At 34.1% G+C, this 69,088-nt stretch overlaps 8 protein-coding genes and 1 long non-coding RNA gene across 23 annotated transcripts in view; 3 read left to right on the forward strand and 6 right to left on the reverse strand.

Annotated features, from left to right (window-relative positions):
- Positions 1 to 7,137: 7,137 nt before the first annotated feature.
- Positions 7,138 to 9,976, reverse strand: LOC112291175 (uncharacterized). Its single transcript, XR_002972364.3, has 2 exons — positions 7,590 to 9,976; positions 7,138 to 7,280 (listed from the first exon to the last, which is right to left on the reverse strand). It is a non-coding gene; the product is annotated as an uncharacterized LOC112291175 (long non-coding RNA).
- Positions 9,977 to 22,320: 12,344 nt separating this feature from the next.
- On the forward strand, positions 22,321 to 27,508 carry LOC112291587 (vacuolar cation/proton exchanger 3). 7 transcript variants are annotated; one of them, XR_016506272.1, is made up of 13 exons: positions 22,321 to 22,563; positions 23,184 to 23,632; positions 24,031 to 24,288; positions 24,576 to 24,643; positions 24,923 to 24,951; positions 25,091 to 25,287; positions 25,403 to 25,612; positions 25,739 to 26,035; positions 26,142 to 26,185; positions 26,408 to 26,461; positions 26,575 to 26,691; positions 26,818 to 26,917; positions 27,026 to 27,508. XR_016506272.1 is itself a non-coding variant. In XM_024539196.3 (13 exons), the coding sequence occupies exons 2-13, from the start codon at positions 23,585 to 23,587 to the stop codon at positions 27,034 to 27,036; spliced, it is 1,341 nt and encodes a 446-aa protein (XP_024394964.1). In that variant the 5' UTR covers positions 22,321 to 22,563; positions 23,184 to 23,584; the 3' UTR covers positions 27,037 to 27,508. The 7 variants fall into 7 exon arrangements, 5 of the variants coding, with proteins under 5 accessions (XP_024394964.1, XP_073394717.1, XP_073394718.1 ...); XR_016506273.1 differs by having other exon boundaries at positions 26,145 to 26,185; XM_024539196.3 differs by having other exon boundaries at positions 25,739 to 25,870; positions 26,069 to 26,185.
- Positions 27,509 to 27,986: 478 nt separating this feature from the next.
- LOC112291589 (bifunctional riboflavin kinase/FMN phosphatase) lies at positions 27,987 to 31,477 on the forward strand. 4 transcript variants are annotated; one of them, XM_024539206.3, is made up of 11 exons: positions 27,987 to 28,038; positions 28,212 to 28,299; positions 28,706 to 28,892; positions 29,051 to 29,181; positions 29,270 to 29,339; positions 29,565 to 29,630; positions 29,840 to 30,000; positions 30,127 to 30,222; positions 30,450 to 30,601; positions 30,723 to 30,806; positions 31,022 to 31,477. In XM_024539206.3, exons 3-11 carry the CDS (start codon positions 28,786 to 28,788, stop codon positions 31,169 to 31,171), a joined length of 1,017 nt encoding a protein of 338 aa, XP_024394974.1. In that variant the 5' UTR covers positions 27,987 to 28,038; positions 28,212 to 28,299; positions 28,706 to 28,785; the 3' UTR covers positions 31,172 to 31,477. The 4 variants fall into 4 exon arrangements, with proteins under 4 accessions (XP_024394974.1, XP_090111846.1, XP_090111847.1 ...); XM_090255720.1 differs by lacking the exon at positions 27,987 to 28,038 and adding an exon at positions 28,049 to 28,075; XM_090255721.1 differs by lacking the exon at positions 27,987 to 28,038 and having other exon boundaries at positions 28,076 to 28,299.
- Positions 31,478 to 33,302: 1,825 nt separating this feature from the next.
- LOC112291867 (uncharacterized) lies at positions 33,303 to 35,138 on the reverse strand. The gene is made up of 3 exons (XM_024539795.3): positions 34,337 to 35,138; positions 34,055 to 34,192; positions 33,303 to 33,866 (listed from the first exon to the last, which is right to left on the reverse strand). The coding sequence occupies exons 1-3, from the start codon at positions 35,091 to 35,093 to the stop codon at positions 33,604 to 33,606; spliced, it is 1,158 nt and encodes a 385-aa protein (XP_024395563.1). The 5' UTR covers positions 35,094 to 35,138; the 3' UTR covers positions 33,303 to 33,603.
- A 2,874-nt stretch (positions 35,139 to 38,012) lies between these two features.
- On the reverse strand, positions 38,013 to 39,773 carry LOC112291319 (light-harvesting complex-like protein 3 isotype 1, chloroplastic). The gene is made up of 3 exons (XM_024538523.3): positions 39,180 to 39,773; positions 38,501 to 38,638; positions 38,013 to 38,391 (listed from the first exon to the last, which is right to left on the reverse strand). Exons 1-3 carry the CDS (start codon positions 39,688 to 39,690, stop codon positions 38,138 to 38,140), a joined length of 903 nt encoding a protein of 300 aa, XP_024394291.1. The 5' UTR covers positions 39,691 to 39,773; the 3' UTR covers positions 38,013 to 38,137.
- Positions 39,774 to 40,325: 552 nt separating this feature from the next.
- On the reverse strand, positions 40,326 to 43,262 carry LOC112291318 (protease Do-like 1, chloroplastic). The gene is made up of 6 exons (XM_024538521.3): positions 42,676 to 43,262; positions 42,353 to 42,539; positions 41,387 to 42,166; positions 41,204 to 41,268; positions 41,011 to 41,076; positions 40,326 to 40,836 (listed from the first exon to the last, which is right to left on the reverse strand). Exons 1-6 carry the CDS (start codon positions 43,015 to 43,017, stop codon positions 40,771 to 40,773), a joined length of 1,506 nt encoding a protein of 501 aa, XP_024394289.1. The 5' UTR covers positions 43,018 to 43,262; the 3' UTR covers positions 40,326 to 40,770.
- Positions 43,263 to 48,581: 5,319 nt separating this feature from the next.
- Positions 48,582 to 53,074, forward strand: LOC112291317 (calnexin homolog 1). The gene is made up of 7 exons (XM_024538520.3): positions 48,582 to 48,999; positions 49,871 to 49,940; positions 50,356 to 50,555; positions 50,729 to 51,166; positions 51,496 to 51,987; positions 52,288 to 52,410; positions 52,601 to 53,074. Exons 1-7 carry the CDS (start codon positions 48,904 to 48,906, stop codon positions 52,790 to 52,792), a joined length of 1,611 nt encoding a protein of 536 aa, XP_024394288.1. The 5' UTR covers positions 48,582 to 48,903; the 3' UTR covers positions 52,793 to 53,074.
- Positions 53,075 to 53,830: 756 nt separating this feature from the next.
- Positions 53,831 to 59,386, reverse strand: LOC112291315 (uncharacterized). 5 transcript variants are annotated; one of them, XM_073538641.2, is made up of 6 exons: positions 59,076 to 59,386; positions 57,793 to 58,061; positions 56,004 to 57,642; positions 55,084 to 55,855; positions 54,153 to 54,982; positions 53,831 to 53,985 (listed from the first exon to the last, which is right to left on the reverse strand). In XM_073538641.2, exons 2-6 carry the CDS (start codon positions 57,935 to 57,937, stop codon positions 53,958 to 53,960), a joined length of 3,414 nt encoding a protein of 1,137 aa, XP_073394742.1. In that variant the 5' UTR covers positions 57,938 to 58,061; positions 59,076 to 59,386; the 3' UTR covers positions 53,831 to 53,957. The 5 variants fall into 5 exon arrangements, with proteins under 5 accessions (XP_073394742.1, XP_073394741.1, XP_073394739.1 ...); XM_073538640.2 differs by having other exon boundaries at positions 57,793 to 58,174; XM_073538638.2 differs by having other exon boundaries at positions 57,793 to 58,179.
- Positions 59,387 to 66,665: 7,279 nt separating this feature from the next.
- Positions 66,666 to 69,088, reverse strand: part of LOC112291057 (uncharacterized) — a 3,054-nt gene continuing 631 nt past the window's right edge. Inside the window, exons 3-8 of one of the 2 annotated variants that reach the window (XM_024538006.3) lie at positions 68,498 to 68,644; positions 68,180 to 68,262; positions 67,788 to 67,863; positions 67,428 to 67,673; positions 67,176 to 67,304; positions 66,666 to 66,969 (exon numbers count right to left, since the gene is read on the reverse strand). In XM_024538006.3, coding sequence (XP_024393774.1) covers positions 66,802 to 66,969; positions 67,176 to 67,304; positions 67,428 to 67,673; positions 67,788 to 67,863; positions 68,180 to 68,262; positions 68,498 to 68,644 — 849 coding nt within the window. In that variant the 3' untranslated portion in view covers positions 66,666 to 66,801. Of the gene's footprint in view, positions 66,973 to 67,175; positions 67,305 to 67,427; positions 67,674 to 67,787; positions 67,864 to 68,179; positions 68,263 to 68,497; positions 68,645 to 69,088 lie in introns of both variants that reach the window. The other variant, XM_024538005.3, reaches the window with a different exon arrangement.

Here is a 69,088-nt window from a genome sequence, read left to right on the forward strand (position 1 = left end):
CACCTCTACACTGCCTCTAGCCTGGACGACGTCACCTCCCAGAGCTGCAGTAATTAACCTTCGCCTACTGCCAAAAGGTTCGGGATGGTGCGCGACCACCACCCGCGACCACCACCTCCAGGTCGAAAGCCCCCACACACAATCAATAAATCCCACATCACGTCGTGTCTAGGTCCGAAACACACGCCATATATTTCGTATTGTTTCTTTTTCCGACAGCCGATGGCTCTGCTTGCGCCGATGGTAGTGCCTTGTTCCGAAGCCACGCGCACCGCCTCACCACCATGGCCTTCTTCTTCTCCTTCTTCTTCTCCTCCTCCTCCACTTCGGAGACGAAGCAGTCCAACTCTCATCCTCACACAACACCCTCACTCACTCACACACTCACACTCTTTTTCTCTCTCTCTCTCTCTCTCTCTCTCTCTCACACACACACACACTCATACACATATTCCTGCATACAAATACAATGTTGTTTCTCAGTTCTAGATGCAGCAGATGCAGCTTCAAAACGTTGTCACTGCAGTCCCCTCTTCTTCCCACACCATCTGCCAGACAATACTAACTTCTTTAGATTATATGAGACTCATTGGTTGTATTTTATTTATTTATTTAGTATTATGTTTGACATTTAATGGATATACTTGTTGCAATGGTTATTGACTTTATTGTACAAATAATGTCCAAGATTTTAAATTCTCATTTCTTGGGCAAATGATGGAGCATCTTATTGGGGTTTAAGTATTATGTCTGTCTTTGTAAGGATCTCTTTCTCTATTTGTGTTATAAAAAATTAATCTATTATGCTAGAATTTGGTGTTCCACTTGATTGTTGTATGTTGACTAGTTCTTATAATTGTTTTTAATCATTTGTAAATTGTCTCAACACTGATGTTGTTGTGTTTTGTTGGATAATAGATATAGTGCTGATTAGTATATTTATCCATTGTAATAACTAATTGCAATCCATTGTTAAAAGAAAGAAGGTGGTAAAAACAAAACTTCATGTTACAATCTAGAATAATCATTGTTTAATTGCTTTGGTTTTATCTTTTTTTTTAAGTATTTTTAACAATGTTGTGAACCAATATTGATTCACAATCACGGCAAGATCATTACATTTTATTATTAAACTATTCACATGTGTAATATTCTGAATTTCTTAGATTTAGTTATTTGTAGAGTTGGTTATTTCATTTTTTCTATAAAGACGCCTTTTAGTGTTTTTATAGATAATTAAAGATAATCTTTCATGTAGTTTAGTTTTATCATTACATTGATAATTTTAAAAATAAAATAAAATTTTAAAGAATGATATAATTGTAGTGAATGTAATTAGTATTTCGCTCAAGAAAAAATAAAATTATAAATCCCAATTTTTTTTATAATGGTTAATAATAATATTTAGAGTGATTAATATATTTAATGATTATTAACTTTTATTGATATATACATGTAAAAAAATCTAAAACTTTACAAAAAAAATTATAATGTAAAAATGAAGTGATAAATCATTACACAAAGCATTAGAGAGGAAAAAAAATTTGGATCTTAAAATACGGATTTTTTTAATATTATAAGATTTTGTTTTCTAGTTTCATTTTTAAAGTATCAAGTTTCTAACTAAAGTCATAAAGTTAATTTTGAATATTGTATATCACTAAAAATAATAATGTCAACAACAAAAACATATTTAACTTTTGAACATTATATTTGAATTTGAAGAAATCTATATTCACAGTCAAAATGACCAGTTTTTTTAAAATAAATATACAGTAGTTTGATTATTTAAATATTAATTTTAGTTTGGGTCTTGTTTTTATATTCAAGCAGATATTGAGAAGCCATTAAGATGCATAATCAACTATTCTTCTAAGTAAAACAGTTGAATTCTTAACCTTTAAAAATATTTCAAATTTTGTGAGTAAGAATTTATATATATTCACACATACACATACTATGTGTTTATAATTTTTAATTAAAAATTAATCAGAATTAACTTTCAAAATCATTCACACAACATAAATTTCAAAGAATGTTAAAATCATTGTTATTTATGATAAACATTTGGACTATATTATAACAGTTTCTATGAATTGTATATTTCAACAAATTGTATATAATGTTTCTGGCTTATTTTGTTAACTTAAAAGTGCAATCAAATAACCATCTATTTATTTTTTTAATTAATACTCTTCCAAATAAAAGACGCCTTGAAAAGTAAACTTTACTAAACATACAGATTGTTTAATTTATATATTCAAGTAATATCGGACATCAACTCTTTGTATATTTATTTTTATTTTCCATTATCAGTACCATCTTGAAAAGAACTCACGTAGAATTTTTCGAAAGAGAAAAATCTGTAGGGTAGAAACAAAGTTTCAATGCCTTTTTAAAAAATTGAATGAAAACATGTATTGTGTTTTAATCCCATAAGAAAAAAAATCAATTATTAATTTTGTATGTCAATATTAAAATATAATACTACTGTAATATTAAAATTTCTTTAACTTTCTTACAATCTATTATTATTATTATTATTATCATCATTATTAATACTATATCAGATGGCCTTAAAATTTAAGAGAGAAGGTGAGATGTTATAAAAAAATATAATTAACTAAAATTGAGAAGCCCCACTAAATTGATTTTATACTTAGAAATTGCAACTTAAAATCCCAAGAGGAAAAAATAAAGTAAAATGCATTTTCTTTCCTACATGATATAAATAGCCTTTTTCCTTACAATTTATGGTGCACCCACTTCGAGAGGTGATTTTTACAAAAAAAGAAAAAAATAGTAGTATCAAAACATACTAAAAATAATCTTTTAAAACCAATTTTTTTACATTTTCCATACTTGTTAGAATCAAGATCTAGCCTCTGTAACCACATTGCCTTTTAAGAGATTCTTATATCCCTACACAGTTGGTGCACACAATTCCACATCCAATTGAAGCATTTAATTGTTTATTCATTTGCTTTACTCGTATGTCCACTTATGAAACACAAAAATCAGAGCGATATTTTTCTTCACCAAGGAAGTAAAAATAGAATAAAATAAGTATTATTTAGTGGCGCTCTGATGGACAACCAGTTTTACACAATGTTACAACAATAAAAGATTATATGGCTTATTAAAACCCATGTTTTCAATATTTCAAAAAAAGAAATACGAAGTTTTTTTATTTTATTTTATTTTATTTATTTTTGAGACCTCATATATGTCAACAGGTAAAATAGATCTTACTTTTTTTATATCAAGTGAGTATATGCATTTAGAAATTTCCTTCTCATTTATATTATTTTAAAAAACGTACATATATAAATATATATAAATATAAATATGTATGTATGTATGTATGTATGCATGTATGTATGTATACTCATACATAAAAATATTCAATTTTAAAATTTAATCCTTCTTATTTTATAAAAATTTAAAATTTCTGAATTAAACCGGAATTGAAAATAAATAAATAAATAGGTGTTTTGGAGTAAAATTAGTTGGAATGCAGAATGAGAAGAAATAAAGGAGAAGAAAATTCCAAGCATGGGCGTTGAGTGGGAGGGGATGGATGGATGAATGGGTGGGTGGATGGATGGATGAAGATCTTATGACGTCGGCCTACATTTCATTCGTTGTGGCTTCCATTATTGCAACCCACGATCAAGACACCTGTCAACATTATTCCTTTGAGATCAACTGACACACAAACATAAAATTTTTAATAAATAATAAAAATAAAATAAAAGAGACCCAAAAAAAAGGAATAAATGCTCACCATCTAATTTTCATGTTCGAACTCAAAAGCCACAATATTTTTATCTTAATCATGTTATCTCAGACAACATATCCTTCTGATCACGAATTCTATTTTAAGCTCCCATTAAATGATCGATATTGATTGTTTATATATATATATATATATAAACATTTTCTAAAGTAAAAGCAAGTAATACTATTGTTCCATGTTTTGTCTTTTTCTTTTTAAAGGAAAAAGAGACAAAGAAGACCTTTAACTACACTGTACTGAAAACCAACAACATTCACGAATGTAATATCTTCTGTTCTGATATTTTCTATTGAGAGTACATTATAATTTTAAAAGTAGATACTGAGTGTTTCTTTCTAGTGTGTGAATTCAATGCATGCTCACGTTAAAATATAAATATATTTTTGTTTATTTACAGACACCTGCAGATATAATAGTAAAATGTAGGAAAACATGAAAACAATGTGTAGAATACTGAAATCATTTCCTGCCTGTGACTGCAAACTTAAAAGTGCCTCATAATTTGTTTTGGGTTGTGATCATATTCACTTTTTGTTGTCGTTTTCTTTACTTGAAAATAAATCATATATTATTTGTGGAAATACCTGGATACTGTGCAAATTATTTGGAAAGCACCAAATGTCAAAGAAGCTCACATATATTTCATTATTATTATTATTATTATCTGCTTTTCTTTTCAAAATGGTGTACAAAATCATGACTAAAATCACCCACTCAATTATTTGAATGTAAACATGTGAACAAAAAAAGACAATGTCCCAGTAACAATCGTATCAGTGAGGTGATGTTGTTGTGATTAACCCATTTAACAACACACATGTTTAAATCTAATGCAACTAAGATCAGTCCGTTTAGTCATTAGCATACCAATACAAGTCAATTCAATTGCAAAAAATATTAATTGCAAGTTTACAGATCTTAGTTTTGAGACATTAAATATAAAATTTAAACTTGAATAGAATGAAAAAAAATGAATATCATTCTCTTGTGTACAAATATATATATATATATATATATATATTCACACACACATTTACATACATCTACATGTTACCCATTATTCAAAATATCCACATGTAATTTTATTAGTTATTAGAACAGTTTTTTAAATTTAGAGGAAAATTGTGCCATGTAGCCAAACTGGATTGATTGTGGTTTTATTGTGGTACACTCAAACTTCCAACCACATTTTTCTTTTATCTACCAAATATCTATAAAATGGGGCATTATTTATTTATTTAAGTAAAAAATGTTATTTTTTCTGCTATCCTCTTCTACTTTTATTGGTCTAAGCACAACCCATTTATTTAATTTTTTCATTCTCTCCATGTGAACATTGTGGAGCTTACAATTCTTTTTCAAATGTAATATAAATATTACCGTTTTGGTGTTCTATAAAGTGAAATATCTTTACAAAGAAAAGAAAAGAATAGGTCTCATGGAAAATGTCAAAAAGTCGAGTTTTTTTTGCTTTGTTTGTTTGTTTTGTTTTGTTTTGTTTTGTTTTTTGTTTTGTTTTGTTTTGTTTTTTGTTTTGTTTTGTTTTGTTTTTTGTTTTGTTTTGTTTTGTTTTGTTTTTTGTTGTTTTTTTTTTTTTTTTTTTTTTTTTTTGTTTTTGTTTTATGTTCTGTTTTGTTATTGTTTTTGTTTTTGTTTGTTTGTTTGTTTGTTTTTTTTTTTTTTTTTTTTTTTGCTTTTTTGTTTTTGTTTTTTTTTTTGTTTATTTTTTTATTTTTTTTGTGTTCTTGGTTTTGTTCTTGGTTTTTGTTTTCTTGTTTTATTTTGTTTTTGTTTTTGTTTTTCTTGTATTTAAGATCTAGAAGTTTATAAAAAGAATAAAATTATTTTGGTTCTAAATTATTTTTTTAATATTTTTATTTTGGTAATTAAAATTTTAGAAATTAAAATATTTATTGAATTAATTATTTTTTGGCATTCTTTATGTATTGCTCAATTGCTAGTTTCTTAATCAGTTTTAAAGGTCTTACTTATTTGTCATGGCTACATTTTATTAAGGTTCATGAAGAAACTTCATTCTAAACAAACCTACAAAATTAATAAGAATAAATATAATCCATTTATTTTCACAAAAATATTTATTTAAAAAAAAAAAAAAAAAAAAAAATCCACTGACAAAGCTAAAATTTTATCTGATTTGATCCAAATATAAACCATAAACTTATAATTGTGCCATATTTGATTAACATACAATTGACAATACAAGTGTTCAAGTTAGGTGTGAAGAAATCAATGTCAAAAACTCATAGCAATCTGCAAAGCAAAACATGAAATGATAATAGTTGCCATTCAAAAAACTACTAATGAAAATGTATTTATAATTAGCTAATAACACTACATACCAAGTTAAGAACGAGAGTATTTATACACTAGGTTTAGGAGTTTAGAATTTAGGGTTTAGACTCTAAACCTAAATCTTAAATCTAAACTTGGTTGACTTCAAATCATTTATTCATGTCATTGTAATATTGTTAATAATCAAATTATATTCAACATTCTTCATTCTTAAAGTTTTTTATATTTACAGAACATAAACAAAAGAACAATCATTTTTCAGACACATACAATTGAATTGTGCAAAGATATTTGAAAAAATCAACATTCTCCATTTTTAAAAGTTTTTTACATTTTTACAAAATATAACCAAAAGAGCAGTCATTTTTCAGACACATACAATACAACTGTATAAAGATATTTGATAAAATCAACACTCTCTATTTTTAAAAGTTCTTTATATTTTTACAAAATATGAACAAAAGAGCAGTAGTTTTTCAAACACATGTAATACAAAGAAGAACACAATTTCAAGTAACCTGAAGAAGGTTCTAGTACCCAAACTTTACAAATAACAAAAAGAAGGTCAACATTCAGTCAAACAGAACGAAGGTCAACATTCAGTCAAAGTATCTGCTATATTTATCCCAGGTAAGAGGCAGCAAAAGACAAAACCATCAATGTCTAGCATTCCTGTCCAAAATCTAGTTGCAATCATTTTGGAGATCAGAAATACTCAACAAGTAATGAAGATGAAAGTATTCTTGCATCTGAAAAAACAAAGTTGTTTGATCATAGCTGTGTATCCTGTCAGACAACTTTGTTTCATGGAAGTAGTGCTATGATGGTCGACATGGGCGATGTTATTGGCTTTTTACAGGTCTAAACAATCCAGTTAGACTAACAGAGGTTTCGATTTCAACAACAAATGCAAATGAAGATGAGAGTATTCATGTGAATAACAATTGCTCTTATGACTGCAAAACAACGTCTGTAACTATTTCGAACAGGATTCACTCTACACTGTGATACAAACCAACTCGATGTCTCTGTAGAAAAGCATTGTTATTCCAATTATTTAGATCTTGATAACTTACAAGAAGAGTTTTGAAATGGAGATGGACTTCTGAAAGTCTTGCTTAGTAGAGAATCCTCAAGTACCTGTAGTTTGCAACTGCAGTGTCTTGAACTATCCACAATCATGAAGAGGATCAGTAAACACACAACTGTACTTGGTTTGTAGAGAAAGTGATTTTGGCTATTGTGAGAAGTTTCTTCAACATAGAAGTTAGAGAATACACAAACCAAGATTGCTGCTACAACAAACGCCTTTGTAATAGAACTATGCTGAATTGAGTGTCTAAGGGTTATACAAATCGTCACCAGCCTTGGAACAAGGAACTGATCAGCTTAACAACGCGAGAGCACGAGAGAGGTGCAAAAGGATGTTCCTCATGTACTATTACTTTCGTATTCAAGTCTAGTTGAGAAACAAGACCTCCAACGCACTGTACTTGCTATCGTCGATGTGGAGAAAACTCGTCCGAATACAAAATCACTCCAAAGGAGCACCCTATAAACTTTCAGAGAAGAAAGTGTCCACGCATTCAACCTACGAAGCAGAATCAAGGTCGGTGCCAAAAGAAAGAAGACAAGTTCAGTGACAACGAACTTGTTACAATCCATCTTCACCACTCGCACAAAGCACTAAACTATCGAAGAAGATGTGGGTCCTGGGCGCGCGGCCTGCTCCGTACCGAGCAGGAGCACACGTCTTTAATCTGAAATCTGTACAAAGCAGATTTGCGAGTTGTGGTCTAGAAGAATCGCCAGCTATCGTCAAGGGATCCGACTTTCGCTCAGGGACAGTACGTGGCAAGCAGCCGGACCTATGCATGCGAGGCTCTGTTACAAAAACCATGCTCCTGGCAAAGATTAACAGCAAGTGTTAATGAAAGTTCAGTTGCATACATAAGCACTCTTGAAGTAAAACTGTGCAAGTTACTGGGGCGCACTTTACGGATAAGCTCGAACTGAATCGTTGAAGTCTATCGTTTCAATTTGGTACATTACCGTTCATAAATGCCTACGTTGAGTGGTTTTGCAGCCGATGATCATTACACATCATTGAGATTGCTCAAAATATTTACTGGAATTAATTCCTGGACATTCAAGTTGAAGCTTCACCATTGTCATGCCAGCAATGAGAGCATGACCACCACATCTAAGATTTGGACGTGCCTCATGCTGCATTGACACGTCGACCTGAACAGGTCTCCTGCACAAGAGGCAGGTGTAATGAATGTACCCTGCTTGTCCACGTACTCGCAGCTCCAGACACCAACAATCTTGATCCTCAACAACAGCAACCACCGGCAATACTGGTAATTTTGAAGTGTTACTGCGCTCTTGACACCGAGAAGCGCGTAGTAATATCTGCTCCTTTGTGCAATGGTGCACACCTTGCACCGCACAAGCACTAATTGCAACCACAATTCCGTGCCGGGTAACCGCCGCCGTATCTTGACCAGATCCCTTTGAATATGTGCGCATAGTAAAAAAAAAAAATCCTTTGCAGAGGGTGGTACATGTTGTATGGTATTCGTACCACGTCACCATCCGAAGGGGCATTGCAGGCCTTTGGTTGTGCTGGTCACATCCTGTGGAATGCAGTCGTGAAAAGATCGTTTTGTTTTTAATGTGAAAAAGCAGGTGTGGTTCAAACTTTGGAATTACGTGTCAAAATTATAGTTCATTATTATGTTTACGTCGGTGAAAAGGTTGTCCACTTCGAGGCCGTCCAGTAATTTTACTGAGCTTAACACATTTCGACGCAATGCCAGAAAAATCGAGAAACAGATTTGCGTGATCTGTGGATCGGATCACTGAAGACATGAATTTTGAATGTGTCGATCAACGAGCAAACACCCAGTGAAATTTTCCAGTCTGGCCTTTCTGCACATTCTTCGAAATCCGGAATTCCCGATGCCAATCCAGTTCCTAGAGAGCAGCAATGTGGCTAATTCGACGTCCGACGTGAACCCGAAGTTTTTCCTACATGAGGAGTCTATTAGCAGTTCAATACTACCATTTCCAACAGAGCTCAAAGTTATTGCTTTCATTGATATAAAATAGATTCACCTTCCATTTTTTCTGCAAACTTACATCATTCTACGCAAACGACCGCTCATGATAGTAGAAGTTAACCTGTTGACTTCTAATTCCCAGTAGAATAAATTCCAACTTTATTATTTTTCCCCGATAGAACTCAAGTTGAAGTACTGTTCACATCTATATTTTTGAAGGGAATTCCTCATTCAACTTATAACATCACAATATACATTAGACACTAGTTCGAAGTAACTGCAAAAGTGAAACCAACCGACCGACATGCGGTTTCATTTCCCTGACAATACAATTGTCAACACAGAACGCATATATAGAATGCAGACGTTTAGACCATCAGGGCCACCGTAGAGGCTGTGTTTTGACTCGCGTATGTAGATTGCAGTAATAGAGGAGCTGCCGCCTCTCTCACACATGGAGCTCTGGATATTTCCGGCGCAAACCCATCTAATCCACCTCTGGTTGGTTGTTAACCGCAACATGAAAACTCCTGAGAAGCGCAGTCCATCAATTACTCATTGCCTTTAAGAAAGCGATTCAGATCAGGACTGCTGTAAGTAGTGAAGTATCGCTTCCGGGGATCTGCAGCAGGCGTGCCAGTGCAGAGCACCATGTCAGAAGCTGGGTGTCGAGGAATCGTTCCACGGACTGGGTACACATGCACAGAGCACGCACTCATGCTGGAGCTATTGCTTCGGCACGCATCGAGCCAGTTTTGCTTTATTCATTTCGTATTCGCATTTCATAGTATCAGTTTTTCCTTTTACACCTCTAGACTGTTTCAAGCTCCGAGATGACTTTTCTCCAATTCGACGCGACAATTGAGTCTGAGTGTTGCAGATATCGATGGTCGGCGCCATGGAGGTTTCCTGTTCAGGTACCAGGATGCTGCTACGCTTTCACTTGGGAGTGAGGGCCGCTTTACACTACTGGACACCCTAGAGTCTACACTCCACAGGAGGAAGGGACAGAAAGGAGCGACAATAGTACAGAAGGAAATCAGAACTATTACGAAAGTGCGGATCAGTGGACAACATGGCTAGCGGCTTTCTGAACCATACAAATCTTTGTAAAACGGGTCCAGAGAAAAGATAGTCTGATGCCCACCTTTTGTAGTTGCCATTTGACTCCTCCAATGCTCTTCCTTCTCTAAGGAATCTGCACTTGCAGTGGCTTGTCTTTTTGTTTTCTTTACAGTAATTAGTTGATTAATTGCTTTTGAAACAGAAGGGATAATTCCTATGCTTGGTTGTAAATTTTACAGAGAGGTGGAGCTTGATTTCATAAGGCTCTTATGGAGAAGGTGACAGGCTTCCATTGCAGAGTGAGTAGTTTTGTTTGATTGGGTTTGAATCTAGAATTCTTAGTTTTTGGTGTATAATTCACAACTGAGAGAAACCCTTTGAGGTACTTGATTTGATGTAGTGATTAATTGTATAACTCATGAATTTTATGTAATTTGATATTTATAAATAAATAAATAAATATGTATATATATATATATATATATATATAGATATATAGATATACATATTACAATTATAAATTTTTAAATATAAAAATAAATACACACATTTTTCATAAATAATATCTTCTAAAAATACTACCAATTTTTTTTCTTAAGTGGTAGTTATATATACATATATATATAAATATACATACATATATACATATATATATATACATACATATATACATACATATATACATATATATATACATACATATATACATATATATATACATATATATATATATATATATATATATATTAGGAGAAGTTTGAACAGACACATGTTTTATATTAAAAAATATATGAAAACATCTATTAACTTGGTTCATCAGCCTCATGATTTTTTAAAAATCTCTATATGGTTATTTTCTAATTAATATATATATAAATATATATTATTCATTAAAATTATTTTTAATACTTTTAATATTTTTCTTATACTCTAATCTTGATTGAATAATTTTTGGTTTTTTATACTTAGCAACAATTATTCCAATGTTTTTATTCTTTTATTCTTTTCTTACCTTATGAAAATATGTGTATATATATATATATATATATATCTTTTCTTATTTTCTTATCAATAGCAAATATACATAAATTTCTTTAATACATTTGTCTAGCTTCTTGAATAACTTATATACATTTCTAGTAGAATTTTAATCAATTTATGGTAAATATAATGTTGTTTATGTAGCAACTAACAAAATCTAATATTTTCAATAAAAAAATTATATTTGTGTACAAATAAAAAAATTCAAAGCTTATATCAATGTTTAAAAAGATATTAGTTTAAAATGCTTTATAAATTACATTATTATTTAAGAATTTATTTGCTTATTTTACCTGATTTTCAAATATTGGATTTCACAATTAGTCATGTTGTCAAATGCAATATTTGATTGTTTAGAATTCAACTCAAAAAACAAATGATGAAATTTTAATGATTTTATACTTATATAATATTGTGATTTTATTAATAAAATATACAATTAGACATAAATGATACGAAAAATTAATATGTGTAATTCAAACATTTCAAAATAATATCTATATCTGAAAAAATAAATTATGTTGTATAGAATCAAATTATATTACCTAGTATTATTAAGAAAAAAAAAAACCCATATATATATATATATATATATATATACATATAATTTTAAAATAAAATATTGAATTAAAAAATAATTTTGACTAACCATGGTAATAAATACCTATATTACTTAAATATGTAGAAGTAAGTAGGTAAAAGTATAAATTTATTATTAAATAGATTTTTTTTAATTTAAAGAAGTTTCTTAGACATAGATTAGATATTTAAACTCCAATGAATATGCCATATAGTTATTTAGTTTTCTTTTGTAAGTTTCTTACTTTTAAAAAGTTCTATCAGAGGCAATCTACAACTTGATGTTTGGTCCGTAAGCCTTGTGGTTTGTAAAAAACTTCCACAAGGTGACTTAGTAGCAAGTATGAATGAAGGCAAAACTAAAGTTATCATCAATTTTATCAACACCTTTCTTGCATTCTATTGTTGGACATGATTTTTTAGCTTCTTTCTAATTATTAATAGCTATTCTAGCTTCTTTTTCTATCTTTTAGCTATCTCTTTATGTTTGTTTGTTTGTTTGTTTGTTTTTGTTTTTTGTTTTTGTTATTTTTTTGTTATTTTTTTGTTTTTTGTTTTTTGTTTTTTTTTTATAGTAACAAAAGAATGAATTATTTTCTTTAAATTTTTGTTCTTAATAATTACAACAAAAATTATGTATTTGGATATTTTTACATTATATTGTAAAATTCTCAAGTTATATTTAAAATTTATACTTTATAACATTAATATGTTTAGAATCTAAAATTTATATATTATCTTTTTCTTTATTTTTGATAAATTTAAGACCTTATGATAGTTATTTTTAATAAAAATTCCACTAAATGTAATAGAAAAATTTTATTAAAAAATATTTAAGTAAATACATCTAAAAGTCATATAAAGATGATCATATTTTTAGAAAAGTTATCTAAAAAACTCTTTTAATATGAATACTTAAACATAATAAGAATAATTCAATGGTATTTTTGTAATTAAGATCTCAAAAAATTATATTATTTTTGAATTATTGTAAATAGAAGAAAATAATTTTTAAATACATTAGATAATGCATAATCTTTAATATTTTCTTCATGAGAGTATATCATGATAAAAATCAAGTTGTAAGATATAGAATTAAATCTTCTATTTGTTAGAATAATATTTTTACACAAGATGGAGTATATATATATATATATATATATATATATAACACATAATCTCCATTTAAATGGAGCTTGTATGAAAATTTTAAAACTATATAAAGAACATAAAAATACATTTGAAAAAACAATGTGAGTATTACACTTGATTATTATTTTTTAATTGTATAAATCATCTTCAAGAATAAGTTCAAAACCATTTGGACTAATTTACAATTAATTTATAGAAAAAATTGGTTGTTCTCACAGAAAAAGATGACAAATAATTTTAAAAAAAATTAACTTAAAATTCAAATATGCCAACTAATTTCTATAAGAAAAAGATGAATCTGGTATAGATTGTAACTGATCAAAGAAATTAACCATTAAATATTGTTAACTTTTATTTTTTGTTTTTATAATATATAATTGATTAATTAAAGTTCGAATTTATACTAAAATATATTTTTGTAAAAAAAAGAATATAGTATGTAAAAAAGAAAAAGAAAAAGAAAACTAAGCTCTAAACCATATATGGACATTTGAAATAAAACTTCATGCTTTTTAATTATATAAATGCTTCAATCTTTTTAAATTTTTTGATGAATAACGTATTGTTAAAATCTTAAAAAATAGATATGATGTAATAGCTTGAATATATATTTTTAGTGGCTTTGAATATAAAAGGCTATCACATCATATGTCTAATCGTGTAATATCTGCCTATGGACAAAAATTTCACATCACCTAATGTATGGATTTTTTTTTTAATTATTACATGTTTTACACTAATTTAAGATATTTATTTCAAATTCACCACCCCTAAATTTTTACAATTATATTACTTAATAGTAGATAATTTAACTAAAATAATGCATTTTTTATATTTTACAAAACATTTGATATATTTGTAAAAAAATTAATATATTAATTATACAAAATAAAATCAAAATTAGATGTAATAAAAATCTTATATTTGTATGTAAGTTTAGAAGAAAGCTTTTAGGACAGTAAAAATAAAAATACTTTTGTTTTTTTTATTTTTTATCAATATATCTATGGACAAATAAGCTGTACAAATCAAGAATTGAACAAATATTGATATTATACCATCAATTATTATCATCAAGAAAATTATGTAATTTTATTATTATTATCAGAAATTTATCCAATAGAAAATATCTATTATTATATATTTAATTATTAACTAAATTATGTATTTTTTAATTTTTTAATTTTAAAAACTAAAATATTAGAAATTATATATTAATTTAATTACATATATGAATAAATTTAATAATAATAATATCTTGGTGAATAAAAATAATTATAATTCACTTAAAACGTATTAAATAAATTACTTATATTGTAAAAGAATTAAATAATTTTTAAAAATATGATTTGAATTTATAAGAATGTAATATAGAAAAAATAACATTTTAAAGAAGTTTTTTGCCTTTAGAAAGTTATTTGTAGAGGCATTCTACAATCTAGACACCTAATTTGCAAACCTTGCAATTCTTAGTAAGCTTTTATATAAACTTTGCAACAGTGATTTTGATATCTATATATATTTATATATATATATGTACATTTATATATTTCTAAAGTTTATTTGGATTCATGTCTTTGACAATGTCCTTGCCTTGTAAGATGGTTCAAAAAATTAGATGTTTTTATGATTTTGAAGAATAAAATATGTAAAATAAACATTCAAAAAACATCTAACAATATCATGTCACAAATCATACAATAGGAAATTTCATGAAGCTGTATCAATAGTTTAAAATTTATAAATTTTATTAGAATAAGATAAAAATGAAAAAAACAAAAAAACAAACAAACAAAAAATCAAAAAAATAACAACAGTAGCAACAACAAAATTAGATGAAAAGAATTAATTAATTAAAAATTTATAATGAATGGTTTTCGTTTCACAAGCACATCCTGTAATAATCTCACAAATATTCTTCGAAGAAAGCATGAATGTGCAATATTGAACGTTCTGATATCATCTTCATTTGTTAAATACACTGTCACAACCACCTTTAATGTTTTGCAGTAGCCAATTCTAATTTACAAACATCAATTCTTATCCAAATGCTATTCTCAACACTTGTCTAACTCAAACAACACTAAATCCACTACACGTTGAAATAAAATTCTGCATGACTGTTTGAACAAAATCATTTGTAGTTACTGTTACCATTTCATACTTTCTTCATTTCCACCTCTTAATAGTCTTGTTGATTTACTGGTGATTTGGGTCTTTCCGCATCCAGCCCAATAAAAAGACGTCCAACTTCATACCTCCACAGGAAGCATCATCTACTCATGCATGAAAACACTTGTGATATAGAGTGCTGTAAAGAGACCCAAATAGTCATAAAACGAAGAACGGTTTTCTAAAAATAAAAAATGAAAAGATGTCATTAGATGATGCCCAATTTAGCTCAGTCAAGTCCAGGTCCTGGACCACGTTAATTACAACCGTGACTCTCGTCGAAATCACACTCACAACACGTCTAGATCGTGCCAGAGAAGTCCTGTTTATGTGTCTGTCATTGATTTAAGCGTTAGGTAATTGTGCCCACAGCTCGTTCTCACAACCTCTGTCGCTCTCTCTCTCTCTCTCTTTCTGAGTATCCCATTTCTCATTATTCCAGTGATTGAGACTTTACTCTGAACCGACGAAGTCTCATTCATTTACAGCGAGCTCGCGAGCTCCGAGGTTAGATCCGTCTCCTTATCAAGGAAAGAATGGAACATAAGTAGTTGGACTGCATCCAGGAATGGGAACCTCAGTGGTTCGAGGAATTACCGGCTAATTGTTCCATGCTTAGGAAGAATGTCGAATTTCTTAACGATTCGAGCAATTGGCTAGCGTTCAAAGACCCTCACGCAGAATGGGATGCATCGCACATGAGGTAACCAGTGTGTTTACACGGAACTCATTGGCCCAACGGAATTGAAGTGATCAAGAAGGAAATGATCCTAAGCTTTTAGTCGACGGAAGGAAGACGAGTTGAACTGTTCACAGTTTCCAAAATCATCATTTCGATTACAAACAGACTCTATTTCTCACAAGACTACAGAAGTTTTGTAGTGTGACCCACGCAATCATATAAATAACGTTCACCCAAATAGCAACGAATGATTCATCAACCCACATGGTTTGCTTGTCTTTCCACAGGTGAACGGATGCCCAACAACAAGTGCCCTCTACAGTCCTTTTAACTGTAACTCCTGTAGCGTTGGATAATCAATACAATATCACTTTAACTTGTTGCTATATATATATTTCTTCTTGAGCAAAATGTGATATTAACACAATAAATATTACTTAGCTAACATGCTTAAGAGACATGGGGTGGAGCCATGGCAACCTGAGAACATGGCATTCACTGAGTTGAATCACACACCAGGGTCTTGAACAACTTTCTAAATGGGTTACGAAGCGTTACTCTGCACTAAGAAACACGTTGCAGGTTTTTCTGGATACCCCACAACAATCTAAAAACATCAATGTGTGTTAACTTTGGCCACGCTCCTCGACACAGTAACAACAATTTCAGATTGAATGCAGATCATTCAAATACAGTAACAACTCCACTAGTAATTAGTCAGACAAAAGGTGATCTCACTCAACAATAGACCTATACATAATGCAGAGTTTACTCCATTCCATGATGGATCAACAAAGTCAGATGACTTTTACTTCGCAGCCATCTCATACTGCCAATTGTAGGTACATTTTTGTACCGAACACGATGGATTTTGGTGATAGACATGCAGAACATGGGGAGATATTTGGAGTATTTACAACGAAATCTTTGTGAGGTTTTTAAAAGGCCAGTTGCCATCTAAGTACCTTGTTAGAATTTACTCCTATTTTAAAGCTGATTTGTTAATTATAAAATCAAGTTTTAATGACCAGTACCTTATTGCACTTGAATTTCAATAACTTTTAATCTTATAAAAAAAAAAAAAAATCCAAAATACAAGACACACACTCAACCCATATACATTCAATGACTTTGAATAGACTAACCATAAATTTAATACAAAAATCAAAAAATAATTCAAAATATAGACTCTAATTTTATTATTCAAAAAAAATCTTATTAAAAACCAAAACTTTATTCCATGTATAATCCTACAAAGTAAACATAGGTCTTTTTTTGAAAAAAAAAGTAAAACAACAACATAAAATATCAAAATTTTAATTATGCTTAATTTATTAATTATGATTTTTTGAAAAAAATGTGATAATATTTTAAATAAGTTCTTTGTACATATTTTGGTCTTTATTTATCTTTTAATTCAATAGTTGTATCATAACATGATACTATTGATAATCATATATACTATATATATATATATATATACAAGATAAGGATGTTTAAACAAAATATCTAATAAGATTTGTAATTTTTTATTTTTTTTAAGCTAATACATAATATTGAATACAAATTGTAACAAAGACATGCTCAAACAATTTTAGCAACAAGATAAGACATATGATGACATAATATACTAGAGGTTCATATATTCAATATAATCTATGATTAGGATTGAAAATTCTTTTAGATAATGTTTTTGTTTTTAAAATACATAAATAATAAAAAGAAGTTTTTTTGTTATAAATCTCTTAGTTAAACTTATTAATTAAAAAAAATAAAATAAAATACAATATGATAAATTTTATGATTAATATTTATTTTTTATATTAAAAAATATTTAATGATATAGAGAATTATTAACACTACATTTCTAATCAATATTGCTGCAGCCTATATGACCTTTACAAGTCTTAAATTGACTAAAAAACAAGATTTTAAGCTTAAGGTGCATTTAATAGTCTAAAATTAAATTTAATATTGATCCAAAAATAGAATAAATAAAAATCAAGTTTTTATATTTATAGAAATCAAATAAAAAATTAAATTTAATAATTTTTGATGCAAATACATATTTTGAAAAAATACCTCATAACCTATTTTTTCATTCAATATTTATTGTCTCTTTCTCAACTACGACCATTTCTTAAAGTCAAAATAGAAAAAAATGGGAGAAAGGACGAGACATATTATTAGCTAGTTGTCTACAAGGAGGTCACATAGAATGTAGCAATATAAATTGAGGATGTAGTATTAACAATTTTCATAATATATTATAAAAACTTTACTTCAATTATTTTATTTATTTATTTATTTATCTTAGAATCTAATTATGTATCTCTACTTTTTTATAGTATACAAAAAACATGTTGTTTATGTTCTTTTATATTCTAAAAATTGATAAGAATATTTTCCAAATAACACACAAAATCATTATCTAAAAAATTAAAAATATATTTTTTTTCAAATTTTGGAAAGTAATTAATGCATTTATAAATCTATAAAGTATAATATTAAATTTAAAATGGGCCATACTTAGATTAAAATATAGTCTTTTTTTCATTTTCTTCTTTCATATACATTAAATTATTAGTTCTTTATAAAAAAAATTTAATATAGATCTTAACTTCATTAAAATAATCTAGGAGCTTGAACATGAAAGATGGAGGATAAAAATTCTTAGTAGTCAATTTGTTGAGTTTGCAATAATTCAAAGATATTTGCAAGAATCTATTTTTTTCTTCAAAAACAAAATTGGTGCACTTATAAGAGATTTTATATATATATATATATATATATATATATTCAAGATTTTTATCAATATACTCCTTCAAAAGAACAACTTCATTTTGCTATAAGTTGTAAATTGGTCCAAAAAGTAGTTGGGTTACTTTGTAAAAGTCAATTGCACACTAGTAAGGTTGATGTCTGTTTTTGTAATATATCAATATTTTTCTTTTTAAATATATCTTTAAAATATTTAAATTACTTTGAAATTCTATTGCAATCTTTATTCAAATGGATAATTGCTATTGTATAAATAAAAAATAGATTTTCTTCTTTTACAAATCTTATAAATGCTCTAACTTCCACAAATAAAGGTTTGAATTTTCTAGACATAAGATTAATTTTTTATTATTTATTTTTTTGGATAAGACAAGAAGAAATTCAAGACTACAAGATTTCCAATCTATTTAAGAATAGTATTTTTTTCAACTACACTAAGCTTAAATTTATAAAATCGGTTGAAGATTTTATAATAATAAATACCACTAGACTTTTATAATCTTTTACAATTACTTTTAGTAGTTTTGTAGATGACTTCTCTTAAAGATAATAGTTGTCCATATATGACTTCTAAATATACATATATAATTTTTTGTAGCAATAATATTTTATAAAATTTAACAAGATTTTTATAAAAAAAAAAAAACAAAAAAAACAAAATAAAACAAAGGCATTGGATTTAACCATGAACAAGTATAAACAATAGGTTTTTAGTTCCTAAACCAACTTCTACTAAAACAACAAGCAAAGGATTCCAAAAATAATACAATATCTTTATAAGATAATGTAGTACAAGAATCCAACTACACATTCTTTAATGTTGTTGGACAATTTTATTTTTAATGTAATATCTTGTTTTAGAATTAACTCCTAGTCTTATAATTTTGCTGCTTCTTAGGACATTATTAAGCAACAAGTTTTGATTCTTTATAATTAGATAAGTTTCTTCTTATGGATATTGAATTGTCTTTTGTATTATAGAGATTTGAGATGTATAGCATCAATTTTCATATCTTCTACATTTGATTATTACTTTCATTGGTTAAAGTATTTGTAACAAAAGTATAGAAGAATTGAAGTTAATATACAACTTTTTTATTATGATTCAAAAAATATGTTATTGTATTTGATAACAAAGATAATGATTTGACTCAAAGTTTGAAGATCAAAGAAGTTGAGAAATAATTTCTTAATATCATGTTATAACTTAAAGAAAAATTGACTCAAAGTTTGAAAATCAAAGAAGTTGAGAAATAATTTCTTAATATCATGTTATAACTTAAAGAAAAATTGACTCATAAATTTAATCCCATCTCATTTAACATCAATTATTAATTGTCAAAATTAAGATATATATATATATATATATATATATATATATATATAGATAAAAATTAATTTTTTTGTTAGAAAATTTAAATTTCTTTAGCTGATATACAATTTGCTTCATATTTATTAAATTTATAGATCAAAATTTTACCAAAAATGTATCTAAGTTTTCCAATATAAAATTATATTGGTTTAAAAATAATAAGAAGTAAGAAAGATCATGTTTTTTTAGTAAAATTTTAATAAATTTGACTTACGATGTATAGGTTGGATAACTAAGAAGTTGGAATTGAATAGAAATTTATACATAGTTGATGAATTCTTAAAACTTGGATCTAATATCATAAATTTTTTTAAAAAAGAAAATTTTATACTTTATAAATATCAAATATTATATTGATCAAAAAGATATTTTTTCAACAAAATCATCTAAGTTAGAAATATATAATTTTTAAAAAATAAAGACAAAAATTTCAAAAAATATTTATTATTTTTAATTTGAAATTTGAACTCCTTCTTATCAAGCCTTTGGTTAAAACTTTGATACTTTGGATAAAATTTAATCAAACTTTGTTGTAATTTGGTCAAGACTTAGTAATCAACTCCAAAAACCTCTAGATAGGATTAGCTTATATTAATGCCAATCTTCTATGTAAGTTAATGCTAATGATTTCTATCAAAATAAATAATTTAAAGAAGCAACTTTCATTCAAATATTTTTTGTAATAACTATAATTATATTAAAACCTAAAAATATATATTTAAATTATAATAAAAAATATATGAAAAATAATATGGTGAGTAAAACTTACATAAAAGGCCTAGATAAGATATTTTTTTTAATAGGATATAAAAATTACAAAAAAAGAAAAAAGATCCCATTTAATCCAAATTTCTTGTATATTTATACTATTCTTATTTAATTACAGTAGATAGCCATCTCTGCTTAAGTATCTACATAAAAATTTTGTGATAATTTTAATTAAGAAAGATGTCAAAATCTTAAGTGGATCAAATATTTTAGGTCTATTTTATGTTCTATAACTTGAATCTTAATCTAATAAGTAAGTTTAATTCTTAGATAGATTAAATATTTCCAACATGTCTTGGACTTATTGATATACACTCTTCTCATTTTTTAGATCCTATTGGTTGGATTTATTACATAATTTTTTAAATCCTATTTGATTGAACAAACTCCTTTCATCTCTATATCTTTATGATAAAAATCATACTTGATGCTAATAAAGGTGGTAAATAAAGCAAATACATAACATGCATTAAATCTCTTATTTGTCCTTACATATTTACTAAATAATTCTTCTTCTCTTTTAAATTTTTCATATTTACAAAGACTTAATAGTTTCTACACAAACAAAAAAAAAAAGAAAAAAAAAGAAAAAAAATAGAAGTGATATTGAAAACAATTATATAAATATAGATGAGAGATTAATCCAAAATCTTTAAAATTTTATGATACTTTCAAAAAATAAAAATAAAAATAATCCACTTTTCATTAAGAAATATTAAACTTTGATATTAAGAGTGTTAGTCTTGTCAAACTATCAAAGACATAGATGTAGACAAAATTCTAAAGATATTATATTTATGTATCAATAAATAGTGATTTTTTTAAAAAAAATATAAATAAGATATAAAATAATTATAATGGCTATTGCTAAATACATGGTAGAGATTCTTGAACTAAGACTAAAATACAAGAAAGGCATCAACAAATCCATAAGTAGTCTCATTTTAAAAATCAAATAAACTAGCTACTAAGAAGAGTTTTTAGAATCATCCTAAGAATTACAAGGCTTCTGGCACAAGTGTCAAGTTCTAAGTCACTTCCATTGCTGCCTTCTGAAAGTAAAAAAATTATAGAATAAGTTTCAATAGCTATGTGGTATATTTATAGGAATATGAAGATCTATTCCATGTCTATAAAACTCATTGAAAATTTCTTAAGAAAGATATTATTTATCTAACATACTCTAATTTCTTCTATTTATTTAAGTAGTATAGATATCTATTACACTTAAAGAATAGAAATTTTATTAACTATACATTAGTTTAATTAATTTTACTAATACCCAAATAAAGAAACCAATAGACAAGATGAAAACGTGGACTCGGCCCATCAAAAACGGATGATATTCATCCAAAGTGGGTATACCGCCACTGCCGAGAATGCGCAGCGGCGCCAAAACGGTGTCCTCCTCGGAGCCTTCGAAGCAGTTGCGCTGCAGCTTCGATGGATCGCCGGGATCGAGGACACAGATTCACACACACACGAATAGACAGATAAAGAGACAGATAGATAAATAAACAGATGGAGCGATGGAGTGATGGATCTCAGGCTGGGAGCGAATCCGAGGGCGAACATCCCCGAACATATTCCTGCTTCTTTCCTAGTTTCGATTCTGCTGTGGTGTCTACCATAGCCTCTACCGCCGCCGGTATTCCCCCCCTAAGCCCCTACGCACAGTGCGAGCAATCGTGTGCGTTGCTTTACTTCGCTAGCCATTTTACCACACTCACTGGCCTTCGTTTGCGAAGAAACGAGGACGTCGGTAGATGGGCAGGTGAGGCGTTTCATGTGTTTTTTCTGGATCTAGATCTGGCACTCTCTGTGCTGCCGAGCTGCCGAGCTTGTAACTCAAAACATCACGTGGGGTCGTTGTTTTTTGTAGTAGTAGATTAGAGGTAGGAATAGATTCGGTGGAGTGATTTGCTTGATGGATTGAGTTGGGTTGTGGTGACAGTGAGATGTGAGCTTTGGGACTCTGAGTTTGTTCATGGGTGAGGGGCCTTTTGGGTTTTGGTTCAGTTGTAGGGGATTTGTTGGGAGAGGAGTGAGAGAATACGTCTTGCTCCGCATATAATCGATTTGGTAGATGGACAATGTGGATGCCTTTGGGCCTACGCTTTAGTTGAGGGGTGTACATCTTGAGGAGTGCCATGGTTTCTGGTTTGGCAACGTGCGTTGCAATCCTATTGCGAGGTGGTCTGCACATGTATACGCCTGAACGTCATGTCTATGATTTGATTTCGCTTACTATCTTCGTGGTAGTGTAACAAGGATGTAATGGACTTGAATGGCTTTCTTTTAACAGGCAGGCTATCGCGTGCTGATTTGGTATGCAGTAGCTTCGGCGGTTTGGAAATGAAGATTGAAGATTGATCCCGTGCTTGGTTTTTTCAGAAGAGGGATGGAGTCATGGTAGAGAGGAAATCAGTGTATGAAGGAAGCGAGATCGAAGGCGTAATTTTATTCCTCTACTAGATTATTCATTTATTTCCTTCTTAGGTTCAAATTTATGACCAATTAGACACATATTTTGTTGTCACCGATATCCTCATGCCTGGTGTGATTATCATCACCTTTGTTGCAAAGAAGGTCCACTTACACAGCAAGTCCCAGGAAGGCAAATGTAGCATGTGAATGTGGAAGAAGAGACAACAGTAGTCCGGAAGAAGCAGCTTGTTGCCTTCTTCAAAGACTTGCGTTGTCCGCCATAATCGTTTTGTGCTGCGGTGCCGATCGGTTTCTGCAACAGTCTAAGTGATCCGCACGTTGATGAGGCATCGAAGCAGGAGTTAGTTATGAAGGATTTTCAAAAGGTGACGACCAGCGACAACAAAGATCTCGAGGTGAATGAGTTTTCCAATGCTCTCCGAAATGCAATTTTCTTTCACTTTTGGCTGAGCTTGTAAGTAACTGGAAAGTCTTTCTTGAGCTTCTACCCGTAAATCCGGTCTATGTGAGACATGTCTGTTTCTGAGAGTTGCGCTTTAGTGTTGAATGCACAAGTAGTACGGGAACGATCCTTGATGTCTAGAGGTTTTTCATGCTAATTAGCGTACCGATCTGGCTTGATTTGTTTAGGTGTTAATAACGAGGTACAATTTTTCAGACTTTATTGACAACTGAGGATATTTAGTTAGCGTATTTAATAGAATGGTGGAAGAGAGGCAGGTGTCTAGCAAGTGCAAATTTGGATCCAGAAGTGGCTCATGTTCCCCGTGCAATTTTTTTTATGTCCTTGCAGCTTATGGCTCTAAGGGAAGGAGTTCCACAACATTCGGACTCAATATTATACAAAAGTAATAACTGTACAAATGAGCTTGTGCGTCCCCCTATGCAATCCTGCTGCATCACGACATTCAGTCTAGGAAGCTGGATCTGCAAATTTCCAGCACATTTATGTGGACGTATGTGTCCTGTTTTGTTCGGAACTAAGCTGAACTGTCTGCTACTCTGTGTCCCCTTCGCGGTAATTGGTGTCTCATTCGGAATACTCGGACATGTAAGCCCATTGAACGCCCTTGCTTGCACTAAACATTGTTTCGATGTCTTTGTTTTCTCCTCTGCCACGAAGTTATGAAAAGCCTTCCCATTCGTTTTTTTTTTTTTTTTTTTTTTTTTTTCTTTCTTACTTTCCTCAGGCTTTGGATAGTTCTATCTTTATCAGATATTGAAGAGGCGGCATTATCGAATTGTTTCGAGCATTACAAAGCTGCAGCACTAGTGGTATTGAGTTTTCCAAGCAGTGATTGATTTTCTAAAGTTGTGATAGATCTTGTTGTTTTGCAGAGCTGGGTTTTTCTGCTGAGTTTACTAGGAATGATGCCCTTGGCTGAGCGACTAGGTTTCGTCACCGAGTGAGTAACTCCTGACTCACATCGCCTACTTTCCCTTTACTTCCGAAGCTCCGAACAGACCACAACATCAATAGTTTGTGGTTGGACATAGTAGTGGATACTGGAGCCATCATTCAATTATACGCTACTAGATATATCTGCATGCCAGGAGCGTTTTACGGAGCTCTAATAAATATTTTGATTTTAGGAACAAAGCATGGAACTATTAAGGAGAGGTTGGAGAAGAAAATGACGTAGTCATTTGACGAACCTTAATGAAAACTTTTCTGGCGTTTGCAGGCAACTGTCTTGTTGTACTGGTGCAACAGGTGATTGCCGAAGTTCGAATGTTGCTGCCTTATGAAGCATATTGGTTTGCATTTCTTGCAATCTGTGCTGCAGAATAGGGGCAAGTGTGTTTGGCTGATTCAATTCTCTGACGAAGAAACTGATCTTTGCTATTTGCAGTTGGAGGTCTCCTGAATGCGACCTTTGGAAATGCAACTGAAGTGATTATTTGTGTCATGGCTCTCCGGAAGAACATGATACGAGTTGTACAATTATCACTTCTAGGTTCCATACTGTCCAACATGCTGCTTGTTTTAGGGTGCGCTTTTTTCTTTGGAGGCCTGAAGCATCCCCAAACGGATCAGAAGTTCAACAAGGTGAGCCTCAAGCGTGCTGATTCTTGTTCTTAGTGATCATAAGTGCCCAGTGATTTCTCGGAAGTGGTCCAATCGGAATGATTCTTAAAAAAACTGTGGTTCTCGTTTATTACAGGTTACGGCTCAGGTTAGCGCCAGTTTGTTATTAATGGCTGTCATGGGTCTTCTGTTTCCTGTTGTACTTCATGCTACTGGTACCGAGCTTCAAATGGGGAAGTCTGAGCTGGTTTTATCTAGATTTAGCAGCATTGTCATGCTCGTGGCCTACATAGCCTATTTATATTTCCAACTTAAGAGCCACAAAGAGCTTTATGACTCAGAGGAGGTAAGAGTTGTTTTACCTTTTAAACTGTATTCAGAGTTGTCTCTTCATCGACTTTTAGAGGTTTATTCATTTGTTTATTTGTTTATATTTTTTTGTTTTAAAGCTTCAATTTGTTTATTTATTTAGGATTGTGGCGGGAACGATGCTGTTTCTGACGACGATGAGGCTGTGCTGGATTTCTGGACTTCAATTGCCTGGCTCACTGTTTTGACCATCTTTATTTCTATATTGTCAGAATATCTTGTTGATGCCATCGAGGTATATGACGGCCTGATTTCGTCCCTGAACTTCAAACTTTCATTCGTGTGCTACAGCTCTAAACTCTCTTGTGGTCGTGTGATTCAATATGCTTTGAGAAATGGGAACTTGGATTTAGGGGCTACCAAGAGGTTCGCCTGGACAATTTCTGTTCACGTAATGCTGGTATGTTCCTTGTGTTTGTTGTCTGGTGTACAGGGTACTTCAAGCTCTTGGAACGTACCCATTGCATTTATAAGTGTAATCTTATTGCCGATTGTTGGGAATGCAGCAGAGCATGCAAGCGCCGTTATGTTTGCTCTCAAAGATAAGCTGGTATATCCTCTCTCGAACACACGAATGTCATTTTGCTGTAACATTTAAGTGGCATAATTGGAATTGTGATCAGACGACTGGCAGCTATTACCATGGCTTGATTCCTTCCACGTCTATAAACCATCACTTTACTGTGTACTTCTTTCATTTTAATATCTCCAAGCGCTTAAGCCATGATGTATATCCTACTTATAGCACACTTGCTTTTTCGCTCTTCGGCAGGATATTTCGCTTGGAGTGGCCATCGGTTCTTCCACTCAGATCTCCATGTTCGTGGTGTGTTTCAATAAGCCTTTCATCTCCTGACTGGTCCTTACAGAAAGTGTGTCCATCTTCAATCCTTTCAATGTCTAGCATGGCAATTAACACGGCACATTGCTGTTGTGCAGATTCCTTTTTGTGTTGTCATTGGATGGCCCATGGGGACCCACATGGACCTGAATTTTGAACTGTTTGAGACGGCAACTCTATTCATAACAGTTCTGGTGGTTGCCTTGATGCTTCAAGTGAGAAATCAATCATCCAGTCTCTGTCTCTGTTAACCAACTAATAAATCCGATATTCTTAGGTTTCCTTGTGTGCTCACTCGTGATTGTTCTGTCTCTAATTTTCCATAACTCCGAATGTACCAGGAGGGCACATCAAATTACTTCAAGGGCTTGATGTTGATTCTTTGCTACTTGATTGTTGGAGCCAGCTTCTTTGTTCACGTTGACACTCCAGACGAGCATTGTGCGTAGCTTCTTCAACCTCCACCTTTCCTCAAAATTTCTAGTCTCTGGTTTCAGGTATAATATACAGAGTGCAATAATTGTAACACCTGGTTCTCTTCATGTGCAGCTGGAACTTGAAGATTTCGAAATACTACGGTCGAAGTTGCTGTTATTCAATGGCCATGTTGTCTAGAATGACACCGCTCCTCCAGCACGGCTCCTACACAAGCAGAGGAGCTAGCCATTTTTGCGGCCTTTGTATTATATGGTCTCAGTGCACCAAGTGTCCGCTGAAACTAGTTCTCTTAATGTCCAGTTCATAAACAATTGTTTTTCAGTTTTCAAGCCCCATGTGTCTACTCGTCTGGGACGATCAAATAGCTGTCCCACATGGTGTCTGTCCTGACACTACTTTCTGCTAGCATTCTGCTTTAGAGAAATGGAGTTACTTGTTGTTGAAGCAGAGCAATGTGGATTGTATTGCACTACCATTATGAAGAGCTGAGATTTCCAGCCACCGTGCTCAGCCAAAATTGAAGCTGGTATCGAGAAATGAAAACAAGATGTGAGATTGTAGATCTCACGTTTCCCAATTTCCCTTTCCCTTCAATTTTGAAAACTTTCCTGCATCGTCTAAGCTGAGAGATTTTGAGGCTATTGAATATACACCTAAAACACAAATGCAGAGTTGTATCTCATCACTCTTTCAGATGGCGAAATCCTCCATAATTGTAACGATTTCTGAAGTGTATTTGCGAAGATATGATATAATCAGCTCATTCACGTTGTTCATGCTTATTGCTTCACTGTCAATTATAGCCTGATTAATTGATAGGGAATTTCTGAGCACGAGTAACCAACTCTTGATGTCTACTAAATTTCAACTCCAAAGGTCTCAGTGATGAAAACTCATCAGTAACGTCAGGAGCACAGTGATCGCAACTTGCAGCTTTGTCTTTGAAGCAGATCTAATGCGTCAATTCATATTTACTTAAAATTAGTAGTCAAATTATTTGTATCTTTTACTGTGCCATGAAAAGCAAACTGAACCGTCACACGATGTTTCCGCTGAGTTGGTGCCTCCCACACTTCGCAGCTGCCGGCGAGTTTCATCCACCGCCGAGCTCTAGTAAGTAAAATGTAAGCAGGCCGCTTCTCTGCATTGAAGAAACTGCAGGTAGTTGTTCTATTGTCATTGTTGCGAGTACAACTTTTAGCCATGGCTGCGGATGACAGCGATGCGCAGCTCTCCGCGAAGATTGCCCACGTCTCGCACATCGTATTTGACCTGGATGGCACTCTGCTTGATACAGGTTTGCGGATTTCATGAGTGCGGCTTTCAATCTGTGGCTGGACGATTAATTTTGTGAATTGCACCAGCTCGTGTTTCCTGAATTTCTGGTATTGTCCTAGAAATTTGAGTTCCCGGATCTCCTAATTGAGAAATTCTTAACGTACGGCAGCCTGTACGCATGTGCAATTCCACATTCTCATGTCCTTGATTTGTCACAAGGATGTGATTCTCGGTGGAATTTACATGGGACGTAATAATTCAAGACAGCTAAGTTTAGAGTGTTTCTTGTGGTTATGCCTTCTTGTTCGAGTTGGGTTTGCGCGTATTCCCCTGATTGCTTCGCCGAGCTATGGCGATCCAAGAATAGGGTACCCTGAAGTTCTACTATGTTGCATGAGGAGAATTTTTTGTCGATTTGTAGGGAGAATTAATAAGCGAAAAATGTTTTAGTACCTTTGCGAATGTCCAAGCTAAATTGCTTCCTTGTTTGCAATCGATCTGTTGTGGGTGAAGAGTCGATTGCGGATGAGGTTCTGGCGATAGTACTCACACGCCATGGGAAGGTTTGGGATGGAAGAGGCGCTCAAAATCGAATGGGTAAACGGCCTCTAGAGGCAGCTGCTGCTGTGATTCAGGATTATGGTCTGGCTTGTACTCCTCTCGAGTTAAACCTAGAAGTTCTAGAATTGCTTCAAGAGAGGTTCGATTTAGCCCATCCCTGTTTTTTGCCCCAATTATATTTGATGGAAGTTTTGCAACCGTCTTCTGCAATCATCTTGAGGCTGGAAAGAGAGTAATGCAGCTTTTAGGGTTCAGAATTAATGCAATTCTGTGATGCTCGTTTTTGTTGATCATTAGATGGAAAAATGCGAGGACTTTGCCAGGAGCCGTTCGATTAATAAAGCATTTTTACAGCCATGGCATCCCTATGGCCATTGCTTCTAGCTCTCCTGCAAGAAACATCAAAATCAAGCTGTGTCATCAAGAAGGTATACTTCTGGTCTTTAATGTTTGAGATACATTTGATTGACGATTACTTTGAAGGGTGGGTAAATGAGGATTAAATTCTACCTACAGGTTGGACGGAGTATTTCCCAGTGGTGGTTGCGGGGGATATGGTCGAGAATGGAAAACCTGCTCCTGATATGTGAGGGCTTGACAGTACTTTTTTTGAATTTTTTGTTCCTTGAATCCTGTTTCTAGCAGTAGTCTGACGCTTATCATTCTCGTTATCGCCTACGGATGTATCTAGTGATTCTATCTTCTTAATTCGTTGTTTACATGGCCAAGTTTGAGATATTTGATTAACAAGAGTCCAAGATATGCTCAAAACTCCGTGATGATGCTGTTCGCAAGATCTGATGCTTTACAGATTTCTAGAAGCCGCAAGCCGACTAAACGTGGAGCCAATCAAGTGCCTCGTGATTGAGGATGCTCCGTAAGCTCCATTTTCCTTCGCCGATGCTCAAGCTAAGATCTGGTTCTGAACATCAGTATTATATAAATTCCAATTTTTCTTTCTGTTTATTTTCCTTTATTTGATCATATAGATTCTTTCGACGAAGCTTGCCCTAGACCTTTGTTGATAGCCGAAACTCGCTGTGAACATAGGCTCTAAAGTGGTGCTAATTTCAAGTGGGTACTCAGGGCTGGTGTATTGGCAGCTAAGGCTGCAGGAATGCAAGTGGTGGCAGTTCCTTCAATCCCATCCAAGGATGCCCGTCCACAATACTCTTCAGCTGACGTAATATATTCTTCTCTGTTGGATTTTCAGCCTGAAGTCTGGGGCTTCCCCTCTCTAAATGATCGTAACTCCCTCAACTTCAACAAACTAGCAGATTTGTGTCTTTTAATCTGTTGCAAGCAAATTCCAGTTCTTGTTTATTTATTCATTTATTTATTTTTTCGTTAAGCAATCAAGGCAACTGTTGCAGGAATTGGTGGCGCTATACCTATAGAGCCATGGTACATGGGTGGGCCAGTTATTAAGGGCTTTGGTCGTGGCTCAAAATTGCTTGGGACTCCCACTGGTATTGTCTACAATTCTAATGTTTTAGTTTTGTCCGCTGGTTACACGATGGCCACCAGTATGACAGTCGTGAGTGTCTTGTGTATGTTTTGCATTAGGTTGAGGATTGAAGGAGTTATAAGATTCTAAATATTATTTGAGAAATTCATAGTGCAGGCATGAATCCCTGCTAACAATGTTGAATATGAGATCTTAAAATTTTACGTCCATTAATTGCATTATGTACAGCTAATCTACCAACTAGTGCCTTTTCAAACCACTTGGCAAGTCACGTCTGCGGGATCTACATTGGCTGGGCTGGCTTGGCCAATAGGGGTGTCTACAAGATGGTGATGAGCGTTGGATGGAACCCCTACTTCGACAACAAAGAGAAGGCAGTGGTGAGTTTTTATGTGTATTTGACACACTGTCGTGATATATGTGCACGTAGCCGTAGAGATCATTCATACTATCGACCAATTTGATAAACTCTCCCCATGCTGTTTTATTTGTAACATATAGGAGCCATGGATACTTCATGACTTCTCAGAGGACTTCTATGGAGAGGAGCTCCGGCTCATTGTTGTGGGGTATGTCCGCCCAGAGGTACTCATCCTACTCAACCATAATCCTTTTGAGTCTTTCATTTCCATTCACTTTCAGATTTAGATTATTCTGTAATTTAGGATATATTGAGGATTTTTTAGAATTTTAACTACGAATTTGGATGGGTGTTGATCTTGAGGTAAAGTTGTTTTGACTGCCTTCTACTTTTCTGTTTATTTTATCTTCCTCTTATTTATTTATTTGTTTGTTTTCAGGCAAATTTTACCACGCTGGAAGATTTGGTGGAGAGGATTCACGAAGATGGAAGAGTTGCCAAGGCAGCGCTGGATATGAATCCATTTTCAGATTATGCTGAAGATAGCTATCTTACTACCCCACTTCCTGTAAGCATGTCCTCGAATTAAGTCTACAGCAGACTTCGGAATCCGAAGTCTTGTTATCGAGATGGGAGGGGAGGCTCTCATTCAGACACAGAAAAAATCCTGAAGTATGTTGTAGGAAATATTTTCTTCGCTGAGATTTTTTTTAGAAATCTTCAGCTTATTTTGGTATAGCAAGAGGGAAGTTCTATGTTATGTATGATTGGTATACTATCCCAACTTCGTTTTTTTGAATTAGGATAATCTCCTCTGCAATGGCGATGTATCTTCTATTACCCTGGATAATGTTTTCCCATGGTATTCTTTGAGGAATTTTAGATTTAGCTCAAATTATGTGTTTATGGTGGAATCCTTGCGTTTGTCTTTCGATTTATGATTGTTCTTTGTTTTTTTATTAAGTAGAGTTTTGTAAAAAATTAAAAAACACAAACTATTAGTTTATAAAGTTTTTGAATGATATCAACTGATAAAAAATAAATAAAATAACTTAAGAAATATTAGTGTACTATTTACAAAAAAAAATATTTCTTTTTAAGTAACTTAATAATAAGTCCATATTCACAATGCACATATTATAAAATGGTAATTGTAAATAATACTTGCAAAGATTTTTTTAATGTCTATAATTTATTTTATTGTTGGCATATAGGAATGGTGATCTTGTGTAAATGTCTATAGAGCATGGTTAAGATTTTCCTGCTAAGTTTTGATCTATTACTCTTTATAATGCTACTAGACAATTTTTTGGTGCAACTTGATATCTTTTGGTAGTTAAAGATCATTTTAGACTAATTTTTATAAAAGATTGGAAAGAAAGAAAAAATAAATAAAAAATAAATAAAAAAATTGTAAAATGTTATGTGCGATTTTTCTACAACAAATTGAATGAAAAAAAAAATGATAAAAATGAGATAAATAAATAAATAAATAAATATATATATATAAAAATTGTAAAAAAAACTAAAATCATTTCTAATTTAAAGACTACTGTATAATTTCAAAAATACATATAAATACAATTTCCCCCAATCTTCCAAAAGAACCATTATTTGTTGTAGATCTTTGTTTTTATATCTTAGGATCAAATATTGACCTTGTCTTACAAGTGGTCATTTTTTTCATATCAATTCTACAGTTTGTATAATAAATTTTTGAAAGAATCTATCATTAATTTTAGCCAAGAGGTAATAACATTGATTTTTTTATTATTATTTTATTGTTAATCTATTCTACCTTATTTTGATTTATCCACATATTTGAATCCGCTGTGCAATGATGAAAGTCCCTAATACATGATGAATTGAAGCAACAACAAATTAAAATAAAAAAATTCTCAACATAGAGATTAAATTTTAATTATAATAAGACAAAATAATTTGCTTCGCAGAGTCACTAACACAAAGGATCAATTATTAAGTGCTTCTAAGCAAAACATTGAATCTAATTTTCATCCAACAAATTTTTCCTTTTAACATTCTTAATACAAAAGGAAGCATAGATGATAAAATTTGTAGCAAAGCTTGATTTATTAACCATTAAAATCTTTAAAAAAATCTATTAAACTTGTACTCAATTTTTTTTTTCTTACTGTGTGTCTTCACTAACCTTTTGAACAAGTAGGTATGTTACAACAGAACACTGCAATCTAAAAAGGTTAAAAACATTCTAGAAATATGGGCAAGTCCTCCTGATTCAAGAAAAATGTTGAAAAAAATTACATGCAATGAAATTGGTAAAAAGCTTAATAATGGAAAAACATTGCCTTGCAATTGGAATAAAACATGGATGACTAGGAACTTGATAGAAACTAGAAAAAATAAAACAATAAGTTGGAACTCAAAAATTCCACAAACTTGTTTGATTGTTTACACACACAAAAAAAAAAACAAAACAAAACAAAACAAAAAAAAAAAAAAGTACAAAATATATTTAGATCATTAGAAAATCTATATGTATACAAGTCCAATGCAGCTTAACAAACCCTAATAACCCGGTATAAAGGCTATAAATACCTTGTAACCATTTTTCTTAAACTCATTAATGCATCAAATGAAACCCACTTAAAATAACAGAAATATACAAACAAAAAAATAACACACATATATATCACTAAGAGGCATCAATGCTTAAACAAGATGATCACAAAAACGTGATATAAATGCATGTGTGAATATATATATATATATATATATATATCTATATATATAAACAAATTTAGTTGGTTACAAATCAGTTCCAAATCCAGACCTCTATTGGTTCTTGTGCCTCAAACCCTACAAATCATGTCATCCAACTATCTCGAAGCTTACGTATAGCACAATCTATACACACCCCAATTTGCGAAGTAGACAATCTGCTCGCGGCAAGCGTGTGACCAGATTGTGATTTTGAGCGAGCGAGCGTCAGTGTGTGTGTGTCTGTTTGTTGTAGCAACAGTGACTGACGCACAATCGATTTCAAGGGGTTTTCTCGTTGTTGTTGTTGATGTTGTCGTCGTCGTCTTTCCATGTGGCTTGCCACTGCTTGTCGTAGAAGGTTGATTCCTTGACGATGGTGCGAATGTTGGCGACATCGCTGTCCTTTCGGATGAGCAGGACCCCGAGGATGGTGAAGAAGATGAGGAGCTTGCCCAAGAAGCTGCTCTGCTGATCCACGAGGCCATACCCCGTGGCGGAGTCCACGAGGTAGCCGGCTGCGTAGCCCACCATGGCAGCCCGACCTGCAATCGGACGAAAGAAGGAAAAGTGTGAGTGGGTTAAGAGTTAGTGAGAGAATTGTTTTCGCGTGACGTGCGTGGGAGTGGGACTCTGTTCGTGAGCTGTGTTAGGGCTTAAAATGTTCCTGATTTACATCTGAATGAGATCGGCAAGAGAATTGTTCATGGTGAGGTGGAGAGTAGTAGCTTACCGTTTAGGAGCTCAGCCTCGGGAAGATGGAAGCGCTTCACCCAAGCCCACCATGGGACAGTCGCCGTGTCGAAAACAACGGGCTCAGCGTTGTTGGAAGTCTCTGGGTTCTCTTCCAGCCACTTCCTCCTCACCACCTCTGCCACATGTTGGTTTTCCTGAACTCAGAACTTCCTCGCATAGTACAAGCAGTACAACAAATACTCACAAGATTGACGCTTGTACAGATGACCACCGACGTTTCGAAGACTGCACCATAATTTGGATACAGATTGGGCAATACCAGCATCAATGACAGCGTCCCAGTCGATCTTGCCATTGCGTGTGAACTTTGTGATATCCCAGGTTCCAGCTGACCACCTTGGATCTTCGAATTTGCCTGATCCATTTGATGCTGGTGTAGCGTTCTTCCCCAAAGTTGCTGCAGCTGGTGCCTTGCCTGCAGCTTCATCTCCGTCCAATGTACCTCCCTTCTGCAATGGCGGAGGTTCTCTAACTGCAGCAGGCGGATCTCTAGTCTCCTCGCTCTTGGAGTCAATTGGCGATGTAGGTGTCCCCCCGACCAACGTCTCTGACTCTTTGGAAGTAGCGTCTCCATTTTGCGATGCCGAAGGTTCCCTAACCTCGGTGGGCGAATCGTTAGTCTCTTCAGTCTTGGATCCGGTTGACGATGTGGGCGTGCCCCCGACCAATGTATCTGACTCCTTGGAAGCAGCGTCTTCATTCTGCAATGGCAAAGGCGTCGTTTTCTCGGTGGCCAAACTCCCAGCCCCTTCCGACGCCTCAGTTTCGGTGATTGCATTAGTGGGCATCTGACTATCCACGCCATTTCCTCCCGTCTCCTCGGAAGCTCTCACAACAAATCTCACACGCCCATCACTCTCACCATTGTCAAACCCACTCAATCTCGATTGCCCTCTCCACGAGCAAACGCTAACTTGTTTGCAATTTCCTACCTGCGGCCTAACCGACAACGCACCTCTGTTCACTACAGGAATTGCCCCTGCAAGAGGCCCGCTGATGGTAGCCATGACTGCCATAGCTGCAACGTCGACTTTCACAACGGAGCAACAAACACGACCGTAAAATTGCAACTATGGGAAGCCACGCGCACGGTAAGAAATCCTAGTTGCGAGTTGAGCAGCAGCGCAGGGACTGGATAAGAGGGCTACCCATGCTTTGAATGTGGACTATCCAAGTGGACGGCGTTGTGACACAACATCAGGACACTTGTATGACCTCTCGTTGCATGTGTCGTCTACGAAACCAACAACACTAGGGCAATGGTGGTACATGCGGGGCCTTGTGCAGCGCTGATCATCGTTGTAATGCTCCCGTCTAAATCCGATTTCTGCATGATCGCTCAGCACAGGCTAGAATTCTCTCTCGCAGCTGCGAATTGCCTCGATCCTGTGATTCGCAATGAAAGCTACCGCGACGTCAGGCGTTTAGTTCCTGGAAAACATCTACAATTGGCACTCGCGCCGTCGATCCAATCTACGCAGCGGTGGGGATACCCAAAGGGCGACCTTTCGCTGTTCCCGTGTTTTTGTGCTGTGCTGAATGCTTCCAATCGCAGTGCTTGCGAATCTATGGCAATCAATGCAGTGAGGCTTCGGTCGCTCCACCCACAACTTTCGCAGATAGTAAAGAAAACATTACATTGTTATATCTTGAAATATTAAAAAATAAAATAAATTCATAGTTACTTTGTTATATAATATATTATATCATAGACATCATTTAAAATTGGTTTTTTTGTTATAATTAAATAAGTTAAATCCAATTTCAAACATGCAATGCCTATCATTTTTTTTCCAAATATAATGTAATTTGTCTAATTGCATAGAATTGAACTCAATCTATTAATTATTACAAAACTTGAACCACACTTCCAAACAAAACACAAATGCAAAGTATGCGTCTAAAGAGGATGTATTTAGTAATAACAAACAAGGTTTACATTGGACTTTGCAAGCATGCCAATACAAATCCTACTCTAATGATAGGTCATATTATCACTTGGATTTATGACACATACAATATAAATGTGAATCAGACAACCATTTCCAAAACAATTTCCCATTTGATTACATTTCTTGGAACTATTCACCAAGCATATCCACAAAACAAATGGCAAAAGAAAATTGAGTATTCCAACATGAAGAAGTCATTAGAAGCATGATTTTATACTAACCAAGAAAGTGCAACCATCAACAATGACATGCTAAAAGAAAATGATGTCATTTTCAATTTCCTTTACTTTCAACACAATGGATGTTTTTTTTCAATGGATACTTAGAGGCATTTAAGACTTGTTAGGGAATATGTTTTTTGTGCAAATTTAAAGAAAGTAGGTTAGTGGATATGATTATTATCATTGACTTTCTTCCTTTTATTTGTGAAACACTAGATAGATTTGAGTGCCAATATATCTACAACATGGATGAAATTAGACTTTTCTATTGCATGTAAGTGAGGTGGAATGCTTGGTGGAAGCTTGCCATTTTACAATAATTGTACATGACATAATTCTTATTTGTTATTTGTCAATTTCATATGCAAACAACTTGAAGGTAGAAAGCATAACAAAGTTCATCTTATACTCATTGTGTGCTACAATAGAAACAACATTGACAAACTTTACCTAAAAGTCATTAACAAGTTTCTTAATCCACAATGTTTCAAGGACATCAATCTTACAGAACCAGTTCTTTCTATAGAAATAACAATAAGGCTTGGATAACAAAGGCAATTTTTACAAAGTGGCACAAGACATTTGATTGGTACATGGCAAATCACAAGATTATTTCAATTTTGGATAATTGCAACACTTACATTCCACTAACAAAAATTCCCAATTATGGTCAATTAGAAAATACATTGGTTTTTTTGAATCCTTCCAAAAACAACTTCAAAAATTAATTTAAGATATTTTTTGAAAAAAAAACATCTAAAAGTACAAATTACTTTTTACCAAGAATGTAAGAATAAAGAACTAAGAAATAAAGTACATTAAAGAGATATAAAATTAGAAATTAGATTACCAAAAACATAATAGTTAAGTTGTTTCAAAACTTGTATTAACTGGACTAAAGAATTTTTTGTCTTCTCTTTATTTTAAACTAGCAAAAATCCATGATAATAGGCACATAAAAATTGTTTACAAATGGATAACTGGAGGTCTTTTTGCAAGCTATTCAAGACTATTTATTAGTTTACAACTTCTTTGATTTTGGCCAACATTAAGACTTCTTTGTCTCTTCGTCTCACACTTAAACTTCCTTATTATATAGATATAACAACTATGTCAAACAGATACTTTTAGAAAGACACTCTAAAAGTAGTTTAATTTCTAACAAATACTAAGAAATTTATAAGAATTTCAAATGACTAAAAAAAAACTATGAAAAATTCTGAAAGTATATAGTAGAATGTAAAAAGTTGTGAAATTTTTTAGAAGTATTTAATAAAGAGTACAAATGTTTTACAGTTGATCAAAAAAGAAAGAAGATATATATATATATATATATATAGAATAAAATAATTAATCAATGCAAAAAAAAAAAAAAAAAAAAAAACTCTAATCTCCATGATACTCTAATTTCTTTTAATTTTATAAATAAACATACCTTTCACCAATAAACAGAAATTCAACTTGTTGTCAATTGATAAAAATCCAACATTCTAAAGTCGTTGATCTCAATTGCAATGATATGCAGATTTCAAAGGTTTCCCATGAAATTACACCATCTCTACGATAAGCATCATTCATCTTTCCTCCCACTACGGTAAACATAATCAGAAACCCAACAAACACAACCTCTCGCTCTCTTCAGACTATCTTAAAAAAAACATTATTTGCGGAAGCACCCACAATACAACAATTGCACCGAACAAAAGCCAGCAAAAGAACAAAACAATCACCACTGAAGTTAAAAATAAAAAAAAAAAAAATGGAAATTGAAAGACAACAAACCCAAACTCTTATTGTCGTTATCTGACCTGTTCGAGATTGTTTAGATTAATGACGGAATGAGATGATACAAACATGCTAAACGTATGGAACACTTGTGCTAAGAAATTAGAGGCTGTTGGGCTTGTCGGCATCGTCGGCGTTCTTCCAAGTCGCCTGCCATTGCTTGTCGTAGTATGTGGATTCCTTCACCAGGTTCCGGATAGTGGCGACGTCGTTGTTCTTCCTGATGGCCAACACTCCCACCACAGAGATGAAGAGCAGCAGCTTGCCAAAGAAGCTGTTCTGCTGATCTACCAAGCCCACTCCCGTTGCGGCGTCCACCAGCCAGCCGGCCGCGTACCCGATCATGGCCGCCCGACCTGGTCATTCAAACCCACTCTGCCATTAGCTAAATGACGTGATGGGACGTGTCTCAACCCGCTCGATATTCAAAAATTAGCGGCGGCAAAAGAAGCATCGAGGGCTCACCGTTCAAAAGCTCCGCCTCTGGAAGGTGGAATCGCTTCACCCACGCCCACCATGGCACAATCGATGTATCGAACACGACCTCGTCGTCGTTGCGTGATGACTCGGGGTTCGCTTCCAGCAACTTCCTTCGGACCACCTCTGTGACAGACGTAGTCAAGGGAAAACGTCAGGACACAAGGCAAGTGAATTATACGAACTCAACTTGGAAATATTCGAAGCGGTTATAGATATGCTCGGGGTTTGAGTGGGGTTGAACCGAGGCTATTGTAGCGCTTCCTCGTGAACTCAGTCCGGTAACTGAGCAAGTGCTTGGAAATAGCATCAACGGTTGAGGCTATGCAGCTTTTGTAGAGAAGTGTTCGAGGAAATTATAGAACAAGAATTTATGATTAGAATATTACGAATTATTCAAACTAGCCCCAAATATAAGGTTGGCCCACACAAGCGATTTCAAATTTTCTAAACGGTCTATGGATACGTCGAACTCAATGCACATTGCCCTAGTTGTTCCCGGTCGATTACACACAACGTCGTACACAAATTCCTGGGCCGGAGTCCTCTCAACCAGCTAGTGAAAAAGGATCCATTGAGGCGCTCTAGACAGAAGCAGAAGTTATAATCGCGAAATTGAACCCAAATAAAAAAAAATAAAAAAAATAAAACACACACACACACATACCGGCGTCAATAACAGCGTCCCAGTCGGTCTTGCCATCTGCACTGGCGAACATGGAAATGTCCCAAGTACCGTTCTTCCACCGGGGATCATCAAACTTCCCGGAAGAGGTCGCCAAGGGCGACGCCTTCCCAAGGGTCGCAGCCGCGGGGGCTTTACCAGCCGCCTCCTTGCCGTCGAGAGTTCCACCCTTCTGCAAAGGAGAAGGTTTCCTACTCGCGGGGGTACTACTACTACTACTACTCACGGTGCTGCTAATTCCCTCCGTCTCGGCCTCCTCAGGTAGAGCCGCGACTTCTTGAACAACGCTGTTGCCCGCGGCGTCAGCGGCACTTCCAAAGTCCTCGGTCTTCGAAGCTTTCACCACAAACCTCACGGCCTGGGTGGAGACCCTCCCACCCGGCACGCGCAATGACAGAGAAGGTTTCCCACTAAGGGAGGCGCGGGAAGTGGGTGGGGACGGTGCCACAGCTAAGCCAGGCAAGGGCTTGACGAGAGAAGCCATGGTCGCCATTGCTGGAAGCCAAATTGCGACGAGGCGGAGAGGCAACACGACGAGCACAGCAGCAGCAGGAGCAGCAGCAAGTCCTGCTGCGAGATGCCAATGCTGCTCTCTCTTCCCCTTGAGAGCATCGAATGCTTGGATAAGAGCCCCGTGACCCCGTTCACACTACCAGACAAATCCCCCCCCCCCCCCTCCTTTCCTTCCTTGGGTCATATTTTTATGATGCCGTGCTTAGTGAGGCTTATTAATTGCCACTCCTGTGAACATTGTTCCTTCGCTTACGAGAATGGTACTTGGAGCAAGTTGGCCTGGATGGCGTGTGTATTGTGTACCGTGGGAAACAACCCACGTGAGATTATATTTTACAGTTTCACTTTCTTGTGAATTGTTTTACTTCTCATTGTGTGGATGTAAGTGTGCGTCAATTTTGTTTTTTAAAATTTTGTTGTGAAGAAATAGAGATTGGTGTTTTGTTCTTCAATGTCTTTGTTACGTCATTCAAGTGTCTTCTTGACTTCTCAATTTTTTAGAACGATTAAATGAATGGGTTCTGAATATCAATGATTGAAGTCCCAGTGATTTATTTATAGACATTTTTTTTACTGAATCTTTTTCTTTTTCTTTTTATAATAAAAATTGTATAATTTTCTCAATTCGACAAGAATTCCAATTTAGTATTAAAATAAATTTTGGAATGTAATTCAAAATCACTGTTATTTCACTGTTCACCAAAGTAAAAAGTTTGATATTCACCACACAAAAATGGTTATGTCTAGAATTCGCATTTTATTAGAATGAGTACTATCCTCAATCTAGTTGGATGGGTAAATTCACTGCAGCTTCTTCGATCTGGCGTTGTCGACGTTTTGGCTCACTGTCCTCAGATCCATCGATTGGGTCTTCTCGAGGTCGCGCCCAATCGTGTGATTTGTTTCACAAGCTACGACCTGAAGAATGTCGGCGCAATCTGCACCGAGAATCCGGCGCTCTCCAATCTTTGGGTGGGTTTTGTTACAGGGTGTAATGTGGCTTCCGTGGCTGCGCGACCACAAGGAACTGATACAACTGATGACGAAGTTATGTGCAAGTTTACTCGTCGATTTCTTGCAGTGTGATGTAGACGTCCCGAACCATTGTGCCCCTCTTCACGGTAACCTGAGGAAGTAACATGTGTCCGAAAGTAAGTGAATGAAATGTCCATTGAAGGTTGCTCATGATGCACGGCGATGCAGCACATGGTAAAGCGCGAAGAATTGGTGTGTGTTGAAAGCTAGCTAGGGGAAAGAAGGTGGGTAGTAGTGTGGAATTGAGAACAATCACCAGTCTTACCCGTAGTCTGTCTCCGATTTGGCGCTCATCGCAAGCGGCTACTAAATCATCTACGCGACTTAGGGTCTGCAGATTGCGAACACACAGCAATCAGATGCTATACGCAACTATCTACATGGAATTCATGATTCTGACCCATCAATTGGAATCTGAAAGAAAGAAAATCCACCACTGAGAAGTAAATGTGACTCACTTGGCCATTGATAGCGACAATAATGTCCCCAAGTTCGATTCTGCCGAAAAGATCTCGCTTCGTGGCTGCACAGCCACAGCCCAATAGGCGTTACCACTGCACTGGGAAATTGCTTAACAAGAAGTCATAATCATTGAGAGACTACGGCTTTAAGCCGAATTCGCATTGGAAAAGGTTACTCACGTAAGAGGCCGGCCTTCGCAGCGGCACCGTTCTCACTTAATCCAAAAACCAACACGCCATTAACTCCAAGTTGCTTGGCTTGGCTGTCACTCGCACACATGATGCCTAAGCCTGGTCTCGAAACTTTTCCTTTCCTTATCAGCTCATTGACCACCCTGCGCACCGTGTCGACAGGAATCGCAAATCCGATTCCGGCACTCGCACCAGATGGGGAGTATATGGCAGTATTCACTCCGATCAATCGCCCTTGACTATCCAGAAGAGGGCCTCCAGAGTTTCCAGGATTGATGGACGCGTCGGTTTGAACAACACCTCGAATCATGGCGCCTCCTATTGACCGAATGTCTCGCCCAACTCCAGAGATGATGCCACTCGTCAAAGTCCTGTCCAAACCAAATGGGTTCCCGATTGCTAATACGTGTTGCCCTACTTGCAAGGCCTGTGATGATCCGACAACAATGGGCCTCAACCTGGAGGCAGGGGCAGCAATTTTCAGCACCGCAAGATCCTTGTTCTTCGCAACTCCCACAACCGTGCCCTCCCAAGTGCTTGCATCCGAAAGAGTGATCTTCGCTTTATTCCCGTTCATAACGACGTGGTAATTGGTGACGACATGCCCCTCGGCGTCCCACACAAATGCACTTCCTGTACCTCTCGGTATTTCGACAGGATTCATGGACATGCCAATAGTTGCAGTGGTTGATGTTGAGATGTTCGCCACTGAGGGACTGCACTCTTGAAACACCTTCACAGTGTTGCGCTCTGCTTCTAGCCACCAACCTTTTCACCAAGTACAGAAACCCCAAATTCGCATCACATAATTGTTCTCGCTCTGCTACAGCCCCTGACTGCTCAAAAGCTCATGCGGTCCCTCCCTTTGCTGCAGGCAACGCCACTCTAAACCTAAGCATGAAACCGTAGAATTCAAGAATCCAGAGAAAAACTGAGCAAACTACAGATTGGTACCTTCCACAAGATTCGGGACTTCCTGTAATAAGGATGCGGAGAGCTCTTCATCGTCTTCCCCGCAGAGGATCCGTTGCAAAAGCTGTTGAGCAGCAGGAGTTATGAAATTCTTGGTATCCTTCAACCGCTCAACCAACTCGTTCCTTTCAAGGCAGTCACGATAATCAACTTTTCCGGCGTCTAAAACCTGCACAGGCGACAAAGTGAATTCCAATGATAAAAAATTACCGAGATGCCACATCATTCTAAGTGGAACCCGAACATAATTGCACGCGCCAAACATGCCCAATTCAAGTCGGATACAGAAGCGCATAAACTTGTACCTTCTTGATCTGGCTAGCTTTGAGACTCTCCAAGCCCTGCGTCTCGCGCATCGACTCCTCTCCAGTGTACGCAACAGCGCGTCCATGCGACCTCCGAATTGATCCCTCAAAATTCGTTCCCCGTTTCAGCTCAGGCGCAACGCGTTTGACATTACCGAGCTGCGTACCACGAAATTGACTGAACAACCTCACTCTCGCAAGAGACTGCACCATATTCCCCGACACAGGAACAACAAGACTAGCCATCCTCAACGCATCCCCGTTCTGCCGCAGACCTCCGCCACCAAGCGGCACCGCAAGCGAAATCCTCGACAACGTTGCCATTGCTCGAATTCGAATCATTCGGAGCTGCAAAACCTCAATTCACAATCCCCTCAGTCGACTGGTTCTGGGTGGGCCGGATTCCTTCCAGTGGTGGCGCCAGTGTACCCCGAGAGGCGTGAAATAGCCCTCTCAGACATCGGTGGGATAGAGAGGTGGAGACGAAAGTTCCCGTGCAAGATCTAGGGAGTCCATGGAAAACCACCGCCATAGCCTGCAAATCCAAGCTCACCTCGGCGACGCAGCACCACCCTCGTTTGCTTGCTTGCATGCCTGCTTGGGGCCCAAGGGGTCGCGACGCCTTTCGCTCCGACAGACATCGTGGATGACTTTCGTTATAGTCTGTTCATCCATGTCAAATGGTGAAGCATGGTGGTAATTTGATTATGATTTGGGATTCAATGATTGTTTTTTTTAGGCTTAGTTTTTTTCACAAAATAGAAAGAAGCATGTACCAATATTACTATAAGCACATTTTGGAAGAATGTATGTATTATATCATACAAATATATAATTTAGATCCTCACAATTTGATGTTTTAAGATGACAATGTTCTAAGTCATTTAGCCAAATCTATATAAGAGTGATTCAAGTTGCAACCTTTACAATTTCATAAGTAGTTAGGTCAAAGACCAGATTTAAAAACAATTGAATACTTATAAGTGCTTCTAAAATGCCAAGTAAATTATCTTATTAGGGTTTTAACAAGAATGCTTCAATTATATGAACAAGTAGTCAAAGTATTATATGCAATAATTCTTAAGGAGTCCTAGAACTTTTATAAAAACATTCTTAAGACTATTGCATGAATATTAAAAGGAAAAGCATATTGGACCAAGTTTTGAAGTTAATTTTTTTGTTATATTCAAAATTAGATTTTTAGTTTTGTTTTTATTCATTGTTTATGTATTTTTTTTTATATTATTATTTCTTCTTTAATACTTTGTAAGAATGTACAGAACTCTATGTAATGTCATTTCTTCCATTTAGTTTTTAGTTATAATCTCATAATTTCCAAGTACTGTGTTTTATATTTGATTATATAGGGTCTATACTTAGTTTTGTGAGTCATAGTAAAAACACTAATGTTTACTTTATTTTTTAAGAAAAATTCATAGACATCAATATGCTATATAAATATTTCATTGTATGTGTTATTGTTGTTGCTCTTTTTATTATTATTATTTTAACTTATTTATATAAATATGTTTAAAATTTGAAAAAAAATAATAAATTATACTAAATTTTTTATAAATTATATTAGAATAGACTATACATATCATATCCTAAAACATTTATTAAAAAGATATTTTCTACTAATTAATGTAATATAAGTTTTTTTATAAATTTATAAAATATTTTAGCTTATTAATGATAGTATAACACTTGCCTCTTATAATAATAGTAGATTATTTGAATATCATCTTATATTAAAAGTATAAGAAGTTAAAATCATACCTTAAAAATAATATTAGTATGATATTTTTCTTATTATTGATTAACACTTCAAGAAAAGTTTTTGAACTATTAGAAATGATTCAAGAATTGTTAAAAACAATGCAAAATAGAATAGTTGTACTATCATAAGTAATTAGGACTAAGTTAGAATGATATCATTCAATAGTTTCACAATTGTACAAATGTTTTCTTTGATTCAAATAAAAAAAAAAAAAAAAAGCTTTGAGATAAAAAAAAATGTTGTATTTTTTAAATATATTACTTTATAAGGAAGTTAGAAAGTTAATTAAATGTTCATTCAATGGATGTGTTATACACATACAATTAGTTATAAGTTGCAACTGCAATTGTTTTTAATGTATTTTCAGTACAACTTATTATGGAGTGGCATAATTAAAACTACTAGTATTTTTGCAACTTAAAATATTATTATAAATTTTTAATATGAATTTTGAAACTTTTGCATGTTTTATTATTTTTCAAGGTAAATATTTTGTAGTAAAATTTCTAAATTTAATCATATTAACAATCACATATAACCAAACAAAAATCTTTTTTTTCTTTTTTTATAAATATATAATTATATATGGATATAGATATAGATATAAAATAATAAAATGATAATATTAGATAAAATAATTTCGATATATAGACTTAAATAATGCTTACAAGCTTGGCTGATAAAGATCCAAAAATAATATACAATAAAAAAGTTAAGATGTTGTGTAAAATATAAAAGAAATAAAAAAAATTAAATATATATATATACATAAATATATATAAATGTGTATTTGTGTGTGTTTGTGTGTGTATATATATATATATATATATATATATATATTATTACTAATTGATTAGTTAAAATAGTCTATAATCATGTGTTAGAGTTTAAGAACATTGTTATTTTTTCTAATTTGTTTTGTTTTGTTTTGTTTATTTTTGTTTTTTTTTGTTTTTTTCATATAAGATAAAATGACTCAAAAAAAATGTCTCCATGTTTTTAAATTTGACTTTTTTTTACCTTTTCTTAAAATATAAAAATATATACATACTTAGTCCAATAAATAAAGTTGTTGTATATAATTTAAAAATATTTGTTGATAAAGAATTCTCTATAAATACATATAGTATTCAATGAATTAATTTTTTGACTCCTTGCTTGTTATTCATTGCAAAGGCCATTGTGATCTCCATTGTTACTTATTATTGCACCACTTTATTTATTGTTACACTTCTTTTATTTCTTTAAATTTATTAGATATTGATGCATTCTTTTGTCTATAAATATATGTATATATATTGGTCTAATTATTGTATTGCACTCACTTAGACTATCTCATTTTCACTATGTAGGTTGCTATTATACCATTACTATCAAGCATGTTTGGACTTTGTTCATTGACATAAGCATTTGATTATTGAAGACAAGTGGAAAGTAATGTAGTCTAATGAGACCAAGGTAAATCAAATGGTGTTAAATGTGGAATTTTGGTGTTAGAAGTTCATATATATATATATATATAAAATAAAAATTAAAAAGTATAATCCTACTTACTAAACAATTGTCAAGTATGATGGTGGTTTGTTGAGATCTATAGTTGCATGATTGCTTAAAGCATAGATTACTTTATTATATGTAAAAAGTCAAAGGAAAGTGAGAAGGAATCAATTAAGAAGTCATTGTTAACCTTATAGATAGTATGCCACATTGTGTAGAGGCATTTATGAAGGCATCAGAAGGGCCAACAATCTATTAACTAACTAGTAAAAAAAATTGTCTCAATGTTCTTTATTTTCATATTATCTCATTGTACTTTAGTGGTACAACCAATTGTTATTATTCTTGCACTAGACATAAAAATAATCGCATTTATTTTACTTTTCAAGCAATTAACCCTTTGGAGTTGTAATGAGAAGGAAGGGAGAATTACAACAAAATAAGATATGGAATAAATAAAAACATTGAAATATTTTTTTAAATCATTGAATACAGAAATATATATATATATATATATATATATAATAGCAGTATTTGTCTATATATATGCATAATTCTAAAATATCATCCATATATTTATAAGATCATTCATCATTTTTTTCTAAATTATACTAGTTTAATATACCCCTTCAATATATTACTATAATATATCACTTTATTTATGTTGGTTTCTATCAAAATATTAATTTCCTTAAGGATGATGGAAAATGCTTCATCCTACTACCATGCATTCTAAAATTATTAATTTACCAATATCAATGGATTCTATTACTTATCTAATATAGGAAGAAAAATCAACTCTATTGTTATTGTTTTATTTTTTAGATGTTAATGCTAAAAAAAATAAATTAAACTCAAGGCTTTCCTATCATGAATTTAAAGTGCCTCTATTATCTCGTAGATTTTAAGGCAATGCACAAGTAAGTAAAAATTCTCTATTTTACCTTGCATAAAAAATTACTCATTGCCATCTCTTCCAATTTTAAAAATAGTCCATATGCTTTAATAAATAATATATTTGTTATTGTTATTATTATTATTATTATTATTATCATTTTCTATTCATTTATTTTAAATTCAAATTTCTAATTCTTTATTAATATTTGAAAGAATAAAGAATAAAAAATAATATAATTAGTTAAAACTTAAATAAATAATTTTAAAAATTTATCTTTTTTATAAATTGATCTACTAATATTGTTACATATTTTATTTTTAAAAATTAACATATATTATAATTTTATTAGCATTTAAAAAAATAAAAAATGCTAATAATATACTAATAATATTATAGTATTATGTTATAAATAAAACACATAATATAATGATATGGTAATTTTACATCATGATGATTGCTAATACATAATTAATATATATATATATATATATATATACACACACACACACACACACATATATATATATATATATACTTACATACATACATATCAGCATTAGAGTTCTTTATTTTTTTTTAGAAATTACATCTTATAATTAATTATTAAGGTGTAATACAAAAGAACACAATCTGGATAGACATATGGATGAATATGTATATGTCTGGATGAAAAAATACACACATACATACACCTTTGTACCAAATGCTATAAACTTAATCCTCTACTTTTAGTTTCTTCTGCAAAAGAAATGATCCCAATAGCAAAAAATGAAGATTATTTAGGATGGTACTTAAATTGTTGCTAGTATACAAGTCTTGAATTTGATATTTGTTGGATTAAAAATTAGATTCAATGTTATTGCTTAGAAGCACCTTTTTAATAATTGATCCTTTGTGTTAGTGACTCTATGCAAAGCCAATCATTTTAACTTACTATAATTAAAATTAAATCTCTTTGTTGAAATTTATTTCTAATTTATATTGTTGTTGCTTCAATCCATCATGCATTAGGGACTTTCATGCATTATACAGCTGATTCAAATATGTGGATGAATATGAATAATAATTTGAATAAATAGATAAACAAAACACAAATGTTGAAACATCACAAAGAAACCATCACAAAGTATCCATAGATCTTGTCTGTAAATAAACACTAATGTCTTTAACACATAGAATGTATTCTCTTTTCTTACAACATTTTTTTAATTGAAATAAGAAGTGTGTTTTTGTTCATTCATCTAAGCATCTATCCAAATTGTATTACTTTTTAATATATCTCAATGATTTGCTTTATAATGTCACCCTCAAAACAAAGGAACTAATACCAATATGTATATATATATATATATATATATATACATAAAGGAGAATATTAAATAGACCCAAAGTTTTATGAAATCAACCCAAGCTTGATGAAGAATATGGTAATCATGATGAATGTGGTTGGTTTTGATTGATTACATATCCAATAGTAGAAAAACTTGGATCTGTTTAACATTGTGTGTATAGAGCTGCACAAAAGCACATTAACCTTCAACTAAGGAGAAGGAACAAAGTGGATACTATGGCAACATGAAGCAAGAGTAAGACCTCAGAGAGTGTTTCAACATCCACCCACACATCTTATTTGCAAGTCCAGTCCAGTCTCATGACTTCATTCACATTCACAATCCATCCATTCATTCATTCATTTCTGGGTTGTGCAACCATCCATCGCACCCTCGCAACCCACTGGCATCGCATCGCAACGAAATGCACACAACGGATCGGAATCCGATACAACATGATCGATGGAAGACAACCTCAGAATCAGCAGCACCCCACATGGATTTCACCATGCAGTGCACAGCAGAGTCATGGAGCTGCTTTAGTCACGCAGCAATCGACATTCCTCAAGCTCTGAACAACTCCTGGTGGATTCCGGTTGCGTGAGTGCGATCCCACAACGTGGGTGGTCGCGGTAACCTCCTCGCCAGCAGCAGCAACAACACACACAACCTCACCGCCGCTGCAGCCTTCCGACGCCGCTGCCGCTCCTCCACGCACAGCGATGCCGACGCCAGCCCTGCCAGCTTTGGCTCTGAGTCTCCTCCTCCTCCTCGTCGCCAGAGCCACACTCGTTGCCGCTGCCGCGCCGGACGATATTGTAACCTCATACTCCTCTCCGTGCACTCCCTTGTCCTGCAACTGTGTGTGTCTCGACCGAGTCTGTCGTCGATGCATCGTGATCGCTCATATTCATTCCCTAGGGGTGGCTTTACTGCTCCGGAGTCAGGCTTCGACTGCAAGGACCGGCGCTTTCTGCAGCCGTAACCGTATCTATGTTTTCAACTGCGCTTGATCTGATCCCGAGTCTGGATGTGGATCTTAGGGTTCCGCTTTCAATGCAAGTTATGTAGAGTGTTAGTAGAGAATGTGGAGGCTCACGTGGATTTGCAGGCGTCGTGGACATCCCATTCTCCCAGACTCAACACCATCTTCACGTCGTAGTTTGGTCCCTCGGCACTGCCAGTCCACCTGAACCTCTGACTTGTTGGATCGTGTCTACGGTTTCGCAAACCCTCCGCCAGTTTTGGCTACCCACTGTGTCTGCATGAGTGTTTTATTTTACCTATTTTTGTTTTGTTTACTGCAAACAGGATGAGTTGGGAGGAAATATTCTCTCAGCTAATGGGCGGAAAGTCGCTCTCCAGCTTCACAGATCCAGCAAATCTCATCACAAAATGTTCATTTCGTGTTGCTCAAACTGATTGTTTGTGAAATTGTGGACCAGATTTGTAATGTGTTGGTTTGTTTTTTATAAGGTTTGAAAGAGAAGAGCCTCTTGGTTGAGGATTAGGGTGGAGTGAGACGCATTGTTTGCATCTGAATAATGAAATATTTGGAGATGAATATGAATGTAAATGGTTTGTTTTTCATGAAAGAGATAGAAGATAGTTCGGATTGTTAAATGCTGGTTTTATTTGATACCTCTGCAAATTTGTTTTTTATTTTGTTCCTTGTGTGTGTATTTCTAGACATTCTATGAGAATTTTGAGTCAAGTTGGAAAGGGCGTTGGATTGTTACAAAAAACCAAGAGTACAAAGGTATGTCAAATCTTTCAGTTTTTTTTTTTGTGCATACATAATGGTAATAATCAAAGTATGTATGTGTATCTATATATATATATATATATATATATTTATCAATAGAAAATGAAAATATAAATATTTTTAGATTTTTCAATACACAAATCTCACATTCCTTCATTATTGTACATAGTTGTAATATTTACATAAAAAAATTGAAAATATTTTAATTGTTAAAAAATCTTATCTATCATACTTTTGGATGAATATGTCTGTGTGCATATATATATATATATATATATATATTTTCATTTCTTAAGTGTATAATTCCATGGGTCAAAATCTAAATAATGATTGAATGATGTTTTAATGGGTAGTGCAGTGATTTATTAATATTCATAAATAAATTTTGTTGGAATATATTTATCTGTAGGTAAATGGAAGCATGAAAAAAGTCAAGGTCATAATGACTATGGATTGTTGGTTAGTCAAAAGGCCAAAAAATATGCTATAATGTATAATCTACCAAAGGTGGTGGATCCTAATGAAGGAACTTTGACCTTACAATATGATGTTCGGTTTCAAAATGGCATCACTTGTGGAGGTGCATATTTGAAATTTCTTGTGCCAGAGGTAAGAGTTTCAGTTTTATGAGACACATTTACAAATACCATTTGCAAATATCAAAAACCATTTTAAAATCATAACAATTTTTTTATATGATTATTATTGTTATTATTATTATTCTTACATTAGTTATGTAATTGATTCTAAGTCTAAAACTTTATTGTTTGTACATAGTATAGGAAAACAAAAGAAATGAGATGAATAGTGAAACTCCATACTCAATTATGTTTGGTGCGGACAAGTGTGGATCAACTAATAAGGTTCATTTTATATTCCACCATAAAAATCCCGTTACTAGAGAGTACATAGAACACCACATGGTAAATCCGGCTTTGGTTGAAGTTGATAGATTTACACATGTGTACACGGCAACAATATATCCAAATAATACCATCATGGTTTTTGTGGATGGAGTGCTTGCAAAAAGATGCAATTCCATGGGAAGTGATTTTGAGCCACTGCTCATTCCTCCCGCTTTTATAGATGACCCAAATGATGAAAAGCCTCCCACATGGGATGACCGTAAGAAAATCCCCAATCCAAGTGCTTCAAAGCCTAAAGATTGGAATGAAGATGAACCAAGTCAAATTGTTGATACTGCAGCTGTAAAACCTGAGGTGACATTTTTAATTCCCATATAGATTGCCTTTTAATTTGTTCATTTTTGTGTTGTTATTTTTTCAAAGTTTTAAGAGAGATGACATGAAAAAAAATGTGTAGAGATGACTTACTTATGAACTATTCACTTACTTAAAATGAAAAGTGAAATGAGTATGAAGTAACACTCAATTTGGTTATAATCTTAGTACACATGCATTGCAATTTTATATTTCCTTCTATAATATTGTATATATATATATATATATATATATATGTGTGTGTGTGTGTGCGTGTGTGTGTATGTATGTAGGTATAATTTAATATGATTTCAAATTTGATTACATAGGGATGGTTAGAGGATGAACCGGAAGAAATAGATGATCCCACATCCAAAAAACCCACCACATGGGACAACCAAAAAGATGGAGAGTGGGAACAAGAAAAAATGGACAATCCAAGATGTAAGGACGTTGTTGGATGTGGTCCTTGGCAACCTCCGATGATAAACAATCCCGCATATAAAGGAAAATGGAGCCCTCCTTTGATTGATAATCCAAACTATTATGGCATATGGAAGCCAAAACAAATTCCCAACCCATCTCATTTTGAAGCTACAAGACCCCAATTTGAAAAAATAGGCAAAATTGGAATAGAGATTTGGACAATGGACGATGGTATTATTTTTGACAACATTCTTATCACAAATAATGAAACTTTTGCCCAACAATTAAGAACACAAACCTGGAGTGAAAAAATCAAAGTTGAGAAACAATCAGAGCCTATTGAAGATTCAACACTCTCTTGGAAAAACACTTTGAAAAGTTTACTTTTAATTAAGGTATTTCTTGGGTTTCTTGGATTATATGTGTGTGTGTAAATATAGATATATATATATATATATATAATAAGTTACTCATATAAATACATGAAGAGACTATTAAATTAGTGTAATTTTCACATCCTGTTGTGCATGTTTTTCACTGCAGCTATCATTTATTTTGGATCTTTTTGGTGATGAGAATTAACTAAGCGATTACATATAACGATTGATATCTTTGATTGATAATAAATTTATAAGAATAATTATAATTTCTTTAAATAGAAAGTGATTTGCTTGTGTGAATTTTTTAAAATGTAGGTTGTAATCAAAAGAATTGAGGACATCCGTCTCTCCAAATCTGGAATTTTCGGAACAATATTTGTACTTTTTGTTTCAGTTTGTGGTTACGTGTTTGGAAAAAGAAATTCTTCAAAATTAACTGTGAGTTTATTATTTTATTTTTATTATTTCTCAAAAACAGTAAATGTTTAGTATGCTTTATTTCAAACAGTTTGGTTGGAGGGATTTGATTGTAGTTCAATGAGACTATAATAATCATAATTCATGTTCTTTTATTTAATATGTTTGATTTATTTCAACCTAATGGTAATTTATTTATACCCTGGTGTAGGAAAAGAAATTATTACATGAAAATAAAATAAGAGTAAAATATGATAAGCGTAAAAATCAAGCATTATTAAATGATGTATCCCAAAATCCCCCTAAAGATGAAGCCCACAAGTTGGAAAATTTTCAAGAAATTGAGACAGAGGAGCATAAAAATTTAAAACTACAAGAGAAACAAGGAAAAAAATCTCTTTGATATACTTCAAAAAAATCATAAAGTCATTCATTTTAAAATATTCTACAGCAAGAGGTTGTAATAGACATGGAGTATCATAATTTCAACATAACTGTTTTTGTTCAATTTTACATATGAAAGCCTTAGAGAACAACATTAACATGACAATAGATTCATCTCATCAATGAATTAAAATTGTAAATGTTTAGAATAAACACAATATTGGAGCTTTCTCTTCTAATATTTATAACTAATTGATTATCTATTTTCAATACAGAAGTAAAATGAAAGTGTTTCAAACTATTTTTTGAATTTATTTATTTAGCCTGTGATTTATTACGCACTAGATTTAAATATAGTTTTTTAGCATGAATCTTGAAGTTGCAATTTCAAATAAAATTTAAAATATGCACTCTTTTGTTTTTATGATTTTGAGACAATCATACAGAAAAGGTAAAATAAGAAAATATAAAAATAAAAATATATTATTGAGTCAAAATTTTATTTCTTTCACATATTGCTAACTGACAAAATACATAAAATTCAAACACAGTTAATGAGTATATTATATTATTATTATTATTATTATTATAATCATCAACCCTAACTAGTCTCTCTCTCTTTATTTCTATATATACATATATAGATTTATAATAGTGGTGTTTGCCTATGTACATCCATCTAACACACTATCAATATTTTCATGCATTTATTTATTAAAGAGTTCATTCAAAAAAAAAAAAATCAAGAATTGTTCACCCAATTCTTACTTCATTTAAGTTTCTCAATAAATGAAAAAAAAAATAAGACAAAAGCCCAGCATGTAAGTTTATACCAAGAGCTATACCCCATAATTTTTAAATTTATTTTGTATTGCCCACTTTGCAAGAAACATGTGATATTCTTTTATTTCATTTTCGTGGTGAGGCTGTTTGAAAAAAACAAACTCCAAATACCAATTAATTTCCACATCTCAAAAATATTAAGAACCACATGACTTTAATATGTTATTTCCAAAACAAGAGATCCCCAATACTAACATATCCATACATGCAAATATGTGAGTTAATCACTACAAACTCCATTCTCATTCTTCAACCAACAAATTGGTTTAGATGCATCAAGATTAAGTGGTTTCGATGCATCTGAAAGCTCCTCCTCACAGCTCATGGGTTTTCCTCAGAGCTCACTTCCTTGAACTTACTCTCCGTCCTCTGGACAAGAATTAGACAATGCTAACGGGTTCAGCGAAGTTTTCATTGAACTTTTGAGAAAAAAAAAAAATATATATATATATATATATATACATACATGTGTGTGTGTGTGTGTATGTTGCAGCCTCAAGTAAGAGAAAGAGAGGAGGGGAGGATTCTAGCATTACAGTGTGCACAAGTCACGAATAGTTTCCTCTATCAAGTCGCCGACGATCATCCCCTCCACATCTTTGCTAATGTTTCCCTCTTCGATGCTGTAGCTCCACCAGTGAAGTCCTTGCCAATTGTGCAGGTCTTTGTGGACTAGTCTGTGGACAGTCTTGCAAGTGTCTTCCGATGGTAGAGTGCGCTGGATGTCGTGCAGCTCCCTCCATATCTCTTGCTCCAGCTTCATGGTTTTGAGTTTTGCTTGGACTGTGTCGTTGTAGAGTTCTGCCTTTAGGATTAGGTTCGATTGTAATCCTAGGACTCTTTCTAAGATCTCTTCCAGGGAGTCCAGCAGGAGGTTTGGATCATGTTCCTGAAGTGTGCTGTTGCTTTGAAGTCTCTGCAGCAAGTTTCCATCGCCGTTTTTCGTGCCTGTCAACTCCGACGTGCTTTGTTTCCTCGCGTAATCCGCAGAACTGCATTTTTCATTGTGAGATCTGCAGTCAGGTGCACCTCGTGGAGACCCGAGAAAGCTTCCCACGAATCCCATCTCTTCCCCCGGCCCCGCATCCTGGAAAATAGCTCGGATCCTGTCGAGACGGTTTTCTATTGCAGTATTCTGTGATTGAGCGGGCAGCACTGCAGAACACTTGCTGAATAGCTCCCCGGAGTCCAGATATGCTTCTTTCATTGAAGCAGGAGTTTCATGGTGCGCCTCTGAGATAGTTCTTGGTCGATCAAGTCCTCCAGCCTGCTTGTCGTCCAAATCTTCGTCCTTCAATGCAACATCTCGAGGTGTTGTCAGTTCCTTACAGACTTTGGACGCTGCCTCCTGAACCTGCAACCAAAACTGCATTGCATTATCATTTGGAAGCAGGCAGTGAATCCTTGCTTCGTTAGTAGGTTAAAAATCACCGAGAACAGCAGCGTGATATCGCTGAAGAGCCGCACCTGTAGGATTAACTGAGGATCAAGGAGATCAGCATTACATGCTCCAGATTTCAAAGGCTCTGTGGTATCTCTATAAGGTTCGACTCTTGAGGAACCTACAAAGTTTTGTACTGGTGGCGGTGACCGTCGTACATACACAATGAGCTCTTTCAATCTCCTGAGTTTCGGACTTTTCACCCAAACAGGTTCAGTATCTGGGATTTGGAGCTGTCTCGGAGCAGACCTCGGAGGAGCAGGATCCGATCTATCAGATGTGTCGATTTTTGCTGCGTCTGTTGTTGTTGAAAAGCTAACATCGGCGTTGTTTCTGGGTCTTACCTCAATCGCATTTGTTTTCTTCGATTTGGATTCCATGGTCACGGTCTTCTCACTGTTGCAATGTGCCGGTTCTTGCTTCAAGCTGCTATAAAAGGCTTCATGGGAGAACGATCTTCCACCTCTCTCATCTTTTGCAAAAGGTTTTCTACTCACTACTCTGCCGCCACTGTAGACCCTGTTGGGTGAATCTCGGGTGAACAAAGAGCAACCTTCGTGAAGTGAGCAAGATTTCTGATTTCTTAGTGTATCTAGTGATGGAGTTCTAGAACTTAGATTGCGCTTCGTTGTAGTGTCACGTGTCTTCTTGGACTCACCATGAACATTTCCTGGTTTTTCAAATTGCCTAACACTGGAAGGGTTATATTCCCAGCAGTATTGCAGTGTATTTCCTGAATGAGCATTTCGAGGTGCTTTGTCTACAACTGCTTTGAATGTCATGGGCTTGGTTGCTTGCCTGCAGTCGAATTGAACAAAAATATATTTGAGAATCGATCACGTTTTCTAGTTGATAAGAGGTTGCCCTGTGCAGAACAAAAAGATGATAAAAAAAAACCCATTGCAATATTCAGGTTTGAATGAACGACATTCCGGCGCATGTGTACCTTCGATAAATAACTGGGCTTTTTATGGAGCACGTTTCTTTGTAGTTCGAAGCGCCGGAGGCTGTCTCCACGTGCCTGACTCGAAAGATATCCGCATTTGAAAATTGCGACCTGGCAGGCTTCCGAACATTCAACACTGCAATGTCGCCGCTCTCTGTCTGCTGCTCCTGCGCTTGACTGCCGGAAATGGGATACAGTGAAGAATCTAGATTCTTTGCCGGAGTAGATGACTCCGAAGCTTTGATTGCGCAATCAACTTGGGTCTGATGTTCGTGGTTCATGTCCAGCTTCATCGCTACATGCCCATCTCCAGTGATCATCTTGTCTGGTGATGGTTTCCCTCCGTCTGACTGCTTGCGCCTGGAAATTGTAAGTAGCACCCTGGGACGGATTGTTTCAAAAGCATTCTGGAGCATCTTTCTCTTATGAAGAGACGGTTCCATAAACATATCAGTAAACACGTTTGTGTCGACATCTTGAATAATTGAATGTTCAAGCTCCAGTGAGGAGCCGCCATCGTTTTCCTCCAGCTGCTCAAATACTGGACAAGCGAAGCCTTCGTGACGCTCCTCCTCCAATGGTGTGAATGGCTTCGTACTTGCGTGTTCGTAGTCTTTATCTTCTTCGCAGCGACTTAAGCTTTCTTCCGTTATGTATTGAGCTAAATAATTGTACTCATCACACGCCTGCTGCCTGCAGAACGCCGAATGTGGTTTAAGGCCATGGACGACATATTTCTTCGACTGGCATGGTGTGGGTGGTGGAGGAGACGCAGCCCTCTGAACCTGCGGGTCAAATTGCATAAGCCCTTTGAAGAGCTTATCCCTTCTCGATGGCGCATCTGGAACTTTTGATGCAAAAATTGTCGATGGCTGGTTGGAGATCGGAATCTCCTCTAATCCCATCAACCGAGCAATGACGCTAGGAACTCGGCGATGCCCCTTGCTATCTGCTTCGCCGCTAGGAAGATGGTTATGGTCACATTTCTGGCTGGGGATACTAACCAGTACACTCTCCCTTGAACTGAGAGATTGCTCTGAATCCCTTCTAGAAAGAGATTTCCCTCGAAGACTTCTCATCGTTGAATCTCCTCTTCCGTCTGTAAAACTACGACGACTGTCTATTCTCCCTGCAGATCTACAGGGCGACTTGGCACTATCATCTGAATCATTCAACAGATCCGCATCTTTGGTGACACTAATACTAAATAGGCTCACTGAACTCCTGAGCCCTTCTTTCTGATGAACAATCTCCTTGGGTTTGGACCTAGCAGAAAATGATGAAGATCGTGACGATTCTGCCGCTTTTCGTGATCCATCTACTCTTCTATCTTGAGGTCGCTGAGAGCTTTTGAAGTAGCTTTGGTGAGAACGACTGCTGAGCGTGTGGTGTGCATTATTGGTATTGGTTGTACCGCTTCGGCATTCGACTTCTTTCTGAAAAGATCCTCCCACAGTATGGTTCCTGGTATCTGAGGACGACTCCGATGCACCCATGTTCACTACCCTCGAGACTGCAGGGATTGTCTTTCGATGATGCTTGCTTTTCTCTCGTTGATCCAGGTTGGAGCGGTGTCGAGGTTCTGCTGCGAAGTTTGTGTTGCAATGGCCGCCTGTTTCTGCTCTCATCTCGGTTGGACCTACTTGCGATACCGACCCACATTTGTTAACAACTGTGGGTAATTTATGTGTTTAAAACGATAAGAGACCCAAAATCATTCCAGTATCCACAGACTCAAGGGGTGATTCACAGAATGAGATGGATTCAATTTTCGCACCGCTGTCAATACCTGTCCGAGTTGAGCTGTACCTGCGGCCAATGCAGGTCGGGTGGACTTCAAACATTTGGAAGAGCCCCGCCATGCATCCTAACGTTTCTCCCAGTGGATGGTGCCCTGCTAGAGATTTAAGCAGGGCTTCGTCCGGAGCTGGCATAGCCGTGTGAAGCTTGTACCCAAACGTGGAGCAAATTCTTGAGACGATTAGAATAGTCGAAGGTTAAAACTCAGTTTCCGACTACGTATCACGTCCATCCCAAGATCCTCAGCATCCTGCCAATCTGCATCACTGATTCAGTTTGCTATAATCGGCTGAGTTATGCGTCAAATCGTGCCTCCAGTCCACTGCTTGACGTGTGGTACAAATTGCTTCATTGAGGTTTCTTGAACATGACTGCACTGTACCTAGCGGCGTCAGTTGACAGTAGGGGTTCTGAATTGACAAATGTCACAAGGACTGTGCAGAATCTTAGGAAATGGAACCTGGGCAACGTCCCTCTGACAGCAATATCGTTTACTTATACCCAAGCGATTCCAATTCAGGACTAGAAGAAACGCATCGTTACAGGACAAAGCCAGGTTCAGCAGCTTGTAAGAAATCTCACACGTGAAACCAAGAAATTGAACCAAGGGTAGCGAGATGCTCTGACAGATATTTCCAAAACCCTCGATCGGATGGTTAGTTTCAGATAGGAACGGAAAAAGTACGGAAGAAATAGTAGGGAAATCAGTCATTCCTGCTTGGGCTTACCAATTCCTTAACTGACATGCTTGAATTATGAACACATTCCGGCAATGCAGTAAGGTGCTTGAGTTCCTGATGAACATTCCATACAACCACTACTACATTCCCTTTGGACAACGACAGCAGAAGAAAGCATCGACGTTGAAGGTAAAGCTTGTAACGATTCCGACTGATTGTACAAACGATCGCTGGTGATCAATTCCATTCAGGAACTGATCGCCGGAATCAGTAAAATCAGCTCAAGCAAGCTCATTCACTCCCACCAACCCCTTCCCTAGAGTCATGGAAGCACACGCCTAGCCTTCATGCGATGGTGAGCTTCAATCAACGTCTCAACGATCACCACATTCACGCTATTCGAAATGCTCACTAGATTTTAAAAAACAAAAAACAAAAAAAATAATAATACAAGAACACAAATCAACAATAAGCTCAGCGAACCCACTTCTCAAAAGTACTTTCACTCTAGACACACACACACACACACTCATACCGACATTCTTGATCAAGTACAGCATCCCTGAATGAGAAAACGTCGGTGCCCGCTCACCCGCAGCAGCTGGCCTCCTCGCATCACACACTCCACAACACGTTTCCTGCTCTTGAGCTTGTTTCTCATCATGCTCTCCATCTTCGAGGCACCAGTAGCAGCAGCAGCAACAACGATGCAGAAAGAGACTGTCAGAATGAGGTTGGGCTTTGCCGTCTGTCGCCCCCTCTGCTTCTTTTCTTCTTCTTCTGTTTTTTCCCCTTTTCTTGTGCTTTATTGTATGGTATTGTGTGGGTGCAGCAGGCGCAGCCACAGCCTCTGTCTTGGAGGTTGCTCCCTCCCTCTCTCCTCCCTCTCTCCCTCCCTCTACCTGAGTGTGGTGGTGCCTCTGCTTGTGGTGGTAATGTGGGGCCCAGGTTCAGGTGATGGTGGTGGGTTCATTTGTGAAGGTTCTGTGCTTGGTGGTGAAGAAAAGCTGCATTTTGGAAGCCTGGGTCTTTGAAATAAAGTGAGAAGAGAACATGAAATTAATCTGTGGGTGAGCTCAGCCTCCATTTGCATGCATGTTCTCTTACATACACACTCCCACTACCCACTTCATCTCCAATTTCTCTTGCACATCCTAGTGTGAACTTGAACTTTGATGTGAATTGTGTATATAAGGTTGTTACATATATATATATATATATATACACACACACACACACACAATATACCTTGGCAACCAATGCCCCTTACTGCAATTAAAACAAAAACATAAAAAAATGGCACTGCGTCAACCACATGTAGGTTGGATTCATTTGCATTGTTGCTGCCAACATTGCTGCTGTCAATCCCGCCAGTTCTATCCTACTCCAGCCCAGCCCATTCTATCCCATCTTGTCTCATCTTGCATTATTTTGGCCTGGCCCGTCCCATTCTAGTAATTAGATAACTTGGGAGTAACTGGATTAAATTTGTAACTAGCTTTTATCACCCTACTGCTCAAGTCAATGGAATTTTTTGATGCTCCAACCAAACATAGGCTGGTATATATATATATATATATATATATATATTTACATACATACACATATACATATTCACATACATGTGATGTTTGTGTGCTAGGTTTTCAAGAATTGCAAATTCTTAGGGTTGGAATTTACATGGAGATTTGAAAGGATCTTATAAATCCCACAAATTGTGCCCAAATCAAGTGTTAATTCTCTTTGTGAAGAATGGGTGGAGGTTTCATAGAATGTGGTGTAAAGTTATGGTTTACTTGGTGGCAAGATGTTGAGGGGAATGGATAGTGCTACTTACTCACCTTTCTTAACCAGCACCTGGTTTCTAATACTGATTAAGTCTCTATTTGAAGTCTTGTGGTTTATAATATACACACACATCTAGTCAATATAATCAACTTAATATTAGAAACAATTAGTGCCACCTAACTTATGACAATGCAGCATTCTATACAAAAGTTCAAAGTGTAAAATTTAAATTTTTGGGTTTACAACTTAACTCCTAAAGTTCTTTGTGTTATCTTGCCTTCCAATATTTTCAACACTTTCAATGGTAAAATCTTGATTCTAACTTATGATAGGAACAATTTCTACTTGTGACTCCAAAATTTTTAGATGGTAGATAGAGGCTTTATTACATGTTTAAAAGTAAAAATTAAAAAATTAAAAAAAAAAAAAAAAAAAAAAACTGAATTGATGTAGATTTTAGAAGGTCATGCATGACCATTAGCTCTAAAATGCATTGGGTAGATCTCTAATGCTTTTGGCTGCCCCCAAATCTACCCACAATTATGTTTGTAAACTACACTGACATACTTGCTCTTATAAATAATTCTATGCAATCAAAGTGACATAAAACATAAAAGAATACAAACATAATACATATTTAATAAAATACTTACTAAAAGTCTAAAAATAAAAGTAGTAAAACAAATTTAAATGAATTTTTTTTTTCTTTCTTCCTTTTTTCAAAAAGACATGTGTTTACAAAAAAAAAAAAAAAAAAAAAAAAAAAAAAAATAGTTAAACATAATTCAGAATAAATTCAAAAAAAATAAGACACATGCATGAAAGAATGAATTGAAAGTAATAGTTATGCCAATGCAATTTTTATTTGAATTGTTTATAGGAACAAGCTATAAAATTTTGAAAAAAAAATTTGAAAAGATTAAATATTTATTATTATTATTATTATTATATATACTCGTGTATTTTTTTAAACAATTCAACATAAAGCATCATGATTGCAAACTTGGCAATAAATGAATGTACGTAGCTTAAATTCTATAAATATTATTTGTACAAACTCTTAGTATTGTTTGACAAGAGAAGTCAGAAACACTATGACATGCACTGTTGGATTAAGTCTTGAAAATGCTTCAAATTCTACCAAAAGTATCAAAGAATTAATCATATCATTAATTCAACCTTTTCCAACTCACAGTTCCATCCAATATGCTTAAAACATTAAAAAAATGCCACCTTTCAATAAATAAGAATACCATTCTAAAAAAATACTAAGAAAAGTTTTTAGAAATATCAAAGTAGATTGGTCTTGAATTACACAACGTTCCATCCATCCATCCATCCATCCATCCAAAAAGATGGATGAAGAAGATGATAAATAACAATAATAATAATAAATTAACAAATGAGGCAGTGAGTCCATCACAAGAGATGAACCTTCTGGAAACATGTAATAGTGTTTCCATCTGTGTTGCCATTGACACCATTCTGGCCACTATTGGTGATGGTCATCCCTCCAACTGTAGAATGTACACACTAACCAACGACTCTGAAAAAATAAATGAATAAATAAACAATGAACAATTGCATGTTGCTAATTTGGGGAAAAGACAAACCAATACATAGAAACAATACAAAACAAAAACACAAAAGAATGAGCAAACAAGGGAGGGAGGGATATGGGCATGTGCATTGTGCACAGAGAGATGCATCACAGTGAGGTAATCACAATTAAGTCTGAGTGAGTGAGTGAGTGAGTGTGTGAGTGAATGAATAAATGAATGAGTGGGTTATTGAGGGTTGTGCCCCATCTGACATGGCAACAGCAAACTCATTGAATTATATGTCTCGCTCCTCTCTTCACTCTCTACTGTGCCATTGCAATCCTCCTCTTTACTTCATTACTTCATTACTCTTGCTCTCTCGCAGTCTATGCTTCTGATTCTATTTTCATGTGTAAAATTGTGACTTTTATGCAACACAGTTATCAAGCTATGTGCTAATGCCAAGAGGGGCTCAGGGAATATCTTGCTCAGGTCTCTTCAAGAGTCTTGTTGGATTTATTTATTTTTATTTTTTTACATTTTTATTTTTTTATTTTTTGATATAGAAGGATAAGAACTAAGTTTCTGGGTATTTATCCAAAGGTATTGATAATTGAGATAAATTTTTTAAAACAAGAATAAGAATTAGAGTTTTTTTATAAGAATAAAAAGATTTTCTAAGCCAATCCAGACCACATTTTTTTTATATATAATGGTTTTTTCTATTAGTGTGTTTTAGACTAATAATTATAATTATTCTGTTTCTTCAAACAGAATCTGATTTCAAATGTAATATTTTTAACAGAAGTACCTTATTTCAATTCATTTAACTTTTCTTTTGATTTGTTGATCCTTTGCATTTTATTACTCAAAAGTAAATATGATATCTTGTTGATGTTATTAATCACTATATATACCATTGTAAGGATTAATATATTACATGATATGGATCCTGCTAAAATTTTCAACCCTGCTTATTTTATTTTTTATAAACTCTTTACTCTACTTTTATCATAATTTCTACATAATTACGTTTCTTTTAAAGATTTAGTTGTCACAAATGCGTTACTATTGTATTTTTAATGCCTTTTAATATATTCTCTACCGTTTCTTTATTTAATTATTTTGAGTTTAATTCATATCATGTAGGAATTTAACATAAAAAAGTGATTTAAATAAAAAGAATTAAGTAAGATTTCATAACATTTTCTATGCTTAATTATAAAAGAAGAAATCTAATCTGTGAAAGAAGTCAATAGAGGAAATCTAATCTGTGACAAAATAAGTATTTTAGAATAGCTATTCCACATTTTCAAATATGATCTTTGTCTTTGTTGTATCCAAGTATTGCTTTCAATATATGGCAATCTACATAATTTTATAAATTGTGGTCAAATTCTTGTGCAATGATGTATAAAGGACAAAAAACATAATAAAATCCTCTAGACCCAATATACTCTTAATACATTTAAAGAAAAGAATTAAATTAAATATTGATTAATATACAAGGCAACCATGCAATTTTAATATAGTTTTAGAATTGTCTCATTTTAAGGAGGTTTTTAAAACTTTTTCAATTATTATATATTATGTTTTATTCAATAAAATAAAAATAATTTATATTTATATCTTTTATTTTATATTTTATAAAGCACTAATTATAGATATAGATCTAAAATTAAGTTTTTTAATATCATAGAATCAAATAAGATATATTGGATTTTAAGAAGTTCTAAGATTCGTTTTCTCCAACTTTTAGATCATTGGTGACAATCTTTAAAATTTAGATGAGTATTTAAATTCTATGTCTGTTTATCAATTCAAAGTATTTGTATTATAATAGTTGCATTGCTATGTGTTTGTGATTCTTGTATTTTGTGCCTAAATAGAATATTTTTATTTTTATTTTATTTTTTTATATTTATATTATAAACAAGAATCTTCAGAATTTAAGATATGATTATTATTGTTGTTCTTTATGTTAAATATTTCTTTTATTGTAGGATTAAGAATAATCAACTATGCATTTATAATAAATTTTTAATCTACATTAAGAATTTTTTTTTCTTCATGTGCACTTCAATTATTTCTATGTTTAGTTATGTCTTTTACAATTGGTTGTCTATTAGGTCCAATGGTTAGAGGGCTTATGTAGAATAGTGATGGCATTCATGATTCTCATCCTAGATGGTATCCATGTTATATTTGTGCGATGATATGGTTTATAAAGAACCACCAATTTAGGTTTTTTATTGTTTTGGTATAAAAAAAGATTTCTTGAGCAAACAAATTGTACTATCGAAGAAGTATTATCTCCATCTCCCTATTACTTTTTTTTTAAAGATGTTATACTATTATGTTATTTTTGGCATGATTTTAGATACTTGGAGTAGCTGCTTCAATATTATTAACTATTTGGTTGAAACTACACTTTTTATTTCATGGACTTCTTCTCATATTATTAATTGCACTAACTATAATTGAATGTAAAGATTTCTTGCAATTGGTTCTATTTATGATCTCTCTTCTCTTGTGTATATAAACTTAGATGGATCCATAATAAAACCAAGAGATTAGTGTTTCAAGTTTTTATTTTTATTGATTCATTTTTATAAATCCATTTAAATTAGTTGATAGCTAAAAGATTAATTTTATTTTTTAAACTTTTTTTAGTTATAATTCAATTTAGATAAGCTTTAATTTTTTAAAATTTCTACAATTATATAGCTTTTTTATCCTTTTGACTATTTTAGATAATATATTCAACTTCTAAAGCATATAATTATAGTCTATTATTAATATATATATATATATATATATATATATATATTGATAGAACTAATTACTTCAATTGAATAAAATTCACCTCTTTTAAAATTTAATACAATAAAAAAAAAAATGATGTAGGTCGACAATGTTGTTATCATCATCTCTAAATTGTATTTTGAATTGATTGGTCATAAAACTACTTATTGTCCAAAATTTGACATGCAAATTTACGATAAAATCCAAACTAAGATTCTAACTTAGATTTTTAATAAATTTAAATCATGAAGATGAAAATTTAAGATCTTTTTTTTACATAGTATAAATACTAATAATAGATTTAAATAGATTTATTAACTTTAACTTCTTTATTGCATATTGATTGCTTATTTCAATCAAAAAGAATATTTTTGACTAAATTTTTGTTGATTTTTAAAGAGTGACCAAGTTTCTTTTGTAGATTGGCAAACTATTTATCAAAAACCAAGTTTAATGGTTTATTTCTTTTAAATCCAACCATAATAAAAAAATTACTCTAAATATTTCATCTATTTCTTGACAATATTCATGTCAACTTCAAAAATTCTATTCAAATTGCAAAGTAACAAACATCTAAAACTTCTTGAGAAATCAATTAGAAGTTCTTTACTTAAAATTTTGTTGAAGAAATAAAAATATAAGGCCTCTATCTTGAGTCAAATGTTATGTGATATAGTTCCTTTCAAAAACAAATCTTAGAATTATATTAAGAGCTTGTTGTGGTTTTGTCTCTACCATCAACTTGTCTTGTTGTATCAATATTGTATTATCTTATGTAATTTCCGTAATGTCATAATAGCTTAAACCATCAACTTAAGGTTTTTCAGCTATCATGAGGTGTTTTTTTTTAAAAAAAAATAAAAAATAGGTGGAGAAATAAGATTCTGATTTGCTCCAAAAGAAAGAAAGAAAAATGAATTTCCATAGTGGTTTAATTGATAAAAATTAACAAAGAAGTTTTTGCATTTGACCCCTAAACCAAGGCATAGACTTGAGCAAAACCCTCCACTTCCATCACATTAAACCATACCCTTCATCCTTGTAAAGTTTGTTGATCATTGGTGGGTGTGGAATGGACTTGGAATCTTTCTACAGGAAGAATGGTGTTTTTGGGTTTGTGCAAGGGTGGTTTAGGTAAGGTCTATGGGTTGGTTTAGGGGCATGACAAAATGTCATCTTGATTTGTCTTTTGAAAACTTTTATAGGTTGTGTGCAAGTAATTAATCCAAACAATCTATTGTAGGTGGGACACAGATAGATAGAGGTATGCCCAGAATATACCAGCATAATATCAAATGTTTACCCAGTTTAACTGAAACTAGGAAAATGATTGAGATCTGCAGAAAGTCGGTTTGATTGACTGAAATCCTGTACAGCACAATCAGGTACATCTTTAATTAGATCTAATTGCACAAACAAGTGTCAGACGATGTTGGTGAGTGGAATTGTCTAAAGCTTGGGAAGTGTGCACCTGAGGTGGTAGCTTTGAAGCTAGCGCATGCATACAGTTACTTTGTTTGACTAGAAGAGACACTTTGCAGACACTGGGATACTTAAAATTGCATCTGCAGTACTTGAAAAGGTGTCCATGATTCTGTTCTCTTTTCATCAGGGTGTAAAATATCAATACAAGGTTTTGTTTGATTTATTTATTCATTTGTTCGGTGTCTACACATAAACAGTTCTAAAGCAGCGCACACAACCAGAAGCATGAACAGAAGTTACCTTGGTAAAATTATGCTCAGCTCTAGTAAACGTGTCAGAGGCAATAATATGGATGGAAATCCAAACTTACACCTTCCACTGCCAAACAGAATGAGGTGAATTGGTTACAGTTTACTAAAGGAGTAAAAAGGAGTGAAGAAATGCCTCACAATTACAGAATACAAATAGCAGACTCAGTTCCAGCTGCAACTTTACAAAAAGACGAGGGACGCATATAGGTGACTACAGCATTCCACATCCATGGAAGCCATTGACATTTGGAGAGGGAATGGATTTTCGGAGCTCGAAGTGGAGATATGAAAGTAGGGAGTTAAGAGTGCAAATGGTCATTAAAGGCGAGTTTATCTTTATTAAACAAATGACGAGCAAGTACAACAAAGAGATGGGCCATGATTTCAGAACAAAATGTCCATAGTTTTCATAAGTACTCAGATCCCCTAAAACAGAAATAAATCATAATTATACATAATCGTCTCTATCTACACCAAGCTTCAAGTGCAAATGCTTCTCACGTTTGTGAAATTCAGTAGTCCCCTTCCCACTGCCTGTAACACCTACCTTCCCCTTAGGATCGTCAGGAGTTTTGAATATACTCTCCCTTTTGCGCCCCGTGAAAAACCCCACTTGCTGCTAGAAAAAACACACAATCTGCGATGTAAGTAAACAGGCAGCAATTGTTCAGAGGGAACATACTGAAAATTTGCAGTCTACAAAAGTGGGGTCAAAAGATCCTTCATTCTTGTCAAAATCGTGATAGCAAGAATACGGCTTATAAATAGATTAAGCTCGAGATAATACATTATTAAGCAAAGAACAGGACAGAAGGCACGTACTTTTTTGGATTTTCCTTTGGTAGTTTGAAATTGCTGCCAAGCATTTTGATTTTTGTTCTGTGTCAGCTCCATCTGCTCAAGCCTGACCTTCGACTTAAAAGCATGTATCTTTTTCTTCTTCGCTGCTTTCTGCAACGATCAACAGATCCTATGAACAAGATAACTGGATTTGCACAGAACTTTAAGGAAGTTAACATGAAAAACATTGACTACATCAGAACTTATATGGACGTCGAAATAGGTCTCACGTACCACATCTTCAGGATCATCAGGTTTGATCCGCAACTTTGGGGGCAAATCCTTAGAAATAACATCCACGTTGGCGGCTTCTTCGATCTTTCTCTTCAAGGCAAGCCTGGTGAGATTAGCTTGTTGCTCAGCACTCAATAATGGATCCACACTTGCCTCGTCAACTGCCTCAGCTCCATCGAGCATTTTGTCTAAAACTTCCTCATCATTGTCTGAAATGTTAAATTCCCTTACATTTGAAGCATTCACCTGCAACATACATAAGATATTTTAGGTCTCAAACCATCAGAGCGAAAAATTTAAAGAGACTAGCGGGGCACGTCCCCATATTACCATAACGTCCTAAGAACTAAAAGCACGCACCTCTTCTTTGTTTCCCCATTCATCGTAGACAACAAAATAGCCCCCAGGAGTAACTGCTTCTACTGTGGCTTTATACCTGCAAGTAGCAGAGAAAGCTAAACTAATTAGATAGAACTGTCATGAGAACAATCAGAAACGAACAATATTAACCTTCTAATACAGAATCACACTGAGCACTACGAAGCGTGACCTTTCGAAAGACAGAGCTTGAAAGTAAAAAGTTAGTTAAACGACGACTACAAAAGGGAACAAACTACTTCATTGAGTGACCCTGAGACAAACATTTAAACAAGAAATCAAAAAAAATAAGGTCTTTCAAGCCAGACGAAAAACTAGATATATGTTTGAATTCAATTCTAAAATCAAATATCATAAACAGTGGCATCAATTACCATTGTCCGTCTCCACTCCACATGGCTTGAACTTTAGTCCCAACACGAAGTCTGTCTGCAACATTTTGTGTAAAGCTTTCGCCCTGTGAAATAAATAAATCAATAAAAGCCAATTTCTATTAAGAAAAATTGTTAGGTAACAAGACAAAGAGTCAAATTAGCATCCCTATTGAAAGCATTCATTTCAGTTCCGAGAAATTTTCTTTGGGAGCCATCTGTCGCTTGTATTCCTATTTCCAAGCCCGAAAGGCTGGAACCGAAGCCATGATCCATTCTGATTGATGTATAAAAGCTCAAAAAATACGCCAAAGACCTCACCTGAAGCGGCGTGTGAGTAGATGAGAGATGAAAGGGAGGCCTCTGCGTGCTTGTAGCCGCAATTTGTTCCTGTTCCTGCTCCAAAGCCGTTGCATCTTCTTTGGCTTGTTGAGCTTCATTAAGCAGATCATACGTCAACTCCAAGACCTGCAAAAATTCAAGTCAACTGGCAGATCAATTGTTAAGAACAGGATGCGAATGTGACCGACACATCATCCACTGAAATCCTACTTATTCATATACTGGAGTGATTTAAGTTAAAACGATTCAACAGTTGTGCACTTGCAGGAAGTTGACGGCACGTTATGGTTTTCTCAGCAGTGTAAGAGGCGAACGTAGAAGAAATCACGACCACTGTCGAACACACCGCTGTGTGTCAATAGGGCAAACCACCTCACCTTGCAAAGCAACTCCGACAAATGTCCTCTCTCGCATGCAGCGAAGTCGTGTTGCCCTGCTTGAACAAAATTGATGATCCTTAGGACATTTCCAAACCCTAGCTGACGCTACATTCTGTTGATCGCCACTAGTTCTTCTCTAACCCCCCTACTACTTCTGTACACCACGTACACCTGGCGCAGTTCGGGCCCC

Source organism: Physcomitrium patens, chromosome 14 (assembly GCF_059467195.1).
Source record: "Physcomitrium patens ecotype Gransden chromosome 14, ASM5946719v1, whole genome shotgun sequence".
Taxonomy (NCBI): domain Eukaryota; kingdom Viridiplantae; phylum Streptophyta; class Bryopsida; order Funariales; family Funariaceae; genus Physcomitrium; species Physcomitrium patens.

Bases quoted from the DNA above. Each gene is read 5' to 3' on its own strand.
- LOC112291587 (XM_073538616.2), top strand. From the start codon at position 23,585: ATGAAGGATTTTCAAAAGGTGACGACCAGCGACAACAAAGATCTCGAG. The intron at 24,289-24,575 runs GTAAGCCCATTG...GTTGTTTTGCAG, and splicing joins CATTCGGAATACTCGGACAT to AGCTGGGTTTTTCTGCTGAG. The intron at 24,644-24,922 runs GTGAGTAACTCC...TGGCGTTTGCAG, and splicing joins CGACTAGGTTTCGTCACCGA to GCAACTGTCTTGTTGTACTG.
- LOC112291589 (XM_024539205.3), top strand. From the start codon at position 28,118: ATGGCTGCGGATGACAGCGATGCGCAGCTCTCCGCGAAGATTGCCCAC. The intron at 29,182-29,269 runs GTATACTTCTGG...TTCTACCTACAG, and splicing joins CAAGCTGTGTCATCAAGAAG to GTTGGACGGAGTATTTCCCA. The intron at 29,631-29,839 runs GTAAGCTCCATT...GTGGGTACTCAG, and splicing joins CTCGTGATTGAGGATGCTCC to GGCTGGTGTATTGGCAGCTA.
- LOC112291867 (XM_024539795.3), bottom strand. From the start codon at position 35,093: ATGGCAGTCATGGCTACCATCAGCGGGCCTCTTGCAGGGGCAATTCCT. The intron at 34,193-34,336 runs GTATTGCCCAAT...AACATGTGGCAG, and splicing joins GGACGCTGTCATTGATGCTG to AGGTGGTGAGGAGGAAGTGG. The intron at 33,867-34,054 runs GTAAGCTACTAC...GTCCGATTGCAG, and splicing joins CGAGGCTGAGCTCCTAAACG to GTCGGGCTGCCATGGTGGGC.
- LOC112291319 (XM_024538523.3), bottom strand. From the start codon at position 39,690: ATGGCGACCATGGCTTCTCTCGTCAAGCCCTTGCCTGGCTTAGCTGTG. The intron at 38,639-39,179 runs GTATGTGTGTGT...CGTCTGTCACAG, and splicing joins GGACGCTGTTATTGACGCCG to AGGTGGTCCGAAGGAAGTTG. The intron at 38,392-38,500 runs GTGAGCCCTCGA...TTGAATGACCAG, and splicing joins AGAGGCGGAGCTTTTGAACG to GTCGGGCGGCCATGATCGGG.
- LOC112291318 (XM_024538521.3), bottom strand. From the start codon at position 43,017: ATGATTCGAATTCGAGCAATGGCAACGTTGTCGAGGATTTCGCTTGCG. The intron at 42,167-42,352 runs GTACCAATCTGT...CTTGGTGAAAAG, and splicing joins AGTCCCGAATCTTGTGGAAG to GTTGGTGGCTAGAAGCAGAG. The intron at 41,077-41,203 runs GTGAGTCACATT...CGCAATCTGCAG, and splicing joins TTGTCGCTATCAATGGCCAA to ACCCTAAGTCGCGTAGATGA.
- LOC112291317 (XM_024538520.3), top strand. From the start codon at position 48,904: ATGCCGACGCCAGCCCTGCCAGCTTTGGCTCTGAGTCTCCTCCTCCTC. The intron at 49,000-49,870 runs GTAACCTCATAC...GTGTATTTCTAG, and splicing joins CTGCCGCGCCGGACGATATT to ACATTCTATGAGAATTTTGA. The intron at 50,556-50,728 runs GTAAGAGTTTCA...TACATAGTATAG, and splicing joins TGAAATTTCTTGTGCCAGAG to GAAAACAAAAGAAATGAGAT.
- LOC112291315 (XM_073538641.2), bottom strand. From the start codon at position 57,937: ATGCCAGCTCCGGACGAAGCCCTGCTTAAATCTCTAGCAGGGCACCAT. The intron at 57,643-57,792 runs GTATTGACAGCG...TATCGCAAGTAG, and splicing joins GTACAGCTCAACTCGGACAG to GTCCAACCGAGATGAGAGCA. The intron at 53,986-54,152 runs GTAATGCTAGAA...ATTCTTGTCCAG, and splicing joins ATTCGTGACTTGTGCACACT to AGGACGGAGAGTAAGTTCAA.